Source organism: Balaenoptera acutorostrata, chromosome 19, assembly GCF_949987535.1.
Source record: "Balaenoptera acutorostrata chromosome 19, mBalAcu1.1, whole genome shotgun sequence".
Classification (NCBI taxonomy): Eukaryota; Metazoa; Chordata; class Mammalia; order Artiodactyla; family Balaenopteridae; genus Balaenoptera; species Balaenoptera acutorostrata.
This window is the reverse complement of record NC_080082.1, coordinates 27663571-27735659: the sequence shown is the minus strand read 5'-3', so window position 1 is coordinate 27735659 and position 72089 is coordinate 27663571. Positions and strand designations below refer to the sequence as shown.

General features: G+C 42.5%; 2 protein-coding genes across 5 annotated transcripts in view; both read right to left on the bottom strand.

The window, feature by feature from the left end:
* Window positions 1-11102, bottom strand: part of CFAP20 (cilia and flagella associated protein 20) — a 12774-nt gene extending 1672 nt beyond the window's left edge. Inside the window, exons 1-3 of the mRNA XM_007167518.2 lie at window positions 10744-11102; window positions 1377-1456; window positions 553-664 (exon numbers count right to left, since the gene is read on the bottom strand). Coding sequence (XP_007167580.1) covers window positions 553-664; window positions 1377-1456; window positions 10744-10827 — 276 coding nt within the window. The 5' untranslated portion in view covers window positions 10828-11102. The remainder of the gene's footprint in view (window positions 1-552; window positions 665-1376; window positions 1457-10743) is intronic.
* A 6523-nt stretch (window positions 11103-17625) lies between these two features.
* CSNK2A2 (casein kinase 2 alpha 2) lies at window positions 17626-59628 on the bottom strand. 4 transcript variants are annotated; one of them, XR_009006104.1, is made up of 13 exons: window positions 59425-59628; window positions 58436-58547; window positions 49636-49737; window positions 46853-46903; window positions 36935-36994; window positions 31649-31732; window positions 30728-30838; window positions 29796-29897; window positions 28808-28908; window positions 27470-27618; window positions 25945-26038; window positions 19535-20278; window positions 17626-18945 (listed from the first exon to the last, which is right to left on the bottom strand). XR_009006104.1 is itself a non-coding variant. In XM_007167517.2 (12 exons), exons 1-11 carry the CDS (start codon window positions 59467-59469, stop codon window positions 25962-25964), a joined length of 1053 nt encoding a protein of 350 aa, XP_007167579.1. In that variant the 5' UTR covers window positions 59470-59600; the 3' UTR covers window positions 17626-20278; window positions 25945-25961. The 4 variants fall into 4 exon arrangements, 1 of the variants encoding a protein (XP_007167579.1); XR_009006102.1 differs by having other exon boundaries at window positions 59366-59600; XR_009006103.1 differs by lacking the exon at window positions 31649-31732 and having other exon boundaries at window positions 59366-59602.
* Between the last annotated feature and the right edge of the window lie 12461 nt (window positions 59629-72089).

Sequence of the window (72089 nt, the reverse complement as noted above, 5' to 3'; positions counted from 1 at the left end):
ACAAGGACCTGAAACTCCCACAGCCTGGTTTCCCAAGGCTGAGACCCAAGGGAGAATAAACAAACCAGATACAGGTCACATTGGATGCAGACGGCCCGGAAGTAGCTAGTTTATCTTGTCTGTTGCCAAGACAACACCAGCTGCTTATGACATATGACACATGCATCAGGCCCCCAGACCATAGCATGATTCCATAAACATTCTTCCCTTTGAAAAATTAAAAAAGCTAGACTTGAGACCAACAATAGCCCAGTGTTAAATAGTAACTTTCCAAATGGACACTACTCTAACCCTCAAGCTTTGAACTCCTGTAGCTATTGATTAGATTTTCTAGATGCTTACTGCTTCTTTTAAAACTTGGCATTAAACTTTGATTAATAATACCAAAATTATGCCATAATAATAATGGTTGCATCAAGTGTACAGCAGAGGCAGAAAAGAATACATACAAAAGGATAAAGATACTTTCCTGCGGCCACTTTTTTCCTATAAATTGACAGGACACCTCTTTGGTATAGCCAAGAGTGTAGAGATTCATGTGCACATACTTACCTGTACTTCAAAGGTAAAATATTTCTTCAGGTTTTTGATAATCATGACAAGGAAGGGAAGTTTAATTCCCAATGTTTTCTTTGGGTCTGCAGGACATGTGATATATGTGGTGCTGTAGAAAGAGGAAACACCAATAAACACACTACTTGTCTTTTCCTTTGTGGTATGCACAGCAATAACACTCAGTCCAAGAGGATAAATTGGAAGGCAGATCTAAAAGATCCAGATATGTCATCCAATGATCCCTCAACCCTTAAGTTAAGCTAATGCGTTAAAAAAAATGCTGGACTCTGAAACAAAAGCTTAACATAGCACTAGACATCAACAATAAAATATCTGAAAAACAAAGCCAGACCCGTGGATCTGGAAGTTCTTCCAGTGAAAAAAGATTTAATTCTGGTCTAAGAAACTATCAAATGATAGAAAACCAAAACTAAGACCATTGTAACACTGAAAACTACCCTGGCCACCCACTGGATGATTACTGTAAACCCATACCTCCACATAAACACATCTGAGTTAAATAGTAATAACTAAGACTTATACAGCACTGACTAAGTGCTAAGCAGGTTTTAAGTGTTTTATACACATTCACTTATTTTATCTTCACAATAATTCTACAAGGAAGATGTACTGTTATTATCCCTATTTCACAGGTGAGGAAACTAAAGCCTGGGGGATTAAGTAACTTGCCCAAGGTGAGCTCTAAGTAGCAGAGCTGGATTCACACCAGGCAGTCTGACTCTGCAGTCCATGCCATTAACCTCTATGATGTACTACCTCCTGGCATTCCGTGTCTCTGGGAGAACACAGTGGCAACCTACCTGACATTTGTTCCTTCAATCTCTAGCACCAGGGACTGGATGTCATTATCAGTGATTCTTTTGATGTGGCCATTCCGTACCTACAAGGGAGGAAATTAAACTGGTTAGTACTGAAATATCGACAAATAACTCTGTTAAGATTTTGAAGGCTGAATAGGACTATTTAAAGCAGCGGTCCCCAACCTCTTTAGCACCAGGGACCGGTTGTGTGGAAGACAACTTTTCCACGGACCGGGGTTGGGGTGGGGTGGGGTGGGATATGATGGCTCAGGCGATAATGCGAGCGATGCAGAGTGGCAGATGAAGCTTCGCCGGCTCGCCCGCCACTTAACTCCTGCTGTGCGGCCCGGTTCCAAACAGGCAGCGGACCAGTACCGGTCTGTGGCCCGGGGGTTGGGGAGCCCTGCTTTAAAGAAAACCATAGTAGCCCAAGGGGCATAACACAGAAGTCTGTGACACCATATGTTAAAGCTTATGTGAAAGTAAGCCATGCTATTACCTCTATACAGGGCCCAATCAACCACCACAGGAATTGCAGGCAATTTGGCAATCTATAAATCAGGACAAATTTCTTCCCAAAGAAATCAACTCAATTTAGATTCAGCCAACGTTTACCAAGTGTCTACTATACACTAGGAACATTCCTAACAACAACGAGCTCAGTCCTAACAACAACAACAAAAATTGCAAGGTCGTTGGTGTTGTTTCCACTTTACAGACGTGGACACTGACACTCAGGGAGTGCAGATGACACACCCTAAAGTAAGAGGGGCAGGATTAACGACCAGGCTTTCCACTGCCCTACACTGCCTCACATAGTTCTCTGGCCAGAAAGGCCAAATGCTGAGTGTCACTGAGAGGGAGGGTAGCAACCAAAAAAACGAACGTATTACTACCCCAGGTTTACTCCTACTTCATGCTTCCTTACCTTCTTTTCCCCAAGTTTCTACTTTTTCAAGTATGAATTCAAGCCCCATCTGTGCCACACACAGAAGCCTTCTTTAGCATTTTCAGTCTACACTGACCTCTCTTCTCTCTGATTCATTTTTCTTGCTCATGTAGCCTAGACTATATAATTTAGCACTTCATCCTACATTGTTTTGCATTGTTTGCCGCAATATGTAGGAGGAATATGATGGAGAGGAATCAATATTCGATACGGATTCCTCCTCTCAAAACATATTTAGGAAAGCACAATTATCTTCAAGCATTACACCCAAGCACCTTATATGGACAGAGCAGAGACATGCAAAGGCACTTCTGAGACAGGGCTGGACTGTTAGGGCTGAATGTATTAACACATGAAAAAGATCAACCAGGTTTAGAACCAGATGCATCAGAATGACAAGCATGTGGTCTTTTTCTAGGTATAGTGAAAAGGGCTGCCTGTGCTGTCATATTCAACAACTCATCATGTGGCTTTCCATGAGACTTGCATATGGGGAGAGAATACAGCATTGAGTCTGATAGTTGTATTGTTCAACACAATTATTAATAATATGGCATTCTGTCTTTAGACATCAGCCTCTGTGTGCTCTGTTCCTGTTAATTTGATCCACTTGTGGTGTGCGTGGTATTCCCCAGGTAACACCTGATATCACTGCCCATCTTTTTCTGCCAGATGCAACTGATTCTTGTCTCCTCAAAAAAGTATAAGCTGAAGGATAGGGACCAAGTATTAAACATCATTTATATGTTCTATAATGCTTAGTACTCTGCTAGGCATAAACTAAGCATTCAAATATTTGCTGACTTCTGGAATTTGTCACCCTAAGAGTTGGCACATATGAAGAGATTCAAGGATTTTTTAAAAATTCCTGGATAACATATCCACCATGGGCTATTATGGGAAGCCAGAGATCCTAGGGTATATCACAAAGCCAGTGAGGTTACCAGCATAAAGAATGCCTTCCTACAAATCATCCTTTGGTACCCATTGTCAGAGACAGAATGCTGGGTGGATGGGCCCCAGATCTCTGCCAGTGTAGCATTTCTGGATTCTCAAGTCACAAACATCACATTGAAGTGCTTCTCAAACAAAGCTGGCGACATCCAATGCCCTCCTGCTTTGAATTCTGGGCCTCTTTCCAAGGGAGATTAAAAGCACAAAGACTTGGATCACAAAGACTTGTAGCACATGCCAACACTGCCCACCTCATTCCCCATATAAATGCTCCCAAAGTGGCAATATTCCTCCTCTATTTGCTAGCCCACAGCTGCTGTGGAAAATCATGCAGACTTCTTGGTAAAGGAGGAATTCATCAAGAAATTTTTCCATGTAATATGTTGCAGGCACATTGATACGAACTGACAGTATCCCAACAAGATGCAAACACTAATTTTATAACATACCACTAATTATTCTCTATAACTTCATTCTTTCTTAAAAAGGTACCAAATGCAACAAACCAGATGGTTAAATTTAAAGGATTAAGTAATTAGGGTCCAAAGACTACTATTGCTAAAAGGCAACACGTTGCAATTTATCCAACATTGTAAGTGGGACCTCAGATCTTACATCCTGGAAGGTCTCTCTGACCACAGTCACAGGAAGCCTCCCTCAGCTCTAGAAAACCCAGCCAGATTTCACAGGGAGGAAATGTTAGGACATTTGCCTTCTGCCCATCTCAAAGTTTATAGCACTCCAGTAAATGTGACTACTCAGGTCTTTACAGAAGAAAACAATGCCTTACACTGCACACAGAAGCCAACAGACTAAAAGCCAAAACAGACTTTGTGTATTCTTACACTTCTGTCCCAGGGGCAAACTAACTTTCAGTTGGACTGTCAGTAACTTCTTAAGAGAAATTTCTTTCACAACAAACTACCACACTCACAAACTTAATTCTTACAAAATTAATTAACGTAGCCCGTAAAACACGAGAACCCAGAGGGGGAAAAGGCAGCTTTTTCAAAGGAATGCCCAACAGTCTCTCTAGAGTTTTAACCTGCCTAGTGGCGAGAACAGTCTAAATAGAGCTTTGCCCAAGGAGAAAGTTCAGTCCTCAAAGAAGAAAAGTATTCTCATATCACAAGCTGCCAGAGCTTTAAAATCAAATTAAGTTGATTTCTTAGTGAATTATGATTTTTCTTCTTTATTAAGTTCAAAGGGCTGTAAATACAAATTCACTGAAAGAAGAGTGGAGTGAGGCCGGGGGTGCAATTAACCAGAGATATGGGTGGGAAATGTCCCCAAACCTCTCTCTAGGCTCTAAAACTACGATCAAAGGAGAAAGACAGGTGGACAATTTGGGGCAAGGCCTCCCAACCACCCTGGCAATCTGGCTGTCACTGCCTTAAGTTGTAAAGGTCTTCCAGGAAGCAAGCCCCTCCCCAGTCCAGCTTCTGACAAACATGTATAACAAGACACATGGACTCAGAAAGCATCAACTTCCTTTCCTTAGCTTCTTCCAGTTCAGAGGCCACTAGGCAGGCCTGGCTTTGAAATGAAGATAAGATGAACTGGTCAGCATTTATTGCACATGGTGGAAGTAGGTTTTATTTTACTTCCCTCTCTAAATTAGAAAGTGCCTATTGTTTTTGACTTGCTAATTTTTTAAATTTCATGACACATTCCTGTAGTGTGGCCTATGAGTGTTTTATTCCTCCAAAATAATGATAATAAATAAAGCCAATCTTACAATTTTTAATTTCATGAACTCCTCCCCCCACCCCCCACCGGCCCCAACTATGAGGTGGAGTTAATTTAGAAGCTTCAGAACCCAGGCTACTGGCAATTAACAATCAGAATGGTTCTCAGCCCCTGCAGGCACCAAGAAGGGAATCTTCAAGCCCTTTTTTGCAATCACTCTCCCAGGCTTTCCATGGTTGCTGGGACAACTAATAAAGAACACTGATTTTTTTTTTCCCCCAATGTAAGCCCCAGGGAGGAGGGTCAAAGCTGAGGGGGGAAATACTACTGGGATAGGGAGGAAGCTGGCCAATGCTCTATATTTCATCAAGTGCTTTAAAAATAACACGAGTTGTATCCGTTCCCTACTCCCACCTTTCTTTTTAGTGGCTCCACCCACTTATCCTGGCAGACAGCTGAGCCCTCAGCCATCTGGCATCCTAGTCTTAATGACACATGTTCCAATTTACATTAAGCCTTTAGAGCTGTCCATTTCAGCAGGAAAGTTTCTGCCCTGAGCTAGGGGCTGGGCTCTAAGTCAGAAAACAGGCAGAGGGAGACCTCTGTGGGGAGAGCTGGGCATAGCTCTGTCTCAAGGCCTGGGCCTTACAGGCTCCAGTGGGTTAAAGGCTTCTCACCCTTTGCAGCACTTAACAGGGACTATCCAAACAGCAGACAGGCAACTCTGGACATTTACAAACAGCCCTTTAGTTAAAGTAAGGACAATAATATGTACTGCTAACCAGGCTCTTCCTAAGAATGCCTTGAAAGGGCAAGTGTAACTAAAACCCAGGCCTTTGCCCAATTATAGTAAAAGCTATTTTTTGGAAAAATGAATAACATCCTCAGATTGACCCAGGGATAATCTGAAAAAAATAGTTTTAATACTTTCATGTCCAAATGCTCTCAACTCTACTACTAGAAATTTAACATGTACCAACAAGGTTTGCTAATTAAAAGTTAGGGTGTGGGAACTTTTTTTCTGGAGAGAGACTTTGTTCATTTTTAAAATTAGGAACTGGGAATGGGAATCTAATATTTTCCAGCAACAACCACAAAAACTCTGGTTCTAATATTTCATTTGGGAATGGGGAGGATCAGCAGCAGAAAGAAAGAGAAGCTTGTATGAATTAACAGTCTCATGTAGTAGACTTTTAGGATATTACCAGTAAAGTCTGAAAGTCACATGTTTTACACAGGCATAAGTGCGAAAAGAACCTCCTGGTATTTTCTTTACAAACCAGAAGTAATGTTTACATTAAACATAAAAAGTCCTTTAATAATGTAGTATTTGCTGATCCCAGAAGTTAAGGGAGCATTAAGAAATCCCTAATTTCTGCTAAACTCTTGGTTTGAAAAATTACAAAGGTCTCTATCAGGAAGCTTACCGTCCAGCCAGGAATACAGATCTTGAGAAGCTAATTTCAAGTATGATGAGAAGGAAGTAGAGCTTCTATAAGTGGATATAAACTAACTTAACCTGAGGAAGTACCTTTGCACTGAGACGTAGAGACTAACGAAGAGGGGTAGGAGTGGGTCCCAGCAGAGGGGCCGGCAAGTACAAAAGCCTAAAGCGGGGAGAGAACAGACTTCTTTCAGTTCAGTAGGAGGTCAATACTAGAAGGGGGATCCTGTGGGACGTCAGCCTGGAGAACTAGTTAAGCAGGTACCAGACCACAGTCTGTGTGGCCTTAGAGCCATGTTAAGGTTTTGGATTGGGAAAGCCATGGTACACTGACCATTTCAGAAGTCTGGAGTTACTGTACTTCCTATTCCTAGGCATCTGAATATCGGGCTCAGTTATAAATTTTTCACTTACTCTTGAGCAAGTGCCTCAGTTCCCTGCCCTACTTAATACTGTGTGCCATAACTGTTGCTAAGCATTTATATACATCTTCATTTAATCTCCATAACCATGAGAAGGAGGTGGATTACAAGATGAGAGAACTGAGTAGTTGAGTACTTGCCCAAGGTTACACAGCACAGGACGTATGACAGAGCCAGGACGCACCAAGGTGTCTGACCACACTCTGGCACTGGGGTTTCAAGGTAAGATACTATTCTTCCCCCTAAGGAACCTGTAGTCTAGTGGGAGATATACAATAAATAGGCAACTGCCATTCAGCGTGATATAGAGCGCCACAGGAGCACAAAGGAGACATAAACATTATTTCATTGGGAACTTAAGCTGAGATTTGAAGGATGAGATGGGGGGAGGCGCTGAGAACTTCAGAGTGTCAGATAAATGCAGGTATTGCAAATGTAGCCACACCCCCAAAATGAATTTGCAAATTAAATGTTATTATGAATATGGCATTCACTCCTCATATTCATAAGGAGACACAGAGCCTAAATGAAGCCAAACCTAAGTTTTCCAAGACTGCTCTTCACCGTAAACAAATAACAGAAATTCTCTCTCCATAAACTAAGGAAGGAGAATAGTAAAATTTTGTGAAATCAAAATATGTAACAACTAAAAACAGGCACTTATAGCCAATATGTACCTACTAGCAGAGGGCAGGGTCATTTCTAGATAAATGTGGACAGTCCTTCCCTCCCTCCATCAAACTTTGCCCTTATTACAACTTCTCCTTATTTGGAATCATGGGAGTGGGGAAAATGTCTTCTCTTCCCTAACTTTGTATCTCCCCAAATCTACACAATGCCTGTCACTTAGCTGTTGCTCAATAAATCTTTGATAAGAATATCAGTTCCCAGTGTTTCCCCTTCTGGACTGGATTCCCAACACTTTCTGAGGACTTTATAATACAAATGAGTAAAGGAACACATACACCAAAGCCTATGGATCTGGCCCCAAACTTTCCCTTTTTTCCTCCCTTTCCTTCTCTTGCCTCAAGGGGGAAAAATTCACAGATAAACACTTTTCAATCTAGTCTAAACAAGAAGAGTAGAAACATATAATTCACTTTTACTATTATGAGAATTTTGCTTAAAATGAATGTTCCTCTAAAGGTTTTCTTTGCCAAAATGTCCACTTAATTTACTCCATGTAACCCCGCCAGTTGATCTAACAATGTTTTCACACAGGTTTATGTCATTAGGGTACCATCCGACCTCTAGTGGCGTTGTTAAGGGACACAGTGCACCATGGTTACTTTGCTTTTATATTCCGTGTGCAAACATGTTGACTACGCAAAAAGCTGCATTTGAAAAATAAAACACACTACAAAAGATCAAGCCCGGAAGGGTTAAAATGGGGCAACTCTGATAAAAGTTTCACCTGATAGGGCTTCCCTGGTGGCACAGTGGTTAAGAATCCGCCTGCGGGCTTCCCTGGTGGCGCAGTGGTTGAGAATCTGCCTGCTAATGCAGGGGGCACGGGTTCGAGCCCTGGTCTGGGAGGATCCCACATGCCACGGAGCAGCTGGGCCCGTGAGCCACAATTGCTGAGCCTGCGCGTCTGGAGCCTGTGCCCCGCGACGGGAGGGGCCGCGATAGAGAAAGGCCCGCGCACCGCGATGAAGAGCGGTCCCCGCACCGCGATGAAGAGTGGCCCCCGCTTGCCGCAACTGGAGAAAGCCCTCGCACGAACCGAAGACCCAACACAGCCAAAAATAAATAAATAAATAAATAAATAAGAAAATCCTTTAAAAAAAAAAAAAAAAAAAAGCTATCTATCTATAAAAAAAAAAAAAAAAAAGAATCCGCCTGCCAATGCAGGAGACACAGGTTCGATCCCTGGCCCGGGAAGATCCCACATGCTGTGGAGCAATTAAGCCCGTGTGCCACAACTACTGAGCCTGCGCTCTAGAGCTCACGAGCCACAACTACTGAGCCCGCGTGCCACAACTACTGAAGCCCGTGTGCCTAGAGCCCATGCTCCACAAGAGAAGCCACTACAATGAGAAGCCCGCGCACCACAAGGAAGAGTAGTCCCCGCTTGCCACAACTAGAGAAAGCCCGCGTGCAGCAACGAAGACCCAACACAGCCAAAAATAAATAAATAAATTAATTAATTAAAAAAAAAAAAGTTTCACCTGATAGAAATGCTGAGGCCTCTCTACCACTGGAATTCTTTGTGTTGGTAAGTTCTCTGACCTGCTCTGAAAACCTCTCCTCCTAGATCAAGCCCCATTCTCTATATCAATTGCCTCATATCGACACTTTGGTTACAATCCCAAGTTCAACTGGCATACAATCCACTCTCTCCTTGCCTTTGGACAGTCCAAAATTAAGTCAAGCCACAGCTGAGAAGCCATCATCTTTACAAAGTTCCCAGGTACACTCATTCCGGGTTCTCTTTGTAGAGGTACAATTTCGGAGTTTAAAGTGTTTTTTATTCCAATTTGAACAAAACCATGGAACTGAAAAACTCAGTAAAATGTAGGAAAACAGTTAAGGAGCTGCTCTCTTGGGTAATAAGTAACTCTTGGCATTAGCTCTAGCTTGTGGACAGAATCACTGTGAAAGAGGAGAGCTGGTCAGATTTCTCACACATGCGTAAGGCCAAACTCATTAAATTCAGATCTTTCAACTATCTTATAAAAATGACATTGTGAACACACCATCCCCAAAGCTCCTCTCAGAAAGCAGAATTCCCTAGTGGCAACAGGCAGAAGGCTGTCCATGTTCTCTCCTAATCTCTCTATGTGGCCCCAAACCTTCATCTGTGGATAAGGGAAGACAGGGAATTGTTCTGAGATGATATCCAAAATTCTTGGCCTCATTACCAATGAACTGCTTATTTAGATTATCCTACATTCTTCTCTATAAAAACAGCATTCAACATACCACCTCTCTCCATTTTCCCCGAAGGACTGAAGTACTAAGGTTATACCCTAAATCACCTGTCTTCTCAATGTAGAGTGCTTTATATTAACTTATATTCAAAAAAGGGTACAGATGACTGGGAATTTGCATGAGAAAGGAAATATCAAAGTAATTAAATGCAGACCAACTCATAGATTGCTAGGCACACATGCCCCCAATCAACATCTCCAAAAAGTGGACAGGGTCACCATCTCCCAGTCAGTGAAAGTTATCATCGAGTGGATGCCTGAATAAAGATGATGAGGCTTGTACTTGGCGTTCAGCTTGTTAACACAGACAACACTTTATCACCATTTTGCAATTTCCCTGATGGAGATCAGCCACTGAAGGCAGAGTACAGACCTCAAGTCACAGTGAGTGTGGAGCAGGTGCCAAAGGCCACCGAATTCTGGCTTGGTTGGGATCAGTGGGAGGAAGGGAGCAAATGAATGAAACCCAAACATAACTGAGTTCTGGCTGTGCCTCTATAAGGCGGCCTGGAACAAAGGCTCTGTGTCTAGTGCCCAGCACAGTGCCTGGTACAACACAGGATATCAGTAAATATTTGTGAAATCAGTGAACAGCGGTTCCTTTCATCTGCGCGTTCCCGAAGCAACCTCACGTGAGTTTACGCTTTTCATGCCGTGAGACGGGCACTATCAACCCCACCATATAGATGCGGAAACTGAGGCTGAAGAACCGACTGGCCCAGTCAAGTCTGCGGCGAGGGACCACTATACTAACCACACTACTGCCGCAGGACACTTAAACCCCAGGCACGCCCACCCCACAATGCATCCCCCGCTGCTTACACGACGCGCCCACCTGGCGCCTCAGTCACGCCAGGCTGGGGACAGGGGATAGCAGAGACCGCCCGGCCTCCCTCAGGCCCTAGTTCGACACAACTACCCGCTACCCCGGGCCCAGCCCCGGGCCCCCGCCCCGCCGCCGCCCCCAGCCCCTGACCTTTTTGTCCCAGATTTGCAGGGGCTTGCTGCCAATGCTGTAGAGGATAGAAAGGAAGCCGCTCTGGAACGTGTTCTTGAACATCTCGCCCGCGGCCTTCTCCTCAGCCGCGCCGAAGCCGACCTAAATATGGGCACCAAGTGGCGAAGGCAAAACAGGGGGCCGGCCCTGGTCCGAAGAAGGGACGCTGCGCTCCTGACCTCCCGATCGGTAGCCACAGACAGCTGGACTTGGACGCGGGACGCTGCGTCCGTGAACTTCAGCTCCTAGAAGAACTTCGCCACCTAAACCCAGAAACCACAGCAACTGCCGTCCGCGCCGTTCTCCCCTCCTTAAATGGAGGCGGCGGCCTCCCGCCGCCTGCGATGGATCCCTCCGCCCACTTGAGCCCGCCCCCTGAGAGCGCTAAGCCCAATCCCGCCACAGGGCTCACAGACTTCCTGTTCCTTCCGCTCTTAAGCCCCGCCCTAGTTCCGCCTCCTCTTGAAAAGAACTCCTTTGCCAAGGGACTATTTTCCCATCGTTGTCCCATAGCTGCTTTTAGAAAGCGGAAGGAGACAGGATTATAGAATATGTTGTTAGCAGCTACGTGGTGTCATGGAAACCTGGCGGGGGTGGGGTCAAAGCGCGTGAAGACCAGGCCCCGCCCCCTAAGGGGCTAGGAGGAGTTACAAAGGCAAAAGAAAAGTGAGGAAGGGCACGGAAGGTGGCTCGGATAAGCTTACCTGGTGTCCTGCGAATGACAAATAAATACTTGTTGGCCGAGTACTGGATAAGGTTAAAGCAGCTAACCAGTATTGCGCACTAACTGTGCTAAATGCCTTATAGGCATCATTGCTTTAATTATTGACAGGATCGTTATGAATACTCCACATAACTTGTGGGATGAAGTCAAAGCAATACTTGGAGGAAAATTTATCGCCTTAAATGCATGATTAGAAAACAAGGCCTGAACATTAGGATAAAAGCAGAAATTAATGCAATTAAAATAAAGTTGAGTTGGTTGAGTTGAATAAACAGCTGGTTTTTTAAAAAAATCAATTCTTGGAATTTTTTTTTAATAAATTTATTTTTATTTTTGGCTGAGTTGGGTCTTCATTGCTGCTCACGGGCTTTCTCTAGTTGCGGCAAGCAGGGGCTAATCTTCTTCGTCCCGGTGCATGGACTTCTCCTTGTGGTGGCTTCTCCTGTTGTGGAGCACGGGCTGTAGGCGCACAGGCTCACTAGCTGTGGCACGTGGGCTCAGTAGTTGTGGCTCATAGGCTCTAGAGCGCAGGCTCAGTAGTTGTGGCACACAGTCTTAGTTGCTCCGTGGCATGTGGGATCTTCCCAGACCAGGGCTCGAACCCATGTCTCCGGCGTTGGCAGGCCGATTCTTAACCACTGCGCCACCAGGGAAGCCCTAGAACATTTTTTAAAAGACATAAAATAAGCTATGGTATTTCAAGTGTGGAAGAAATCCCAAATGTTGGAAACCAGTCACTCACTGAGCATTAACCTGGATGTTACTCTGTGTTCAGGCCTGTGTTGGGTATTGTGGCTGACAGAAAAGGAGTTTGCAGCTAACTTCACTGTAACAACTAATGTCATCATTGTAATAACTAATAATTCCTAACATCAATTGAGCATTTATTTTGTGTCAGGCATATAATAGAGTGCCTTAGCCTTTATTAAATCATTTAATCCTCATGGCAATGCCGTGAACAGTCCAACCAGAATTTCCAGACAGAAGGAAAAATATGGATCTTATTACAGCAGAAAGTCAAAAATGTTTATACAAAGCTGTTATTTTTGGATGATTTCTGAGGACTCTGTATAATTCAGGTCAGTGAACAATTTATCCCTTAAGGTTATTAAATTTTTCAAAATATCCTAGGGGGAAACATAATTACTGTACATTAGATTTTCATGTGCACCTGAGTCTATTGCAGGATTTTAAAATTCTGCTCTCTTGAACGCAGACAACACCAAATGCTGGTTAGGATGTGGAACAACAGGAACAGGAATTCATTGCTGGTGGGAATGCAAATTGTACAGTCACTTTGGAAGACAGCTTGGAGATTTATTACAAAACTAAATATACTCTTAATAGGATTCAGCAATGCCACTCCTTGGTATTTACCCAAAGGAGTTGAAAACTTATGTCCATATCAACACCAGTACACAGATGTTTATAGCGGATTAGTCAAAATTGCCAAAACTTGTAAGTGACCAAGACATCCTTCAGTAGGTGAACAGCTAAATAAACTGGTACACCCAGACAGTGGAATATTATTCAGCACTATAAAAGAAATGAGCTATCGAGCCATGAAAAGACATGGAGGAAACTTAAATGCATGTGACTAAGTGAGAGAAGCCAATACGAAAAGGCTACATACTGTATAATTTCTACTATATGACATTCTAGAAAAGGCATGGAGTCAATAAAAACATCAGTGCTTTCCAGGGGTAGGGGGCTGGGGAACGATGAATAGTCAGAGCACAGAGGATTTTTAGGGCAGTGAAAACATTCTGTATGATACCATAATGATGGATACATGTCACTATACATTTGTCCAAACCCATAGAATGTAAAACACAAAGAGTGAACTCTAATATAAACTATGGACTTTGGGTGATTATTATGTGTCAGTGTAGGCTCATTAATTGTGACAAATGTACCACTCTAGTGGGGGATGTTGATAATGGAGGCCATGCATGTGTGGGGGCAGGAAATATATAGAAAATGTGTACCTTCCCCTCAATTTTACTGTGAACCTAAAACTGCTCCAAAAATAAGGTCTTAATTTAAAAACAACAACCTTAGAACTATCTTCAAGACCTTGAGGTAGACAAAGATTTCTTAAATAGGACACAAAATGTACTAACATAAAAGAAAATATTGATAAGTTGAATGTCATTATAATTTTAAAAGTCTGTTAATTAAAAGACAAGATTAAGAAAGTGAAAAGGCATATCACGGTCTGGGAGGACGTATGTGCAATACATACACCAGACAAAAACAATCTTTTATCCAGAATATATAAAGAACTCCCACAAATTAATAAGAAAAAGACAGAAAACCCAATTTTGAAAAACAAAAGAAAATATTCAAATGACCAATAAGCATATGGAAAGATGCTCACCATATCTTGTCATCAGGAAAATGCAAATTTAAATCATAAGACACTGCTGAAGATCAACCAGAATGGCTAAAATTAAAAGGACTGACAATACCCACTGATAGGGAGGATGTGGAGCAACTGGAACATTCATACTTTTTTTTTATATATAAATTTATTTATTTCTGGCTGCGTTGGGTCTTTGTTGCTGCGCGCGGGCTTCCTCTGTTTGCAGCGAGCAGGGGTTACTCTTCGTTGCAGTGCGTGGGCTTCTCATTGCAGTGGCTTCTCTTGTTGTGGAGCACGGTCTCTAGGCGCGCGGACTTCAGTAGTTGCAGCACGCAGGCTCAGTAGTTGTGGTGTGCAGGCTCAGTAGTTGTGGCGCACGGGCTTAGTCGCTCCGCGGCATGTGGGATCTTCCCAGACCAGGGATCGAACCCGTGTCCCCTGCATTGGCAGGCGGATTCTCAACCACTGCACCACCAGGGAAGCCCACATTCATACCTTCTTGATGGAAGTATAAATTGGTTCAGCCACTTTGGAAAACTGTTTGATAATGTCTACTGAATCTAGACATATATATACTCTGTGACTGAGAAATTCTAATGCTGGGTACCAAACAAAAATGCTTGTTTATGTCCATAAAAGACATGTACAGAAATGTTCTTAGCAATGTCATTTATAATAGCCCTAAACTAGAAACAACTCAAATGTCCATCAACAATAGATGGGGACTTTCCGGGTGGCGCAGCGGTTAAGAATCCACCTGCCAATGCAGGGGACACGGGTTCGAGCCCTGGTCTGGGAAGATCCCACATGCTGCAGAGCAACTAAGCCCATGTGCCACAACTACTGAGCCTGCGCTCTACAGCCCGCGAGCCACAACTACTGAAGCCTGCGCATTCTAGGGCCCACGTGCTGCAACTACTGAGCCTGCGTGCTGCAACTACAGAAGCCTGAGCGCCTAGAGCCCATGCTCCGCAATAAAAGAAGCCACCGCACCGCAACGAAGAATAGCCCCTGCGTGACACAACGAGAAAGCCCGCGCGCAAAGACCCAACGCAGCCAAGAAAAAAAAAAAAGAAGGGGCTTAGTTTGTTAACCTGCAGTTTGGGTAGAACCATTGCAGAAGCAGCAAGCAATTCTGTGCCTGGCCCAGAATCTCTGACCATGAACGAATCACAGTCCTGCGTTTAGATAGAATATCTCACCTTGGTGGGATAAGTGTCAAAATACACACAGAGACTATGGGAAGTAAATCAAATTCATAATATCAGTAATCCATGTCAAACAGAGGAATAAGTTTGATTATTGTGATATTTTGTTATTTAAGATATTTGAAATAGTTAACTCATTTAGAGGATTAGAGGATATGGTACTTTGAATTTAATTTGAAATGCTTAAAGGAATTTGAAATTAGGTCTGCAATTTTAGTTTTAAAGTGCTAAGAAAATTTAATTAAGTTTGTAAACAACGTTTGATTGATTAAATCTATGAGTTTAGACTTAGATATGTTAGTATATGAATGCTTAGGAAGATTTCAGGAGATTTTAGGTCTTTCATATTAGCTATTGGAAGTGTTTGAGCAAATCAAACAGACTAAAAATGTGGTTTACTTTGAAATTGTCTAAGGAAACTAGATTAAGTATGTGAGCAATGTTTATGGTTTAACCCATTAAGTTTTGAATTAAGTGAGCATCAAAGATTAACCAAAATAAATGTTCAAATTTACGTACAAAACCAACCAGTTTGTAGTTATAAAAAGATTTGTAGACACAAGACAAATTAGATTTTTAAACGTACAGCTTCTTTCTTTTTTAAAAAATAAATTTATTTATTTATTTATTTATGGCTGCTTTGGGTCTTCGTTGCTGCGTGCAGGCTTTCTCTAGTTGCAGTGAGTGGGGGCTACTCTTCGTTGTGGTGCGTGGGTTTCTCATTGCGGTGGCTTCTCGTTGCAGAGCATGGGCTCTCTAGGCACACGGGCTAAGTAGTTGTGGCTCAAGGGCTTAGTTGCTCCACGGCATGTGGGATCTTCCTGGACCAGTGCTCGAAGCCGTGTCCCCTGCATTGGCAGGCAGATTCTTAACCACTGTGCCACCAGGGAAATCCCAAAACGTACAGCTTTAATAACTAAGATATTATATAAAACACCCAGAACTCCAAGAATCCCTTTTAGAGCACAAAAGCCCTGGTTACTTGCTAAAATCCAGTGGACAGCATCTGTTTATGTCAGTCTGAGACCAGAAACTCCAAGCACCTGGCCACTAAAGGACACAAGGGACTTGCCACACACTGTAAGGCAGAGATTATTCTTCACCCCTCCCTGCTGATGGGAATGGGGAGATATAGGAATGAGGTGAGGGGTTGTGCCTAGAGAATCACCCTTAGCTGGGAACAAAGATGGAAGACTGCCCAAATGACTGGGGTGTTCAGCCAGCAGACGGAGGACCGCTGAATCCCAGCTCAGTGGTTATATCCAAAGACATCGTTAAAAGAGCCAGTGGCGGGCAGATGAAGCTCCTGCTAATCTGAGAGTGAAGTTCAAAGGGGACTGTGTTGGGACCCTGCATGTTATTGTTATTTTTTAAATTTATTTTTAAACTTAAATACAGTAAAATATACTCCTTTTGGTATAATTTTTTTTAAATAAATTTATTTATTTTTAATTTTTGGCTGTGTTGGGTCTTCGTTGCTGCACTCCGGCTTTCTATAGTTGCGGCGAGCAGGGGCTACTCTTTGCTGCAGTGTGCAGGCTTCTCATTGCGGTGGCTTCTCTTGTTGCAGAGCACGGGCTCTAGGCGCTTGGGTTCAGTAGTTGTGGCACGCGGGCTCAGTAGTTGTGGCACTCAGGCTCAGTAGTTGTGGCTCGCGGGCTCTAGAGTGCAGCATCAGTAGTTGTGGCGCACGGGCTTAGTTGCTCTGCGGCATGTGGGATCTTCCCAGACCAGGGCTCGAACCCGTGTTCCCTACATTGGCAGGCGGATTCTTAACCACTGCGCCACTAGGGAAGTCCCTTTGGTATAGTTTTGAGAAAGGTACCAAGTCATATAACCATTGCCACATTTAGGATACAGAACAGCTCCATCACCCCCAAATTCCCTTATGCTATCCTTTGTAGTCAAACCCCCCAGCCCCCAACCTTAACCCTTGACAACTACGGGTCTGTTCTCCATCCCCACAGCTTTGCCTTTTCCTGAATGTCATATAAATAGAATCATCCAGCCTTTTGAGACTGGCTTCTTCACTTAGCACAATGCATTTGAGATGCACGTTATTTTAAAAGTTTGTAGAATATTCTGCAATGAGTTGCTCATCCATTCCACCACCCAGACCATTCAGGCCAGGGATATTTTAAAACATTTACCAGCCCTTTGCATGGTTACTTTTGAAGGCATCCCCATAGCATTTCAAACATTAAAAGGCAGCCATTTTTCATATTTAAGATAACTTTTTTTCCCTGTAATTTTTTTGGAATTCTCAGTTCACAGGATTGGAGAGACATTTACTTACATTTATTAAATTTTTATTTTGCAACTTTCTTATGTTAGAGCCAACACCCTTCTTTCAAGTCTCAAATATTCTGTAGGTCCCTGGAAAGCTCATAGACCTTGGACACCATGCTCCAAGTGCCTGACAGAGCCCCACAAGAATTCCATAGCTAAAGGCATCATGGTGCCAACCTACACCAGTGAGAGAAAGCAATGGAAGACTACTTTCTCTGAATTACAATGCCCTTCCTAAAAAAAGGAAAAAAGAAAAAAAGCATATGGCACAGTAATTCTTTTTTTGAAAAGATTTTATCTCACAAAGGTACAGACTGTGTAAGAATGTATGTGCAAATTTGTTCATTGCAACAATACTGGTAAGCGTCTATCCATAAGGAATTGCTTCAACTGTGGTACATTACACAATGGAATGCTATACAGCCATGAAAAGGGGTGGGGTAGATCTATACATGATGACAGTAAAATTTTCCCGACTAAGTGAAAGCACAAGTTGCAGAAAAAGAATGCAAAATCTGACTACCTTTCTGTCAAATAAAAATCATTATAATTTTAAAATGTTAGTAAATGCATAGAAAATAGTCAAAAAATACATGCCAAATTTAACTCTGGTTTCCTCCAAGGGAGGAAAGAGTTTTTGGATGTGTGGGTATGTGGTTAGGGTGAGGCTGTCATTATTTACTTTTATGTAACATTTGAATTTTTTGCCATGAACATATATATTACTTTGGTAATCAGGAAAAGTCAATAAATATTACTTTAAACAACCGCAATACAAGCAGGACTACTGAAAGATGTGAATTGATGTTCTGAATTTCCAAGCACATTGTGGATGAGCTTCAGACTGTTCTTGGGTTAGTGGGTTCCTTGTCTCCTCTCAAGGCCAAAACAACCTAAGCAAAAACTCCTCCTTCACCTTCTTCCTACAACTGAGCACTCTCCTACCCAACAATTATCATCCACAAAACCCAAGTTTATCTTGGTTGAGAGGTTTCTGGAAAATAAGACTTTCCCACTGGTTGAGAAGGGAAATTGGATAAAGCTAGCATTTCAGTTCTGCATGGCATCTAAAGAACTCCCAAGCCAATCGACCGTGTATATGCTCTGAAGAGACACTCCCTGTTGGGGAAGGCCCTCGAACGCCAGCGGGTCAACATGGTGGTAACATGCTATGTAGATTAACACACACATATGAAGTACCACGTTCATAAGAGTTTCAGGGACATGCTCATTAAAACAAGGTATTGAGATGCTGTCTCAGACACGTGGGAGACCAAAAGAAGTTTACAGAGCCTTGAGTCAAAAAGGGCCTCATGAGAGAGACCGCTTGAGAATACGAGGCCGGTGATGGAGCTGGAAAGGACCAAGTCCAGCGTTCGGTGTCCTGTCAGCTGGTTGGGGGCCTGCGGGCCCTCACTCGCTGGTGTCTGGGGGCAGGCACAGTCTTGAGCTCCCACACCTGAGGAATGGCTTGGATACAACAGGAGCTGGTCCAAGGGACACTGACGCCATGGTGGCCCTGAGGGACCTCTTTGCTTTCCCCCTATAATTGCTTCAAAAACTGTGAGCGTCCACACCTGGGTTCCCATAGTCACCTGTTCAGGACAAGCAGCAGAGAAGACAGGAGAAGGGATGTTGGGCAGACCAGTGGCTTTTGTGGAGAACTAGCGGGCGCCCCGTCTAGCTGCCCAGGTGTCGGGTCTGCCCGCCGCTTCTGCTTTACAGGCGGTGGGAGGACGCAGGCCTCAGCCAGACACAAGGCTGGGCAGCCACCAGGTTGTTGCTTTCACCTCCCCGTGGCACAGCTGTCCTGGGAGAGGACTGAGGGCGCCAGGGAATCTCATTTGTAAAACAGGTTTCGTTTTCTCACTTAACAGACACACCTGGTGCTTCTATTCCACCTTCCTTCACCTGTGAGTGGGCTGCTTCTCCTCCCATTCACGGGAGCTTCGGGATAATCTGAACCCCAGACCCAACCCCTTCCCCTGCCTCTGGGCAGCAGACTCAACCAGCCTCCAAGGTAAGATGCTTTTTGGAAGGGGGCGTGGCGGGGTGGTGGGCAGGATTGGGAGGTGGAATGGAACATGGTGATGCGCTAAGGGAAAGCAAAGAATGGGCTAAGGCAGCTTCCTGAGTTCGCTAGAGGTGACACTTACCTACCGCCTAAATGGTTGGTTGACTCACCTGCTTTGGAAGGAGGGGTCCACGGAGACGAACGCGTTCAAGGCGAGGCCGAGGCCTGGCTCTCCTGGCTCGCCAAGTCTGCTGGAATCACCTGCGGTCCCCCATTGCCAGGGCTGGTTCACATACCTCTTCAACTTCTCATCTCTTGTCAAGAGCGTCCTGGAAACGGCCCTCCTCACCTCTGGGACTGGCCCTCTTCCCTCTGGCTAGAACCTGGCTCAAATGCTCTTCTCTCTGTCCTCTGTGGCCACAGGTCTCGTTTAATGGCCCCTTCCGCACTGAAAACTCTCCATACATTTCTTTTAAAACCTTTTATTCAATAATATATACTTTTAAAATTATAATATGTAACCGCCCATCATGCCATATACGCCCCGTGCCCCCACTGGAGTCTGTGGTCAGCTAGTTAACGTGGTCTGCTGGAAAAAACAGGCGGCCACGGGGATGAGCCAGGGGCGCGGGGGAGCAACAGTAACCAACAACCATTTCGCATACCCTTCACATTTCCCATGCTTTCTGGGTCAGGAGGAAGTCAACAGGAAGCCAAAGGCGTGTGAACCTTTTACATTCAGAAGTGAGGTTTGATATACGGTGGTGGGCTGCCCTTCGGTTGGTCTAGTTCGTGCTCGCCAAACCTGCCACCGTTTTGTGTCTGCTCACGGAACGTGATCTCTCTACACACGTTAAGACGTTTGATTTGGTTCTTGTTCTGCTTATGGAAAAGTGGGAGGAACCGCAACAGACCTGGGGAGAGAGATGGGAGGAGGGGAAAGATGGCATTAATCATTCTGACCTGGAGTGAGGACAGGCCTCCACTGGCTTGTGGCTCCCTTCTCTTGGGGAGCACTGGGAATGGTATACAAGCCTGACTTTCCCATGGCACTTTGTGGAAAACCAGGTAAGAACTAACTGGTTTCAGGTTTCAAATAGTACCCTTTCTCTTCCTCTTCTGATCACCACTTACAGAGGCAGTCTTGGTCCCAGCCTTACCGGACCGAGTCCCTCCCCTTTTCTCGGGTCCAGGACGCTGATCTAGAAGCACCAAAGTCTCTTGTCTATTCTAAGCCAAGCTACAGGTTCAGCAGCCCAGCTCCAGATATCCATCAGACCTGACCAACTTACTTATGTCTTGGGACCAAGAATCAGATGACTGTATTTAGAGAGAAAGGGCCCAGTTCACTAATAAAGAGCAAAAACAGAGCTCAAATATTTTTAACTCCCCCCTGGAAGGAGCTGTCTGGCATGGCCTGAAAACCTCATTCCTCCTTCCATGTCCAGCACAGTGGAGTGGGTCGTGAGATGCCAGCAGAACTCTAGAAGCAGCAGCTCAGAATGGTGCAACAGCAGGGTACCGACAGAAAGGACAATGTATTTGGGAAGCGGTCACACAGAAGCATTTCATGACCCAAACTTTCTTTGGGTACAGGAAGGGTTCTGCTGCTTAGTATCTGAGAAAGGCTGCATGGTGCGTAAGGTTAAGAAATGACTCTTCAGCAGATGATTTTCAAGCATCCCACTCCACAGAGGGATCAGTGAGAAGCAAGCGCACTGATGAAAGACTCCACCATCTGCCAAACAATGGCGTGTGCCCGCTTGTGTTGCAAGAAACGGGGCTGGGGAGAGGTTTTCCTAAATGCAGAACACTCTGCCACAAGGTGAAGTTGTGCAATGAAATGGTCAGTCCCAAGCAGGATTGACAGGTTCTGAGTGGTACAATTCAGAAGCAAGTACCAAGAAACAACCCCCACACCACCCTAGTCCCACCACTTCTGCTCAAGTCAAGTCTTCACACCAAGGTGATTAACTGCAGCCACCCACCCACACAACTTCACAGTTCAAGGTTTATTCTTCCTCTCCCCCAAGAGACAGGAAATACAAGTTTAAGGTCCTCATAGCAGTGGCTTGTCTCCCACTTGGGAAGGCTGGTGATTCTCAACATGCTGGTGATTATCAACATTTTTATTTATGAAAACAGGATTTAACATGGCATTTTTCTTTCCTCTAAAGGGCAGCAGCACATAAATCATACATCAGTCATCCAGTGATACAAAGAGGTGGTCAACTGTGTCTGAAGTAGTCATTAGTAAAGGATCACAACCCAGGCAGTGTTGCTTTTCTGCAAACAGAAGAAAATAGTCGGCTCCATGCTTCTTGAAGATTTATCCAAGCTTTCCACTGGGTGTCAAGATTTCTGTCTCAACCTCTTAGTCACCATTTACAGCAAGAAAAGCCAGCAAGTGAAAAACTGTTAATTTATTGATTCAATGAATTAAAAAAAAAAACAATCCCCAATACATGCAGTTCAGGATTAAGTATCACATTTGTAGCACATTGTTGATTCTCTACACAAAAGTATGCATCACCTGTATAATCCCATAACATCACTTCCCCCTGCCTCTACAATACCTGGTTGGGGTCATTTTCACTGACACATTCACGTAGCTCCAAAGCATATGTTATTACTGGTTTTCTTAAGCCAGATGTTTCCTCGCCACCTCCCCTCCCCTCATCCCTACCCTGGGGTTAGTTTTAATGGCAAGATGTCACTCAGTCTTAGATTTATTAAGCTCACTGACAAACTTTGGCTTCTTGTGTGCTCATATGGACCCTGCTTTTGCTTTCGGGTTTATATCTCAATGGCCTTGACTCTGATCAGTTACTATCCACTCCTGTTAATTTGTAGGAGGGAAGATTGCTTTTTCCTGTGAGTGCTCATGCAGTAACACAGATTCCTAAACGAATCATTAATCTGAACTGGCATTAAAGGAGACTGTCAACGGGGCTCTCTCAGATCCATTTCAATGCATATATAAAAATTCTTCCAATTGTTTGTGTCCCAAAATATTTTTGCTTCCATCCTCATCAAAGCAGCACCTGGGAGAGGCTAAGTCATTTCCCTGAGTAGACGCAGACTGAGACCCACGGCCATGGCTGGCTCTCTCTGGGACTCAGCATCTGCCTCAAGAGCACCACCTTGCAGTCCCACTGGAACCAATCCTGGGGGCGTTCCAGAACTCAGGGCACGTTCCAGAACTTGAACTTTGTGCTCCCTTGCTTTCTTCCCTCAAGAAGTCATGTCCCGCCACCTCAAGATCTACCTTTCAACTGTTTTTACTGATTCCCTTTCTTCTTTTAACAGCCCCCTCTCCTGTCCTCTCTCCCTGCCCCCAAGGATTATAAGCTCTTCCGTCTCCTCTAATCAATCAGTTGGAGAGCACCTTCCTTCTCTGCATGGGAATACATATGCTTTGAGCCTCATGAGTACCAACGTGCTGGAGAATGCCTGTGAGGAGACCCAGCAGAGTGACTGAGGTTCACGTGCCTCACAGAACTGGCTCTGGCACTCCTCTAAGTGGTAAGATGACCCGGGAATGCTTGGTCTGCATTATACACTCATTGGCTGCTCCCACCTGGTCACTTACCACGGGGCTAGGATAGGACAGGGGCAGGCCAGCTGATAGGATCACAGGGAGAGTGAACTGCAAGCAAACCTGATGAAAGTATTTGCACTTCATCAGTTCTGCTCTCGCCATGGGATTTCTCAGCTGAAGCAAAACCTTGCAGTTATGCTCACCTGTGGCCAACAACCTCTGATACACCGATCTGTATTTGGCACGGGAACCTTCCGTTCTCACCATACCGGGTCTATGTTCTTGAACACAGGCAGTACCTGAGATGACAGTGTAACACTACCCTGTTCCCCACATTTTTTTGCTTTTCTTTAGGAAATAATAGGTCCTTATCATAGGCACTTTTAACCTGTTACAAGGTAATGAAGCAAAAAAAAAGTCTAATGAAAATTACTGAGATGAATTTAAGAAATAATATGCTAACCGAAAAGGATATTGGGTGGGTAAATCTACCACAGCTTTGTCTAAATGTAAGATTAGACTCACTCACACACACGCACGCTCTCATCCCTCTTTTGGAACTCTCCAAGACTGCCTCCTAACCCAGGTAAATACTCTAAAATCTCAGGGGAGCTAGGTCCATCTGGACACAAAATGGTTCTGGAGATAGGTAAAAGAAGAAAGGTCTGGACGAGACTCAGTTCAGTTTGGGAAAGAACCACCCACAGTCAGTCAGCAGTTGGGTGTCAAGACCAGACTCAGAAAGGAGTGAGCATTTTAAACTCAGTTATGCTATATGTCTAAGGCATGAAGAGAGGTAAAAAGTATAGGTGGTGGAAAAGTAAACTGTACACATAAAATGGAAGAATTACTCCTTTGCCAAGCTGCAGTCACAAAACCCAAGGACAGGCAGGTGAGCTGTGTTTGCATCTACTACATCATGACCAGAGGAGAGACAGTAGTCAAGTCACCTGACTCTTCTCCGCTGCTTCTACTGCCTCTGTGGGGACCCAAGAGAAAGAAACGGGGTTACTACTCCACCAACACCCTCCAGTAGGCTTCCTCTGCCTGGTCCAGACCGGCAACTTAAAAAAAAAAAAAAAAAAAAAAAAAAGAAGGGTGCGGGGAGGGAATGGGTGACAAAGGAGGAGATGGGTGGGGCAGGAAAGACACACAGTGGCACATTTCCCTGATAAATAATAACCAACAGTTCGGTGTTGCCTAGAAGGGCACATTAGAAGGCTTTTGATAATCCAAAGCACTGAGTTTTGCTGCCTGACATATCAATATAGGTTCACCCAAGAGCTCCTGTCTTGCTTTTGATTTTCAGGTAGAACAAATGTATACATTAATATACAGAATGTGCAATGAAGGCAGGTAGCATTGGCATGAGAACCTTAACTGAATGCATTTCCTGGCTTTGGGATCTTGTTTTATTTGAAGTTCCCACTGACCAAACGACAAAAATAGCATCTACATTTAGAGATAGGACCTGCTACCAATACCAATATGATTTTATTGGGATATGGAATGTAAACAGATGTTTTCAAACAACCTAACCTTATAAAAATGTATGGCATTATTAAATAGTAATAAAGAAATCCTAAAGTGTGATGTGGTGGTAGACACCTTGAGCTCCAGCCTAGTGTGAGAGGTCCCCACAGCTGTAGCATGGCCCTGCAGCTGGGGTCAGGGGACTGCTTGCAAACTATGTTGATGACAAGTCCCCAGAGTGACATCAGCTTTTTAATTTTCTTAAACAAAATATAGCTTCCTTTGCTAACGTGAAGGCTAGCACAATGGATCCCAAGCTTTGATACTTGCCCCAGCAGCTCCACTCCTTTCCCCAAGTCGCTTGTATGCTACTCTCTCCGGTCGCTTGGGTTATCGGTGGGTGGCCCTGCCCACACAACTCCAGTCCCTGCACGTGAGAAAGACTTATCTCTGCCAACACATTCATGTATTACCTATCAGAGCTTAAAAATGCAGATTACCCTGATTACAGAGGGAAACTGTTTCTCATGGGGATAAAAAGGGGTAAAGCATGGGAGGGGAGTACTTGTTTTTTTCCCACCCAACCCGTCTTTCCTGAATAAATTCTAATAAGGACGCTTTTTTTTCTCCCTCCCTGACCTCCCTGAAGACTGACTTTCCAGCTTTAGTTATGGTTGTGAACAAAAAGTCTTCGTTTCAGAGACGTGCGTTAAAATAGGTGCACACACAGGGATGTGCTGGGAAATGAAGTTTTCCTTAAGAGGCTGGAAAAAAAAAGCTACATGAAAAAAATAGCAACAAGATTTTATGGTTAGGCAAATCAACGAAGGTTACACTGAGCTCCAAGTTATGCACTTAGCATCCAACTTTTGATGAGACAGATGGACCTGTCCATGGCATCAGAAGGTTTAAAGTGATGCCTCCTGACATCAAAGGGGACTCCTGTGAGAGTGACTGCAGTTTGCTCCCAAATGAATACACTTAGAAGAAAACTGCAGGGATGAGGTACATTTCCCAGAGAGCTCATGTCATTAAAAAAAAAAAAAAAAAAAAAAAACCATAAAACATGAATTTGTAAAAGAGCTTAGAAAAAAATACTGTCACTGTTTTAGTATCTCCTTTTCGTGAATGAGGCTGGTGTGTCACTATAGACTGCTGACATTTTGCTAAAACTTGAGCCTGAATCTCACCAAAGGAAACCCAGACCACAGTGGAATAGATAGGAAGTCAGATATTCAGAGCTTGTTGACTTGAACAGGTTAATTCAACAGTGGTCTCCTGTTAAATAAAGGTAAATGTACAACAACTCCGAGTCTCTCATCTCCCATGCATTCCAAAGGGAAAGTCCCCTCAGATACCCAACTATGTGCATCGTCAGGCTGCCGAACAGCAGTTCCCTGTAGACTAGTGCTGGGGAGTTTCTTTCTTTTTGACAGACTTTTAGGTCTTTACTCTTCTTTGCGTTTAGAAGGAATGGCTAGAATTTCTTTTTATCACACTGTAGTTTTCCTTCAAGGTTTGTGTTTGGTTGGTTGGTTTTATTGGCAAGCATCAATGCCGCATTACCCGTCGCTTTCCAGTCTTCATCGGGCCGCCGTGAGACCACTGGAAAGTACAGCATTATCTGCACAAGGCTGGGACTGCTCCTTCACCACGGGGTCTGCAAGAAAACAGGAGGACAGTCAGCAGAGGCAGGGCTGGCCAGTGCCAGGGGAGAACACCATAACAGACCCAACCTTCTTCCACAGTGAGATAGAGACACAGGCTACCAGGAAGTCAGGGTCAGGAGGGCAACAGAAATTACAGACACTGAGAAATGATCAGGGGGAAATGCTCTCACAATCAACTCGTATACCTCTTCAGAGTACAAGTTCAACTGCTAAGACTAAGGGAAAAGAGAGGCAGAGAAACACCCATTTCCCACTGTTCAAAATTTCTACTGATTTTCTTATGTGTTGTTTTTCCTTGAATACTAACATCATATCCAACTCCCATTTCGTCAAAGTATGTGCGATAGATAATAAACACTTCGGAGGAAAGGGTGAATAAAAGGAGCTATTAGAAGAACTATCGATTTTAAGCAACAGTATAAAAATTTTTTTATAGAAGTATAATATGTATTTGGAAAAGCAGACAGATCATGATTTGCATAATATAAACATCAGTGTTTTTAATTCAGTCAAACTCAGAGTGTAAAAATAGCCTTCTGTGACAGAAAGACATCCATTTACACTTGTCTGAGGTCTGGAAGAATGAAGGGTAACACCTTTTAAATCTGCTGTCTACTAATGCTTATGGGTTACCAGGCTCAAGACCACAGAGCAATGTATTCTTCAGGCAAGATTTAGTTAATCTCCAGAGAGGAAAAAAAGGAGAAGGAAAGAGCGTATTGGTCAAGCAAGAGATAGGCTGAAAGTTCTCATCTCACTTCAGACAGAAAATTGAGACAGATCACTTAACCTCCCTCCCTCTCAGTCTCCTCTGTGACTGGACTAAATGACCTCACACTGCCTATAATGAGACGAAAGTCTGGGACATACTTTATCAGTGGGGAGAACCATATGCATGCAGACCGATAAGCAACCACATAAACTGAATACACACACATACTTTAAAGTGAGACCTAAGAAGTCTGTAATTCAGATAGGATTTTAGTGAGGTCCTTCCATACCTGCTTTCCTTTCCTCAAATTCCTTGTATTTATTTACCTTATTTCCTTCTTTAAAAATATGCTATGGTCACCTTACTACTTTCAACAAATCACTTTTTTTTTTTGAGGGGGAAAAAAAATCTTTGATTAGGTTTCCACACAAATGTATATATTTGAAAACAAAACTTTAGATACTTGTCATCTATCAACTCAGGGTCATGGGCAATGGTCAAACAGACCAGATTCAAGGGAAATACAACAGTGAACAAGCAAACACCTTCAGGCATCTAGAAACAGATCTGCAGAGCTGTTTCAAGAGTCGAACTAATGAGGCCAAATCCCAAGCATGATTCATCCAAATACCCAGAATTCTCTTGTCTGGCCTCAAAGATAAAGAGTAGAAGAATTTCCCTTTGACAAATCAGGCCCCTGGAAACTCACAGAAGTATGGGTGCTCCATGGCCTCTTTGGCAGTCAGTCTCTGTTGATGGTCATATCGCAGAAGTTTGTCCAGAAGATCTAGGGCCTCAGGGCTGACGAGGTGTCTGTTCTCACTATGGATAAAATTTTCCCAGCGTTTCCGTGAATGTCTGAGAAGAAAAGGAAAGCATTGGTATTCTGAGATTAAATTCAACAAGAATCCTTACATATTAGGCTAAAAGCCAACAAAGTCTTAGAACACTGCGCTGATTACAAGCTCATTAAATCTCATTCTTATTGTTACTTGTCCCACCACCCCCCGCCCCATAGTTATGATCACAGCATCCTCAAACAAAACAGTGCTCTGTGACTGATACGTAGAATTAATTAAAATGTCTGCATCTGATTTAAAATTTGTAGAACCTTTCTAGATAATTTTTTACGCCCCAGGCTTTTAGTCAATTCTGGGTGAGGCACGGAGGTAGCTAAGTAATCTTTATTGTTCAGCAGATATATTTAAAGAGCTAGCCTCAGAAACATGGAGGTTCCATAAAAATTACTGTCTGAAAATTGTCAACACAACATCTACTTTTCAACACTACTGTACTGTATCTGAGAATATGCTTTAAAATTTGCTCCCTTACAGAAAATCCATTACACATAACAAGAAACTACAAATCTTTTTTTTTTTTTTTTTTTTTTTTATAGCTACTTTATTTATTTATTTCTTTATTTTTGGCTGTGTTGGGTCTTCGGTTCGTGCGAGGGCTTTCTCTAGTTACGGCAAGTGGGGGCCACTCTTCATCGCGGTGCAGGGACCGCTCTTCATCGCGGTGCACGGGCCTTTCACTATCGCGGCCCCTCCCGTTGCGGGGCACAGGCTCCAGACGCGCAGGCTCAGTAGTTGTGGCTCACGGGCCCAGCTGCTCCGTGGCATGTGGGATCTTCCCAGACCAGGGCTCGAACCCGTGTCCCCTGCATTAGCAGGCAGATTCTCAACCACTGCGCCACCAGGGAAGCCCTACAAATCTCTTATTCAAAGAAGAATCACAGCTTTCTAAGATTTTCCATTAAAATAAGCCATATGCTGTTCCAGAAAGCTTTTTTCTGTAGCATGATTTTGTCTTCCGTTTTCTATTGATAAACAGGTTATCTCTTAGAGAAGTAAAATGATTAGAAGACACATGTAAACAATGCCCAAATTTCTCTAGTTAAAAAATATATATGGGGAAAAAAAAGAATATTTCAATTTTGATATAATTAGAAAGGAGAAAGAGCTTTAGAAAGTGATTTCAGCTAACCTTTTCACTTCTGAAATGGGGTAAATTAAGACCCTCTTTCTTTCTCTCTCTTACTTACTGTCCCAGGATATCGTTGAAGTGTGGATCTAGGTCTATGTGATACTTCTTCAGATACCCATACAGCTCATCTGTACCCAGAACCTTGGCAATGCGAACAAGCTGAAACACAAAACAAACTGACCAAATTACTGAGCACAGAACTCACTGCAAGCCCGTGGGGATGCTGGACCAAAGAATTAGGAGACTTCCACATCACTAAATTTCCAGGGAACAGATACAGATCTGAGCCCGGGGCGGGCAGGCAGCAGACTCACAGATATGAAGTTCACATGAATGCAAATTTCCAAAATGCCTTTAAAATGATAACACAACTTATGACAATAATATTCTACAGGCTGATGATTATGGGGACAAAAAACCTAATGACTAGAATCTTTTTTTTTTTTTTTAATAAATTTATTTATTTATTTATTATTTATTTTTGGCTGCGTTGGGTCTTTGTTGCTGTGCTCGGGCTTTCTCTAGTTGCGGCGAGCGGGGGCTACTCTTCATTGCAGTGCATGAGCTTCTCATTGTGGTGGCTTCTCTTGTTGCGGAGCATGGGCTCTAGGCACATGGGCTTCAGTAGTTGTGGCTCTCGGGCTCTAGAGCGCAGGCTCAGTAGTTGTGGCACATGGGCTTAGTTGCTCCACAGCATGTGAGATCTTCCCGGACCAGGGCTCAAACCCGTGTACCCTGTATTGGCAGGCGGATTCTTAACCACTGCACCACCAGTGAAGTCCTTAATGACTAGAATCTTGTTTTATTAGACAAGGAGGTACCTGACTTCCTCATAGACACAATTTGGAAGTTGGGCATAACGCAGCACTATCTGTCTCTATCTTTGGGGACCACAGACAAGATTTTGTGAAACTCTTTACCCTGAAGAAAAGCTTATATGCAGATACTGGATGATATTTAGTGGCTCAACAACAGCATCCCTATCAAGATGCTATTTTCTTGGCATCTGCCCCCAAATGGATAGGAGCCAGATGATGTTTGCTTACCTGGTCATAGTTATCCTGTCCATGAAAGAAGGGCTCCTTTCGAAAGATCATGCTCGCTAACATACAGCCCAAACTCCACATATCCAGGCTATAATCATACATCTGAGGAAATAAAGACAACCAGTCAGTCAAGGGTGTTACAAATGTCATTTTTCTGATCTGAGTTTCTAGGTTTCTAGTCTTCAGTTGACCTCTTCAGAAATTTTAAAATTCAAAGCCAAAAAAAAAGTAGCTGAGAAAAGTCCATAATTATCATTTTGGGGTAGAATAAAGACTGGATTTTATTTTACTTTATTTTATTTATTTATTGGCTGCACTGGGTCTTCGTTGCTGTGCGCGGGCTTTCTCTAGTTGCAGCGAGTGGGGGCTACTCTTCGTTTTCGTACGCGGGCCTCACACTGTGGCGGCTTCTCTTGTTGCGGAGCACAGGCTCTAGGTGCACGGACTTCAGTAGTTGTGGCACGTGGGCTCAGTAGCTGTGGCTCATGAGCTCTAGAGCGCAGGCTCAGTGGTTGTGGCACACGGGCTTAGTTGCTTCGCGGCATGTGGGATCTTCACGAACCAGGGATGGAACCCTTGTCCCCTGCATTGGCAGGTGGATTCTTAACCACTGCGCCACCAGGGAAGTCCAGAGTCTAACTTCTTGAGCCAGGAGACAGATTCCTGGGAATGGTACCCAAAAGGTGGCAAACCTTTTCCCAAAAAGTAGTGAGGTCGTGGATGGTATGTAGGCCCAGTTCTGTAGCTGTTTTTTTCTAAATTGTCTCCCCAGGAACCAAGATCATCTACAATGATCCTGGATACCTTCTGTATCAAAGGCTGGATTTTAAATGTATCCAAATTGACTAAATAAAAACCAGGAAAAAGAAAAAGCCATGAAAAGCCCTAAGCAAAGGTAAAAAGAACCCAGAGGTGCTTCACTAACATTTTACCTGATAGTCCACAAGGAGCTCTGGTCCCTTGAAGTACCTGGAGGCTACGCGGACATTGTACTCCTGGGCAGGATGATAGAATTCCGCCAGACCCCAGTCTATCAGTCGCAGCTATAAAAACGACAGAAATAAAACATGTGAAAGGAGTGTCTCCAGATGCCTGTGTCTTACAACAAGGCCACATCTAATTAGATAACAATTATTTGGCCACATAAAAAATGTTAGCAAGTGCACTGGCTAAAAAGATACACTTTTCAGCAACTGCTAAGAGGTCATTTCTAGAGCAGAGCACTTGGAATCTTATTTACTTTTTCTTTTTTAAAATTTAAATTATCCTGGCTTATCATTCTCTCTAGATCAATAAAGCTTAAGCTTGTCTTCTGCCTCCATACCAGCTGCATGTGTTAACATACCCCCCTCATTACTGATAGCTTTCATTATAAGCTCTAGTCATAACAGAAAAGGTTGGGGACATGTGCCCCACTCCAGGATTCAAGCATTGCTCTAGCTTTTCATTAATCGAACACTAGCTGATTCATTTACTCACCAGTCAGGGACAATCAGAACTGAAAATAGAAAATTGGAGGGACCCAGGTATACTTTTAAGGACAGGCAGATTGGTCTGAGGGTCATTAAGAAAGGAAGTAAAAATCACCAGCTGTAGTTTCTGTCTTGAGGCCCTCCAGAAAATCATGACCAAAGTAAACAAGTGACTACAGTCAGGGTCAGCTGTCTACTCTTCTTGTGTACTATGCTTATGCGAAGTAGAAACCAACACTGGAGACTAGAGAAATAACAATATCACAAGTCTGCCAAAGAAAACAGCATGGGTCTTCAGAAACTACCTAGGTACTGGCCAGAGTTTTGACTGGCCCTAGGCCTTCCAATGAAAGGCTTTTCACTGCCTGGCTGTAATGGTACCTTTTTCTGTTGGTGATCTATCATGACATTGTGAGGTTTCACATCCCTGTGCATGATTCCCTTGCTGTGGCAGTAATCCAGAGCCTATTAGATAAGAAAGCACAGAGAAAAGTAAGCAAACCCTCTACCACCCCCCAATGCAAGCATATTCTTTTTATTTTTTTTGATTCTGAAAGCTTTTATTGAGCATTGTCAAATTTGTAAGCTTCATAGGGATGGACATCATATTTATAAATGCCCTTCTGTAAGTGCTACCATAGATGTGAAATTCTTGCCCTTAATATCATCTTTGAAACTGTTAAACTGAGAATTCTGTTAACATTTTAAGAATTGGCATATTGTATTACTGCAAGATTTGATTTTCAGCATCTGCAAGCATATTCTTATTTGTTTGTGACAGCTTGATCTGAATACAGCCTCTCAAGGGGCAGCCTTACTATCTGTAACAAAAGAGAAAAAACATGCTTCAGAAGGCACCCCTTGCTCTCTGAGCACACTATGCTGGCAGCTGGTAGAAAGGGGGCTGTGGAGAGGACACCAAGGGCTATGATGAAGGTTTCTTAAAAAGGGGGAATGATATACTTCTTTAGGCACTCCTCTCCTACTTGTAGCTGGTAGCAATACATCAGCCACCTGGATTTAGAAATCATACATTAATCTGTTGGTCTAATTTGATGTGTTTAAAACCAGATCTAGGAACCACACTGGAGTCACTTCTCATATGAGTTCAACGACATGAAAAGAGTACATGTGGACACGAAGAATGACATCCAAATATATCTGCAATATGACTTGTCTTTTAGGTAAGTGTCCTATGTGGGTTTTCTAGATTAACATATATTCTAATATTAGTATTTTCCTTAAAAATAATCCCCGAGCCAGTTGGTCTTTAAGAATTATGTTATGACTCTACAAGTCAATGATTTTTTTAGTAAATTCCTCAAGCTGTGCCACCATTACCACAATTCATTTTTAGAACTTCTTCATCATCCCAAGAATTTCCCTTAAGCCTGCCTGCAGTCGGCCCCCAATCCCATCTACCTCCTACCTCCTTCCTTCCTTCCTTCCCTTCTCCTCCCAACCACTGCTCTACCACCTGTTGCTACAGATTTGCCTCTTCTGGACAGTCATCAAATGAAATAATACAATACACAGTATTTTATCTTCTTTCGCGCAGCATACTGTTTCTAAGATTCATCCATGTTGCTTTTTTCCTTGCTGAGTAGTAGTCCATTGTATAAGTATACTAGTTGATAGACATTTGGTTTGTTTTAACTTTCTGGCTATTGTGACTCATGCTACTTATGAACATTCATGTACAAGTCTTTAAGAGGACACACATTTTCATTTCTCTTGGGTAGATTCCTATGGGTGAAGTGCTACGTTGTATGTACGTTTACATTAAACTTTTAAAGAATCTGCCTAATTGTTTTCCAAACTGGCTGCACCATTTTACATTCCCATCAGCACCATGAGAGGGTTCCAGTTTCTCTACATTCTTGTTAACACTTGTTATTATCTTTCTGATTACAGCTGTTCTAGTGGGTTTGATGAGGAATATCATTGTGGTTTTTTTTTTTTTTTTTAATTTTTATTTATTTATTTATTTATTTATGGCTGTGTTGGGTCTTTATTTCTGTGCGAAGGCTTTCTCTAGTTGCGGCGAGCGGGGGCCACTCTTCATCGCGGTGCGCCGGCCTCTCACTATCGCGGCCTCTCTTGTTGCGGAGCACAGGCTCCAGACGCGCAGGCTCAGTAATTGTGGCTCACGGGCCCAGCTGCTCCGCGGCATGTGGGATCTTCCCAGACCAGGGCTCGAACCCGCGTCCCCTGCATTGGCAGGCGGATTCTCAACCACTGCGCCACCAGGGAAGCCCATCATTGTGGTTTTGATTTGTATTTCCCTAATGAGTGATCAAGTTGCACATCTTTTCATATACTTTTGGGCCATCCCATATCTTCTTTGGACAAATGTTGATTCAGATCTTTCACCCATTTCTTATTTGGGTTAAGTTTGTTTTTTGTTTTAAACAATATAAAACTTTGCTCCTAAATCTCCCTTTTCTAACACAGTAACTATTTTCATAAATTTCAATGTTGGGCCCTTTGGCTTGTCTTAAAAAGCACTTAAAGCCTACATGAGGCCCATAATATACTCCTTGAATAAAGACAGCAACCCATAATCGTATGGTACCTACTATGTGCTTGACACTGAGAGCTCTTGCAAGGTGGAGTTTTCCATGGGACAAGATTAGGGTTTCTCGATGTCAGCACTGTTGACATCTGGGACCAGATAATTCTTTGTTGTGGGGAGTGGTCCTGTGTATTATAGGATGTTTAGCAGAATCCCGGGCCTCCACCCATGAGATGCCAGTAGTGCCCCTCCAACTGTGACAACCAAAAATGGTTCCAGACATTGCCAAATGTCCTCTGAGGGACGAAGTTAACCTGGTGGAGAATCACTGGACTAGACTAGCAAGGGCACTGTACCAGGCATCTTTAAGTGGGAGGGAATATATAAGCCAGAGAATGATCCATAGAACCAGCATTCCAAGAATAAGCAAATTTTGCTTTCCCCAGACACAAAAGAGTATACAGTGTACAATGCTTTTCATATGAAGGTCAAGAACAGGCAAAACTAAACTATGGTGGTAGAGGTGAGAATATAATCCATGCAAGGAGAGAAACAGTCTATATTTGCACTGTCCTATATGGCAGCCACCAGCCACATGAGGCCATCGAATGCTTGAAATGTGACTAGTGTGACTAAGGAACTGAATTTTTTATTTTACTTAATTTAAATAGCTACCTCCGGAAAGTAGCTACCGTATTGGACAGCATAGTTCTGTGTCAATGTGGGTGAAGGTTTCACACTTAAGTAAAATCAAAAAACTATACCCTTAGGATTTATTCATTTCATCTATGTAGGTTCTACTTCAATTTAATTTTTCTCTTTGTCTTGTTTTATACCAACAGTTGTAGCAAGATTCCACAGTGGCTCTGTGGCAGTGCTGTAGAGAACCACGGCTCCTGAGGACACACCTCCCTAAATCTGAATCAGGAGCTCAGACTTGGTGGGAAGCCTCAGCGAGTCACTGAGCAATCACTCTGCAGCCCTCAGCCTAGTTCCTTCTGCATTTTCTACATTCCACCTACATTTCCTCTCTCCCATCTCTGTTTTTTTTTTTTTTTTTCTTTTCTATGAGAATATTTAGCAAGTGTTGATTCTGTTATTTTGCCTGGTCTTTGTCCAAAGGAATAAACTAATTAGGACCACAGCACCTGAGGTGTGAAAAATACCTGACGAAAGCAGAGGCTGGACAAATACAGTAAGGGAATAAATTCTTTTGCCACTAGTCAGATTCCCTGTGGAGTTACTGACTGCTTTTAAATTCCTTGGGGGAATTATTTCAATTTAAAAATCTGATTGTTTCTGACCATTAAGCATGAAAGAGGTTTTTCAACTTTCATCTGGGGCTCTGCCTCATTAGCACAAAGTATGCCCCACCGCATAGCTGCTACCCCCAGAAGGCAGAGAGGACATCAGACACTGCCATCGGAATGACCAGCCTGTATCACTGCGATGCTGTTACCTGATCTAAGGACAACTGCACTAGGTTATATATCTTACCTTTGGTGTGCTAGCTAACCACAAAATCTTAATACCTTACTTAAAAAAAAATAACCAACTGTGAGATTTGGATTGCTGCTCTTACGGAGTGAATGCCTGGGATTTTCTGAGAAGCCCTAGGAAAAAGACTAGCCTGACAGTTCACAGCACTGCAAACCTCTGCCCACCAAGGCCTTCCATTCTAGCCCGGAGGGGATATGAAGAAAGGTAGAAAGGTGTGATAAACCAAGCTCTACTTTCTTCATCTTTCTGATCTTAATGACAAAGAAAGACCCATTCGCCATAAGAGTGAATCCACCACCTTGGCTCGAATGATAAGTAGTTTGTGTAAGTGCTTGTAAGAAAACACACTGACTTCACATAAAGCTAGTCCTTCAAATTCCCATTCCTTAAAGCCTAAGCCTTGATTTAACTTGTATTTTCTTCGAGCAGCTGTTCATAATCCCATCAAAACTCCATCCTGACAATTTTCTTCAATAATACCAATACCTTAGACACATCTATATTCTTTTAGAAGTTCTTAAATTGAGACCCATCCATTCCACCCTATAACTTTATGTAATGTTGTATGTATATTTTTACATGCATTGGCAGCGGGAGGTGGGGGGTGGGGTTCATAGCTTTCATTAGATTCTTAGTGATCCATGACCCTAAAAAAACACTGTATTCCATTTTAAAAACCTTTTTAGAATTCTTTACTTAAGCATTTATCTAACCAAATTAGAAAAGATCACTCCTTTGTCAATCAATAACACTTGAAAATTTCAGTCTCCTAGAAGGTCCACCCATCACCTCTCCTTGCATGTTAAGGTTAACCAGCTGGGGCTAAACGGGTAGGTTATCTCATACAAGAAGGGGACTATGAGAAATGGCAAGAAAAGGATGGCCGTAAAATGCCCACCATCCCTGTATGCATGTCCTTCCACGATGTGACTTCAATGCTCTGCCCATGAAAAGTGGAGTCTACTTCTCTACCCTTTGATTCTAGGTTTGGCCACGTGACTTGCTTTGGACAATAGGGCATCAGCAAACGTGACACAAGCAGAGGCTTGAAAAGTGCTTACATATATCGAGGTTTGCCCTCTATTGCTCTTAGGACCTGATGAGACCACCATGGGAAGCAGCCCAGACCATCCTTCTGGAGAATGAGACCTCAGCTATTCCAGCTGCCATCCCAGATATGTGAATGAGGCCATCCTGGACCATCTTGCCCTAGTCAAGTTGACCCAGACCAAAAGACTCACTCAGCCAACCCACTGAATTATGGGAAATAATAAATCATTTTTAAAAAGTCACGAAGTTTGGGGTGATTTGTTATGTAATGAAAACTAGTGGTAAGTATTAATTAAGCAGCAAAAACAAAACAAAACGAAAAACAGTAAACAAAAAAACAAGGACCAACCAGAGTTATGTTCTAACCTCTGGTATAATGTCCCCAGTACCACTAACTTAGCCATTTTTCTCAGTTCCACTGAAGTTTCTATGTAAAGATTCCACAATGGAGGCCTCAATGTAAGTTAACTCCCCACCCCAAACCAAAAAACACCACTAAATTCTCTGGGTATCAAGAAATATTCTTGAGGTCTCTGTGTCCTCTCGAAAACTTCTTTAATGAATAATCCTGAAAAATTTCACGGTTCATGACTGTCACTTACTTTAAGTAGTTCATACATATAAAACCGGATATCAAAGTCTGTCAGGATCTGGTAGAGTTGCTGAAACAGATTTCAGAAAACATTAAGTTAATTTAGTCTTATTGCATCTTGTTATCCAAAGTTGGTCATTATTCTCTGTAAACCTAAGTCACTGAAGAATCCCAGAACTTTTTACTACCTGATCTGGAACAAATGAGGACAAAGACTAAAGACAAGGGTCTAACACTTCGGTCTTCAGAAGAAAAAACAAAAGGAATTCCAAGGGGAGAAGAAAAAAACCATTTACACCAACTTGGATCTTTTAAAAACCTGTGTAATGCTCCATGATTACAACACCCACAATTACATTATTATGAAGTCCAAATTGTCCTCATATTCTTACTGAACTTCAAACAAACTAACCCCACTGCAGCACCACAGTTTACTTTAGAGAACCAAGTTCTGAGCAGATAGCAGAATCTGAAAAACTTCATCAGCCCACATGGTAAAATGATGGCAAGACAGTCTGTTCATGAAACCCAAGGAAAATGAACTGCTATAGCATTTGGAGACGGCAAGAGACTTCAAAAAAAATCTATAACCTCCACTCCCTCAAAACCAATTCCAGGCTGTAAAAAAGAACACTTCATTGGCAAAAACTGATGGAAGCTAAAGACGTAAAATGTTTAGGGGGGAAAAAAAGGAGTGGTGGAGTGAGATGTTTAAAAAAAAGGAAGGAAGGAAGGAAAAAAGGAAGGGAGGGAGGGAGGAATGGATGGATACCAGTTCTGAAAATGATTACAGGCCTAAATGACATACCAATGTACGTTTTCATAATTGGTAATCCAAAGACCCACTCACCGGGAGTTTTGTTTGTTTGATTTCAATTTCTAAGAGACGGAGTAGAATTTACACAGCCAGGTTCATTTAAATCATCACAAACCCCCGTCAGAAACTATATTATTATTTTAGACAATCAATTCCAAGTAAATCTCTTTCCCCATTAGTCCAAGCAGCACCTTCTGTAAAATTAATCAGTACACCTTTATTAAACCTATTTTGTTTCTCTCTTTACTGGAAGACTCAAGCCATGTAGGGAATCTCTCCAAGGAGCACAGAACAGCGTATACAATGTGTTTGTGTAAAAAAGGAGGGGAAACTAAAACTACACATGCATATTTGTATCTGCAAGAATGACTTTTCACTGTGTACCGCTTTATATTTTAGATCCATGTAAACATACTACCTGTTCAAAAAAATTTTTTTACGAAAAACAACAGATTTACCAAGAATCGAATCCAACATTTTCGAACACCAGGACTCTTAGCCTCTTTCTCAAATTTCCCCTTTTCAGTAAGAGTAATTATCCCTCCAACTTAGTAAGAGTGTCTGATTTCACTCATGGCACTGTAGAAAATGAACACATACTTTCCAGTATACTGGTGGTGGCTTGGAGCTGCTCCACTACTGGAGGCTGACCCTGCTTGGGACTGAACCGCGTTTAGGCCCAATGGCATGAACGTGCCACCACTTCGGCTCCCGAGAGACTCAACTGCATAACAGCTAAACACCCAAGTGTTTTGTTCTCCCCCAGCTCTGCATAGCAAGAAAGGCTTCTCAGCAGCACACTGACAGTCTGTATGTACAGACCCAGGCCGAAGATAACATCTCTTCGGGTGCCAAATCAGCTCTTCCTCTGAGAGTTAAGGAGATCACTCCCAGAGACTGTGCCAAGTTGAACCTCAAGTCAATAAACAGACAATGAAAGTGAAAAGGGCATTTTCTAGTAACCCTCAGAGGGCTAGAATATTCTATTTCCAGAAAACAAACATGGGCTATTTTATTATTTGGACCTTTATCTGCGGAAGGCTTTCCTCTCATACCATGCGGTATCTATCCCAAGCATCCACGTGAGTATTAAGGCATAAAAACAAATGTCCTTGGACTGCCAACACAGTATTTATAGCTACTCTAACCAATATCAATTTTACGTAACACAAAAAACACTAGCTGACTATAGCGTTTAGGCCTAATACGTTACAAAGTCCCGAGTGACAGGATGATACTCACTTTCATTTTTCAGGAGCTCTGGGAAGGAGGAGACCAAACTACACCTGTAACATTTTACCACCCGGGCCTGAAATTCAGGACTCACCAGAGTGCAGGGAGTAGCTTCCTCCAACCTTTGTAGCTCTTTCTTCACTGCAGCCCCCAGGAGTTCCCCACTCTGACCAAAGAAACCTGTCTTTGCCACCTCTGTTCTTCCCTCCCCCAAATCTAGAATGCCTGCCCCTCCCCCTTAGCTGGTAAAGTCATAACCATCCCATCCGGGTGCCACAGTCCACAGTGGTCTCTTCCTTCTCTGAACCCCCAGGCTATTCACCGTTCTCTGGGGCGCTCACAGGACACCGATAGCAGCAGCGTCCCCAGAGTTAATGTTCTGCACTCGGGTACTGGTGGTGAAGTTCTCAGGATACTTTCTCACTCTACTGTGAACAACAAGAGGCTTCTTCACCTTGCCCACACGCCAAGAGCCCCAGGCCACCGCCCCTGCATATCGAGGCATATGCATGCTGGGGAGGAACGGATGCCACAGCTGCTGGCAGTCACCGATTTGGTGATTAAAGATCTCTGAACTTTCCTTCCCTCAGGCATGTCAAGGGTCCACCGTACAACTCTGTCTGTGGACAGCAACTCTGTCCTTGCACGTCAGAATAACATGTTTTATATAGCCCATAACACGTGTGGCAATTCTGTGCTTGTACACAGAAGGCAGTCAATAAATGTCTTTGACGATGCTCACTAGTCAATGGGACAAAATTAAAACTGTCCTCAAGAAACAGAAGTACTAAGATTCCATGACAAATTAGGAAGGGAAATTTCACAAGAAGCACACTTCTCCTCCATTCTTCTTAGTCAGCTACGTGGAGAACATCCTTAACCGACCAAATGCAAAATGTTGTCAGGAAGTTTGTTTTATTTACGTTTTCATAAAGTTAAGTGACTTACCAAAAACAAAACAAGCCTATACTTCCCGGAAGATTACAAAGGTGCTGAGAATGGAACCAAACTAGGATTGGTGAATAGTTTCTAAGTCTCAAACACACTGGCATTTCCCTAGAAGTCAGTTATACTCCAGGACTATTCAAAGGGCCCAAGGTAGAAATCTCCTGGGACTTTTTTTTTTTTTAAACTTTGGGTTTGTTTGTTTGTTTATTTATTCATTCATTCATTTATGGCTGTGTTGGGTCTTCGTTTCTGTGCAAGGGCTTTCTCTAGTTGCGGCGAGCGGGGGCCACTCTTCATCGCAGTGCACGGGCCTCTCACTATCGTGGCCTCTCTTGTTGCGGAGCACAGGCTCCAGACGCGCAGGCTCAGTAGTTGTGGCTCACGGGCCTAGTTGCTCCGCGGCATGTGGGATCTTCCCAGACCAGGGCTCGAACCCGTGTCCCCTGCATTGGCAGGCAGATTCTCACCCACTGCGCCACCAGGGAAGCCCCCTCTCCTGCGACTTTTAATTAACCTCAGAAGGTCCGAGAAGAAGAATGGGAAAAATGCAATTTGACCAAAAGAATCAGTGCCTTCTTGGTCTAAAACCAACATCCAGAAAGGAATGGCCACAAGTGGGCCTCACTCATGCTGTCTACACACAGATAGTTCTTTAGGCTCCAGTCGTGGTGCAGCTAGATTCCAAGGCCCCATCCCTAACGACTGTCATTCAGGAGGACTTCTCACTTCAAGAAGGTTCCCAGCCAGATGTGGGAATCACCAGCACAGCAAACTCTCACGCTGCACACACAGCTTGCATCTTCCCTGCCATACACAGCTTGGTCTATGTCCAGAAACCAGTGGTCCCCACGTAGGGAGAATAAAAAGTGGGGCGAGTGCGAAATAAAGTAAAAGTGAAAGGTGCTGAATGCAGGAGGCACCCATTTTATAGCACTGTTCACACATAACCCCAAGATCCAGAATGAAACCAAGGGCAACATTTTTAGAAACTTAAGGAAGCAGAAAAAATCATTAATCAAGAACATCAAAGTTACTACAAATCACCCGAAAATGTCTTACAAAGAAATGACAAAATAATGTCAGTGATCTATAATAAAAGTAAATTTTGTTCCCCCAATTAAGGAAACTTCATTTAGTCTGTGAATGCACCATCTCCACATCAGACCCTAACAGCATTAACAAGGCCTCAAGATAATCAGGTAGTCAAGGCCTAATTCTATGTGAATGATATGAAATTTTCCAAAGATTAATATGGGTCTACCATCTTCTCAAGATGGAGCCCATTTGGGATGTCTTAAACAATTTTTAAATGCCCCAATGATATATATTTTACTTAAAATGTATACTTATTTTTACTGATACTTTTCCAAAGGCATAGAAAACTGAGAAGCATGTCTCAACAAAAAACTCTTTCTACCTTAAAACAGTACCTTAGCTTCCTTGAGACAATTCTGAGTTTGGGAGTTTTCTATAACTATTCATTCCAACTTTTAGAAACTGGCTTTTCCTATTCATTTGCTTTCAAATTTTGTCTTTTGTTCCAAGTATCACCATGTATCTTTTATTATCGCTTTGACATATACAAAGCATAACTGATGATTTTAAGGAGAAACTGACCAAACCAGTACCACTACCACAAAATAAAATATCAAGGGAAAAAATTATCAAGGCCATAGAAGATCTGAAAAAGATTTAAATTAACAAGCTTGATATAAAAAAATGACTGTGTACCAAAGCCACAAAGCAACCATCAACAAATTCCAAATAATCAACATTATACAGATGTTTTCTGGACACAGTGCAATCAAATTAGGAACCAACTAAAAGAATCATTAAAAAAAAATAAACAAAAAAATACCAAGTGGATCCGGAATGGACATTCCCAGGACAATAATTACTGGGAAACTTTTGAATATAAACTCTATACTATATATTAGATGGCATTATAATATAAATATTAAATTTCTTAAGTGTACTAACAGTATTGTGGTTATACAGGAAAATGTCCTACCTAGTTCCAGTGATGGCATATTTAAAAGTGAAGTATCATGATGACTACAACTTACTTTAAGATGACTTCAACAAAAAGAAAGACAAAGAGGGGAGGATGGGGAAGGGGTGAGAAATAACTACAAATGTGGCAAAATAATAACAGCTAGTAAATCTAGATAATGTAAGGGTATTAACTGTGCTACTCTTTCCAATTTTCAGTAGATTTTAAATTTTTCAAAGTAAAAGATTTGGGGAGAAAAACCCAAATCCACAAGTTTGGAATCTGTACTTGTAATCTGAAAACTATATAGAAGTGAGTTACATAACCATGGAATGTAGCTACAATGGTGCTTGGGGTTGTATAGACTTAAAGCACACTTACTACCAATCAAGAAAGACAGAAACAAATCAAATGAGCTGATTTCAACTCAAGAAGTTAACAGGAAAAAACAGTGAAAACCCAAGAAAGAAAATAATTAAGGAAGAAAGAAGAAAAGTTGGAACAAAATAATTAAGACAGGAGCAGAAACAGAATGAAATCGAAAACCTAACATAAACTCTCTGAGCACAAAACCAAAAGGCAATTCTTTGAAAGCATTAATAAGAGATCTCTAGCGACACTGATTTCTTTAAAAAAAAAAAAAAAAAAAGAGAAAAGAGAGTAAAGGTACAAATAATATTACAAATGTAAAGGAAAGCATAATTAGAGACATATTAAGTTTTTAAGTCCTAAGAGAATTCTATTAACAGCTTTATGCAAATATAATTTAAAGTAGACAACTTTAGGAATAATTATCCAAATAGACTCAGGAAGAGATAGAAAACCGGGATAAAACTTTAACCAACAGTATGTTTTAAAAAGGAAAGTGTAGTTCAAAGTCTCCCCTCCCCACCTCAGAAGATACCTACTACCTAGATCATCCCTATTTTATACAAACTTTCAGAGAATAGAAAGGAAAAGCTATCTAACTTATGTTATGAAGTCAGTATAACCTTGATACCAAAATCAGAAAGACTCTACAATAAAAAGAAATTACAGATAAAAATTTATTATCCATTGTATCAATAAAAAATACTGAAAAGAACAGGCTGTGTCACTGTCAATTCATCCCTGATATTTAAACCAGGGACAAACCTTCTCTGGATGATACCTTAAAACCAGTTATTAATACACTTAACAGTAAAATTTTAAAAATAAATAAAAACATCCTTTCCTAATAAGATGGACACAGGACAAAATAATAAGCCTGAAGGACATTGGACAATAAATCAACTGATTTCCCCACTTATGGCCTGTCATACTATCTGGAAAAAAAAGTAATTTTCCTGTTATGATTTGCTCTTCCTGATATTTAAGATATTTTAAGTTGACTAAAATGGCATCGTTTGAACATTCAAATGGGACCTACAGTTTAATAACATGGCAGAACCAACCCATCCTACTTCTGTTTCTTCCCAAAGCTCCTCTAAAATAACTGTAAGACAGACTTTCCTGGTGGTCCAGTAGTTAAGAATCTGCCTTCCAATGCAGGGGAGGCAGGTTTGATCTCTGGTTGGGGAACTAAGATCCCACATGCCAAGGGCAACTAAGCCCACGTGCTGCAACTACTGAGCCCGCGTGCCACAGCTAGAGAGAAGCCCAGGCGCTACAACGAAAGATCCCACATGCCACAACTAAGACCTGACGCAGCCAAATAAATAAATAAATAAATATTTTAAAAAAACCGTTAAGAGGAACAGGGGGATTTACTCACAATGCTAAGAGAATGGAAGAGGCAACAAACTTTGAAGCTATAAAACAGGTGTCCAGTTGACTTAGCAGACCAAAAAAGCTGAGAATTCTCCCAACATTCTGCCAGCGGAGGGGGCCCAGTAGCAAACACTTCACAATGAAAAACTACAGAAAGGCTCAAGAATTGGTGACCCCGGGTATCACTGAAAAAGGGCAAAGAGATTGAGCTGAAAACAGGAAAATGAGTTTAAAAACACGACACTGAAAAGGGAGAATTAAGTGAAAGTCCACATGGCACTCCCTATAGCTCTCCTCAACTTGAGGCTACTAGGGCTGCTGGCAGCCAGGCTTGCATTCTTGAGACAGGAGCTGACAATCAGTAATCAGTAATTTCATTACTCTACAGAGGGAGCAGACATTCAAAAACTGTGACATTTCAGACAACTGTAGCAGAGATAAAACCCAAAAACACCCCCCCCAAAGGAATTTGGAAGGAAAACAGAAAAAGAGATGAAGAAGAAAACATAATGGGAAAAAAACCCCACATATTCTCAGTGAGAAAATAGAAGATATTACATAAAACATAAAAGAACAGGATACTATTTTTAAAATTCAGAGAAGAAAACAGAGTGCCAATATATGAAGTCTAACATTTGAATGAGTTCTAGAAAGTGAGAACAAAGAAGAAAGGGAAAAAAATAAAAGAACATTAAAAATATTTTTTCAAAATGGAAGGACATGGGTTTCTAGACTGAAAAAGCCCAGTAAGTCCCCAGAACAAAGGATGAAAGCAACCTGTATGAAAGCACATCACTGTGAAATTTCAGAGACTGAGAATAAAGAGAAAATACTAAAAGCTTTCAGAAGAAAAAAACAAAAAACCCAGATTACATATAAGATGAAACCAGAATGGCTTCAGTGGTAATAGTGGTAACAATCTCTTCAAAATTCTGAGGAAATTATTAATTACAACCTAGAATTCTATATCATGGCAAATGTATTAATTGGGAGGATAAAATAAAGATGTTTTCAGATATGCAAGCCTCAAAAAACATCAATTTCCCATGACCCTTTTAAAGGAAGCTCCTAGAGAATATATGCCATCAAAACATCCTCTTTGTAAGAAGTAAGATTTCTCTAGGAATTAAAAACTGATCCTCTGTATGTTATTAAATCAACAGAACAGCTGTCAATTTAAGAAACACAAAAATACTGAAGTGAGGGACTTCCCTGGTGGCGCAGTGGTTAAGAATCCGCCTGCTAATACAGGGGACACGGGTTCCAGCCCTGGTCCAGGAAGATCCCACATGCTGCGAAGCAACTAAGCCCATGCGCCACAACTACTGAGCCTGCACTCTAGAGCCCATGAGCCACAACTACTGAGCCCACATGCCACAACTACTGAAGCCCGTGCACCTAGAGCCCGTGCTCCGCAACAAGAGAAGCCACCACAATAAGAAGCCTGCGCGCCGCAATGAAGAGTAGCCCCCGTTTGCCACAACTGGAGAGAAAAGCCCATGCACAGCAACGAAGACCAAATGCAGCCAAAAACAAATAAATAAATAAAAATAAAAAAATAAAAAATACTGAAGTGAAATTTTTACATCTGTGGCTAGATAACTGGTAAAAATTCATTAAGGAAGCAGAAGCACTGAAACCTGAGGGATTTCACTATGAAGTTCCATTAAGACCAGCTTTTAAACTTTTGCATTAGGAAAATGTTTGGTTTCACTAAAGCTTATTTCTTAAGAAACACATTCCCAATCATGGACCTCTTGATAAACCTCAGTTGTTCACAGCAAAAGTGTGATCAGTTACGTATATCAGCACAGTACTCTACCAGCTAAGCACTGCTCTGCTAGTTAATGATAAATTTACATCCCACTTTTTAGAGTTCACCTTTAAGGAGTCACATCAACAAGGAAACTTGTTACAAGTGGGAAAAGCCATCCAATTGTCCCTCCATATTTGAGGATTCAACCAACTGCGGATTGAAAAAAAAAAAAAAATTCCATAAAGTTGAATTTGCTGTGCTCCACCAACTATTTACATACCATTTACATTGTATTAGGTATTACAAGTAGTGTAGAGATGATTTATACAGGATGACGTGCATACGTTACATGCAAATACTATGCCATTTTTATTGATATACAAGGGACTTGAGTGTCCTCGGGTTTTGGTATTCCTGGGGCTCCTAGAACCAATCACCAATCACCAATCACCAATCCCCTATGGATACCAAGGGATGACTGTATTGAATATAAAACTTGCTTATTGTTTTGTAAGTCATAATATCCATTTTTGCTTATTTTCACTAATTATTTTAGAGTGATTACCAAAGAAAAAGTAAATGTGAGGATAAGATTCTTTTATTTTCACCCAAAAGCATCACTCCCCAGAGCATCAACTTTCAACTGCTGATTTGGTTTTGTCCTAACTTCCATCACAACAAAATCACAAGCCTTTCATACACTGACAGAGAATTATATTCACCTAAAAGTTCTCTAAATGCCCCTAAAAATCAACACCACTATTTGCTTTTATATTGGTTTTCATATTATGCTCTACCATGTCCAGTATGCCTGGCTCCTTATCAGAAGGTTGCAGTGTTTGAACAAAAATAAAAACAAATTCACGAAAAACCAGCTTAAAACCACGCTTTTGGAACACTTTAAAGTCTAAATTAACATGCATTATAAACATAAGAAATGTAAATAACCCAAAATAGGGCTTTCTATAGCACAGTGACTCTGTGTCATCTGCTTTGTACACAGTGTGCATGAATACACATGCCATCTGACAGCTTGAATCCAAGGTACTATACTGACTTGTTTTCCACACAAGTCCTGTATCCATTTATCACTTCCTATCAGTAATATAAGATCTGTATGAAAATTAAAGTTAACACCTACCTAAAACTATGCTGTCTACAACAGGAGCATTATAAATGAGGCATTAACTTAGACCCAGCCCAGCAGCTCTCCCCAGAGTAAGCAAGGCAAAGAGTGATGAGTAATTTCACCTGTGCAAGAACCTAACCACTTTCTGCATTCTGTACTAATGCTTTAAGGAATCCAATGTTATTTCCTGCTCTCACCAATGACCTTTCCCGGCCCCCTTGTGTTCTAGAGTATCAAGAGTACTTATCGCCACCTCCCCACTCTCCATTAACCCCATGCCAGAAAGAAAAAGTATATACGCACCTTAAAATCTGTATTATTGATATATTCAAATACCAAAGCTGGTGTCTTTGACTGCAAGAGAGAATATTAATGCTTCGTAAGTTTCAAACAATAAATGTAATTTGCTTCTGTTGTACTGGCCTACCCCCAAATCCCACTTAGATGAAAGAGATTCACTCATCAGGGAGAGCCTATTAAGAAAGAATCCTCTTGAAATTTTAAGTTTGGAATTTGCTTCAAAACAACTGGGGATGGTGGTTGGTGGGAAGTGGGTGGGGTATAGATGAAACAAAGTTGGCCACAAGCTGATTAACGTGAGCTGAAGTTGGGTGATGTGTGCAGGGAGGTTCATTATACTATTCATTTTATTTTGCAAATGGTTGCAAAATTTCATAATAAAGGTTTTCTTTTTGTTTTTTAAGAAGAGTTGTATTCTGTGACCAACCTGTCAGTGGGCCTGGCACATTATGTGAAGATTTATACTCTTCAGTGTTCCAGGTTGCCAACTACAAAAGGAGTGTTAGTTTTCATCTTGGGTTAATGAGCCAGATGCATTTTACAGAATTATCATGGGTCTTGGGAATTTATTACTGGTCTTTTTAGGATCCAAAAAAGTCTATAATTATCAATAAGGTAGAATGTGAAATTATTGCCTTGGCTAGGGACAATTAGAGAATGTCTCACGTTACAAAGATGTGTTTCCCCCACAAATCATATAAAATCCAGTATTTTTGAGTACTATAATCCTTAATGCAATGAGTACAAAATGTTCAATATTTCCTTGTGTAAATACAGATATTCAAAAGTCAGGTTTACCTAAGTAAGGTAAAATAATGCTAACTGGCAGTAACAAGCTTTCAAAATTGAGAGAAAAGCAGGGGCTTAAAGGATTATAGGAAGAAATAAAATCATCTTGGAAATCTTTACGGCTGTGAAGTTTTGCTCAAGGAAGCAAGTAAAAGTTACCTAGGAAATAGGCCACAGTGCATGCATGCAAGTCTTTGAGCAAGCAGCAGACCTGGTGCAAGGATTCCTCACTAGCCCAATGCTGAAAGTTTCAATAAGACCACCAGATCTCTCTATAGGCTGGGAGCAAGCCTGTCCCCCTACAAGTTAGGGGATGAGGGTTCCCTATTGGTTTTCTTTCACCTTGATTTACTTGCGTTACATACCACGTAAAACACATACATGCTTTAAGTAACAAATTACAAAAATAGTAAGACAGGAATCATTAAGTTCTGTTAACTTAAAAAAAAAAAGCAAAATGAAGATGCTCTAGGTATAAAACTACATACTGGCCCACACTGCAGGCCATTTTCAAGGATTATGTAGTCCAGAGTTAGTCACTGTAAAATCAATCTGAGCTGATAAGGCTGGGATACATTTTTAATGCCTCAGATAGAATCCAGCATACAACCATCCTTCTCGATCTTTTCAGGGTCCAAAAGGAAAAACTTTTCTTTTTTTCAATTCAATGATACTGTGTAATCTTGGGCAAATTACTTAACCTCTGCAGACTTCAGTTTTCTTATCTATACAATGTGACAATGTGGACAATAATGTTACCCACCCCACTGAATTGTTGTGGGGATTAAACGACATGATACCGTTAAACACTCAGAACAGTGCCTGGCACACAGTAAGCATTCAATGCATGTTAGCTACATTATTATGAGGATGTCTTTAGCAGATAGAAGCAAAGACCTACTTCTTAAAAAGCTATCATGGGGGCTTCCCTGGTGGCGCAGTGGTTGAGAATCTGCCTGCTAATGCAGGGGACACGGGTTCGAGCCCTGGTCTGGGAAGATCCCACATGCCACGGAGCAGCTGGGCCCGTGAGCCACAATTGCTGAGCCTGCGCGTCTGGAGCCTGTGCCCCGCGACGGGAGGGGCCGCGATAGAGAAAGGCCCGCGCACCGCGATGAAGGGCGGTCCCCGCACCGCGATGAAGAGTGGCCCCCGCTTGCCGCAACTGGAGAAAGCCCTCGCACGAACCGAAGACCCAACACAGCCAAAAATAAATAAATAAATAAATAAAAAAATAAGAAAATCCTAAAAAAAAAAAAAAAAAAAAAAAAAAAAAAAAGCTATCATGGGAGAACAGGGAAATAGTTGAGGTAGAACAGGTAAAGAACAGAAATTGAATGGGAAGCTTGGCTAATCATAAACACTTAAGGTTAAGTTACTCCCGAGGGGGAGAGAAAACAAAATTAAACAGCACATTTAAAATGGCTAAAAATTAAGCATTTTAACAAAAATATTTAAATTGCATCTGCATATACAATGTGAGCCCCGATGGTGGATGCTGAATTAAAGACCAGTATGAGAAACAGCAAGATAGTGACCTCAAGGGGTCTGTGGGGCTGTGATCTGTTCAGCTCTCTATGGCAAGTGTCCACATGGAGACACTTCCTATTTCCTTCTATAAACCCAGATTTTCAAATGTCAGGCTTACTTAAGTGAGGTAAAATAATGTTAATTGGCAGTAACGAGCTTTCAAAGTTGGGAGAAAAGCAGGGCCATAAGGAAATATTCAGCAAATGTTTGTGGGCCAAATCAAAATGAGGTAATAAACCTGGGACAGGGATTTTTTTCTACATAAACTTTTAGGTTCCATAAAAGTGGTGGTGGCTATTTTATCATTGGGCCACCATGATTTTTTCTGGTTTTCAAAATCAGTTAGTAGTAAAGACAAACACAATCATTCCCACTATATTATAATGATGTTTCCCATTATTTTCAGGTTTTGTGACATTGGCATACACACACACACAAACTCTCTCCCGCAACCACCAGGCACCTACCACAGGGTCCTTCACAGTGTCAATCAGCTTAATGATATTTGTTCCACCACGAAGGTTCTCCAGAATCTTAACCTCTCGTTTTATCTTCTTTTTCTTCACTGGCTTAAATACACAAGAGTAATCAGAAGTAAGACTCCTTTGAAGTTAATAAATAAAACTTTAAAACAATGTTTATATCAAATGGATATTGTACTATCTTGCACACTGTGTTATGCTAAAGGCCATGTCTAAATTAGAAAATAAAAGAAAAAAAAGAGATAAAATGGGCCTGCTCATAAGAATCAAATAATTCATGGACTCATATAGCTTATGTGTCAAATATTTAAGTAGTTACATTTAGGGCATATAAAATTTTGAATACCCATGTCATACTTTAAAAATAAAATGCTTACTAGATAACTAACTGCCAAATGGAAAATGTTATAGCTCTGAACAGCTGTCTATCATGCACTCACAAATGGAAAAACTGAAACAAAATGGTGAGACACCTGCTCTTCCAACGGGTTGCATGTAATTTTGTCTTCTAGGAGCGAAGACCAGTTCACTGACATCAAGTTACAAACTTGTTTCCCAGCTGCTGGCTCCCATGTCCTGTCTGCACTCCCATTTCCTTAATATCTAGAATCTGAAATCAGTTCAGAGCTAGTAAAACTTCCCAAGAGATCCCATTCCTAAAGAAAGAGATGATGGATCAGCAAAGGAGAAAACTGACCTCTGACACAGCAGTGACTGAAAACTCCCGCTACCTACTAACCTTTCAATCTGTTGGACAGAAAAATCAAAAACCTTAATCAGAAATACTAGCATTATACATGTTATTTCTTGTCTTAAATGGGCTAAAGAGTTTGAAGAAGAATAAAAGTAGTTCTGGAAAAACAAGCATTATCATAATCAATCATGCTTTATAAAGTACTTATAAAGTACTTAAACAGTGACTGGCATATAGGAAGCAGTCAATAAATGTGAGCTTTATTATTTTCAAAATTTTAGTTAGTAATAAATCATATTTCATCCTCACAAAATTCCTATGCAGTAGACTCAGGCAAGTTGAGCTATTTGCCCAAGGTCGCACAGCTAATTCTAAAAAGTGGGGGCAGGATTCAAATCTAGACAGTCTGACTGTAGGCCTCACTCTTAGCCACTGCGCTTTCATTTCCCAAGTGTGGCTATGGAAGAAACATAACTGAGGAAAAGGAGTATTCCACCACTGAGGCACTGTTATAAAAGCACAGGCAAAGAGAGTCCAATGGATTAGCCACGAAACAAGACTGAAAAAGCCTTGTGTGTATGTGGTGGTGGTGGTGGTGGGATGGGGGGAGATGTAATATACACACATGCCAGAGAAACCTCTTGTTGGTCACCAAGCTACAGCTTTGAACACACAACAAAACAGAGAGATTATGAAATACAGAACAACTGCATCACCTGTAAGAGGGTGCTCAATTGAGAGACTGGAATCTGGCTGCATTCTTCCAAGCCAGCTGCCACAATCATGGCCACTCCACTTGGTCAGGGTTTTCAGTAGAATAGATCTGGCTACTGTGGTTCTTCCCCACGTCCACTTAGGAATTTTACTCCTTACTTCCCTTTTTCATAATTACAGAGCTCAATATTTTGGGAAAATGAAGCACTTGAATATGAAGTACAACTTGGTCAGAAAACAGCCAGAGAAGGATATACTACAAAATAAGTAGCCTATAAGCTTCAAAAATGTCAATGTCATGAAACACACAGACTGAATAACTATTCCAGTTTAAAAAGATGACAACTGAATATAACACATGGTCTGGGATTTTCCTTTGCTATAAAGAACATTATAGGGACAACTGGCAAATGAGAATGAGAGCTGTAGATTAACAGCACTGCATCAGTGTTAATTTCTGATTTTTGATCATGGCATTGTGGGTTATGTAAGCAATTGTTCTTGTTTTTAGGAAACAGAGGAAATTAGGGATGACTGCAATTTCCTCTCAGGCACTTAAGACATGTAAAAGAAATATAATTATTTATATGCACACACATACACATCTATGTGTATATATATGAGAGAGTGAGAGAGAAGAATAAAACAAATGTCAATATATGAGAAATCTGGGTGAGAGATACGGGAATTTTTGCAATTTTTCTGTAAGTCTGAAATTTTGTTAGTAAGTTAAAAGAAAAATAAAAGCTGGCTATCATATCTAAAAATTTAGCCAACGATACCAGTATATTCAACGTAAGAAAATTCTAGAGTCAATAGTCTAGAATTCTAGAGTCACTACTGGAAAGCAGTTACACATCTGTGGGAGTGCCAACAGAGGGAGAAAAACACAACAGCCAGAAGAAGCCTGTGTTCACCAAAATCCCTCTTCTCCCTCTAACAGTAAATTAGTACAGGGGTAACCCATTAAATAAGTTGCTCCTATGACAATGCCCCATATAAAGCCTTGCTTTGTTCTCCCGTTATTCAGCAACAGATCAGGCAGGTACCCAGTTCCTGGACAACCCAGTTAAGATGAACATATTTTTCATTATGTCTAAGGTAACTTATAGAGCACGTGAAGCATATTTTTTTGCCCACTTGTCACCTGTCCAATAACTTCCCAAACTAGAGACTGGGGACAGCAGGATAATTCTGAAGTGGCACAATGGAGTCACACTGCAGCTGGAGTTCTCACATACTGACAGAAGACAAAGAGACTGTAAGAAAAAGGAGAGTGATGTACAGCTCAGGACACTCCCCTCCAAAGCAAGGGCACCAAGTCTCTACAGGACCCAGGCTACGGGTAACTCCCTTTGGCCTCAAGCTCACTCCTCTGAACCTAAGAGATGCTCCAGAAGCTGAAAAACCAATGAGCTCCTAGGGAGTGAAAGCAAAGATTTAAAGTCTATAAAAAGAATTGAAGAGAAAAAGTTAGGATTTATAAGGGAGGATCCTTGCATCCGAAGGAAAATAGACCATGAATTTTTATAGAAATAAGGATGCTCTGACCCTCTAGCCCACTGTCTGCATTCATTCACCGTCACTAAAGCGGAGAATACATTTCCATCACAATCACATCATTTCACATTTCATCCTGCATGCTAGAAAAAGTCCCTGTCTCACCTAAGGTTCATTTATTCCAATTCAGAGAATATCTGGTTCTAACTGAATCAGTTTAGCTGTTTAACAAAACAAAAAAATTTAAACTCCAAGTCTAGTAGATAAAATGGCAAAAAGCTAAAAAAGAAATTAAAGTATTAAATCAAGTTTCAATAATAAATTAATTTTGGCACACACCTAGAGAGAATATTTCAAGGGGAAAAACTCATTTAAAATGTTCTGTGCATGAGCTCTGAAAAGAAAGAAAAACAGATTTTTTTCAGAACGTTTCTGCTCACAGGCGAAGAGTCCCAGCTATTCAGGAGAACCTTGTTCAATGTAATCCAAGAGTAAGGTTCTTTTTCTCTTTCCCTATTCACCAACATTAAACATTTTAAAACAAAAGACCAATTTAGTATTGGCTGCTTAGAAAGACAAAAGTTGATAAGGCCAGTAATCTGTCCTATTTACTCACAGCAGATTTTTAAAAAGCCAGATCTGAGAATGATTTCAATTACCAGCATTTAATTGTGACTGAATTTGCAAAGTAATGTCTACCAAAGGCGTAAGAATTATGACCTCAATAAATGCCAGCAAATGTTAATAGGCAAAGTCCTGTTTTAATTTCTTTCCAGGCATAACTGAACTGATAAATTCAAGGAAGGCAGGAATATAGCTCAGAACTTTCAAATCTGGGATTACTTTTATTCCACTACCAAAGCAACAACTGCTCCACTAAGATTAATTTCATCACCTGCAATAAACAATTACAATGAACAATGGTTGTCAGGAATGTAGGATAGAGTAGAAAGAAAGCTCAGTCTGGATGATGGCTTTTATTTTATTACCCTGGTAGCATCTCTAAAATCCATTACGACTGACCTAAATATAAACATTATCTGAGCAGAGCAGTGTTTATTTCTTCACAGCAAATTTGCCCCTAATCTTTCAGCTCTTGTCTTCTCAATTACATTATCAATGTCTTGAACTGTTTATTCTAGATTAAAAAAACATTTTTTATTTAAAAATGTGAGGCACATAGCAGGCCTTCTGAATCTCATGGAGAGGATGGTACAGTCCTTTCTACTACTGGTTCTGCTCCCTGAGCAAGCGATCAGGATGAGACTTGGAAGAACTGTATGGGTTAAAAAAGTATAAAAACACTTGTTCTTGTGGTGTCAAACAAGAAAGGAAAGTAACATTTCACTTACGCATTAAACATGCTGCTGTGGATACAAACCAGAGAACCCAAGTCTGGGTCCCTATGGCTCTCTGGGCTTTCATCTATCCCACACTTCAACCAGCAACCCTCTGATGTCAAATATTTCCCTTCAGAAGAATAACTCCAAAAATCATTGGAAACAAATTAATTCCATTTGACTTCCAGTGAGTGTTTGGCCATCCTTCCAGTACAGTTCAGAACATCCAGCAAATGTCCTACTTGTGCCCCTCACATCTACCAAGACTCCATGGCAGGGACCGAAGGTCGTGAACCTAGTGCTTCTGCGCCCCACCAGCCATGGAACCCTGAGCAAACTGCAGGTTCCCCTGGGTCTGTAAAAAAGAGGCTGGGTTCTAATAATACCTGCACTCCCCTATCCTGTGACTCTGTTTCACAGGTTAACCACACTCTCAATGTCTGACCCCACAACCACAATATTAGAAACAGCACTGACTAGTTCACAATTTTTAATTTTTTTTTAAAAATATTTATTCATTTATTTATTTGGCTGTGCCGGGTCTTAGTTGCAGCACGCGGGATCTTTGTTGCTGTAGGCAGGATCTAGTTCCCTGACCAGGGATCGAACTCAGACCCCCTGCATTGGGATCGTGGAGTCTTAGCCACTGGACCACCAGGGAAGTCCCCAAATTTTTATTTTTAATACTTTAATAATACTCTTTTTAACACTTTTTATACCATGAGACGTGTGTAGAAACTAGAAATCACCAAAAAAATTTAGATAGATTAGTATTAATGTCTTGTTTCAGGACAATGATGTCTTGGCACACTTGCCTAATAAAGTAAAAGGAGGGTAAAAAACCTAGCAGCTGATGAAGTAGAAATAAAGGAGAAAGCACAGAGCAAACATCATTTTGATATAACCTAAACAGCCACCCGCCCACTAGGAAGCCCACTATGAAGTAACCAAAAAAATCTGTAATCAACAGTCATCTCATCCTTCTTTTAACACTACCTCCTGCAAGTACAAAAACTTAAATATACCTACAAACAAGTAGGCTAAACATGCTGAAAAGATAAACTTGTATTACCATCATTCTTTGTTTGAAGCTTGATAATTATTTCTGGGGGGAAAAAATGGACAGCCAAGCTCTTTGTATAAAATAAGACTACCAGGCTTCCCTGGTGGCGCAGTGGTTGAGAATCTGCCTGCCAATGCAGGGGACACGGGTTCGAGCCCTGGTCTGGGAAGATCCCACATGCCGCGGAGCAACTAGGGCCGTGAGCCACAACTACTGAGCCTGCGCGTCTGGAGCTTGTGCTCCGCAACAAGAGAGGCCGCGATAGTGAGGGGCCTGCGCACCGCGATGAAGAGCGGCCCCCGCTTGCCGCAACTGGAGAAAGCCCTCGCACAGAAACGAAGACCCAACACAAACAAAAATAAATAAATAAATAAATAATTTTTAAAAATAAATAATAAATAAAAAAATAAGACTACCAACAGGAAGCCTAATATGGGGATTTCCAGTCCTTGCAGCATGGGTCCAAAAGCCTGCACATTTGTTTTTTAAAAACTGGTATTGCTCTTAACTTCTACTTAGAAAATAGCAGTTGAATTTGAAGGATCCCAAGGACTCTAAGAAGAGATGAAATCCATACATAGGTGATACTCACAAAGCGCTATAAGTTGTCCAAAATGGCCAAATGTTTTTATTTCTGTCTATACCTTCCTAAGAGGTCTACAAAGGAACTGAAAAGTTGACTTTTCAAAATCAAGATGAAACCTCAGGCACAAAAGTGGTTTTCTACCCTGCTATATTAACCCTTACCACCCCCGCCCCCCATCCTCGGCCTTTTCTCCTCAAAACAATTTCTGTCAAAAAAGATATGACCTCCCTATTGATTGGAAAGTTCTCTTTGAAGATTTCAGACTCAGGATCTCACTTCAGCATAGACAGAAACATTTTGCTCACCAATTTCTAAATTCCTAAAACCTCTTAATAGCCCCAATATCTTCTCATCACAAAAATACTGAGAAATCTACTGATGTAAATTAAATGATATAAAATCCCTCTGTGGTCATTCATCATCCAACCATTGTCATATATTGAAAAGGACTGGATGGAATGTTCGCCAAAAAAGCAGGCAGCCCCTGTCCTCAAGGAATGTACCCTCTGTCTCAGTCACAATGTGCACATCAATATATAATTCCTTCTTGAAGTTGAAATACAGTACGCCTAGATGAAAAGGAAGCTTTTTCTGGATTCCTTCAAATTATGAGCAACCGGCACTCTGTTAAGGAACTAATTTCCTGTGGCCAAGCACCACAACAGTAGGTATTAGTCATAACTTTGACTTATCTGAATAGGGGCACTTTACTGAGTAAAGACCCTATTCTTTTTAAAAAACAATACTTTTAATCTACTTTAATTCAGCCTGTCAGAACGAGAAAACCCAACAATACCATTAATAGTTTCTTACTCCATCCATCAGACAGAACAAAATCTGGACAGAAATGTCACAGGGCTTTGAAAAACAGAAAGTGAGTGTAGTTTTCACCAGTTGAAACAAGGTGGTTCAGGCTGCACTCTGAGAAGAACTTGTGTGGAAAAGATACAAGAAACAACACTTCATTAGCTAGAGCATCAAGGGGGCCTCCCAAGTCTTATTCGAGAACACTGGAACTTACTCTGTGCTCAACGTTAAGATCTTATAACCCAGTGCTAAAATGAGCAGTAAGAGACAGGAAGAAATAGCAAACAGGAGTTCTGGCTAAGGGTTATTTCAACATAGTGATGTGAGATATGTTTCTTTGTGCCTACATTTCTTCTCGGTTAAAAATAACCTTCAGCTTCCATATTGGGTTCCCTAAACATATCCTCCGAATCTTTAGAGCAGGGGAAAAGCTATCCAGCAACTGAGGCTATGAAGCTCTCTACAAGGATGACTAAAGGGCAACGTGATGCTTCCCTAAATGAATGTACTGTTATTTACATGTACACCTGAATGTTGTTCCTTTTCAAAAAAGACACTACAGGAAGTTGCACACTTACTCTAAAAATGCTACCGTCGCACAAATGTTTAGACATTTTTCTGGAATTGCTTTAGAGTCAGCAGTTCATTCTTCTGAATGTACAGCAATGGAATGTGGATATTCCTAATTTCAATTTATGCCTTGCTTAAAATTTCCTAAAGAAATTTTAAGCAGCTTATATTAAAAACATTTATGCTAATGTATAAAGAAAAAAATTGTATGCCTTTGCCAGGTGATTTCTCTGAAGAGAACATTTCTTTCAATATTTATGCTTGAGAAGAAAAACAAACAAAAAAGATCATGTGACTCTGTAGGTGCAATTCATATTTAGGGAAGAGAAGAGTCAAAAACTCCACGTCTTTAAAATCAGTTCCTCACTTCTTACCCCCGTGTTTCTGACAGCACAAATAATTTGCCTATTTCTCTCAACTGCAATCCTGCCTCTTCATCACTAGGCCAGGATGGTACTGCGTAATAGAGATGATCACTTTTTGGAAAGGTGATTTTCAGACAGTCTAAGCCTGACCCCTCTTTCTAAATAGGGACACAGCTGCCCTAACTCTACTTAAGATACAAAAACAGCTTTTCAATCCCACATTCTTATTCACAAAGCCTCTTCAAAATAGCCACAATGTAACTCTTGTATGTGTAAAAGTGCTTATATTAACTAACTCTTTGGTCATCTCAAGATTTCACTAAATGACATGCACACATATTAAATAATCTGGCAATGATGAATACCCTTCACAGATTCTAAGAATTACTTTTTAGTACACACTATAAAACATTATCAAAGCTACACAGTTACCTGAAGATAATTTAGCCAACTCTTCATGCTCATTAAGATCATGCCTTCATTCAAGAGATGACAAAGGTGTATCTTTAACAAACTTAGGCTGCTAAACCAGATTCAGGCTGTTTTGTTCCCATTATTATTTTAGTGATTTTAAGTGTATTCTCCACTGCTCCCAACTTCACTTTTACTAGCTGATAAGCAACAATGAACCTTCCTGACACAACTGACTCACTATATCCACCCCACCTGAAACTTTTATCACCAAAGGAGAAAAAACAAGTGATTATCCACTGAGGTGGTTCCCTCCACTCAGGCTTCAAGCTCATCTTTGAAGCTACTCTGTTTCCAACTTTCTCTCTGGAATAACAAACTCAGTACTCAAGGAGCTCCTAGATTGAGGGGATCTTCATGAAAAGGCTCTTCTTGCTCCTGAATACCTGTTTACTTTGTAACAAATGGAGCCCCTTTGGAATTTTCACTTTGGGACCCCGTAATTACATTTCAGAACAAGAACGTTCCTGAACTATCATGCTTAGATTTGGAACAGGTCTGCGTATTTTCTTGAAAGTTCACAGGAAAACGGAGTGGGAGGAGTAGCAGAGAGACATCAGGCAGAAGATATGCAAAATGAGAGCTTGTACTACTCATTCTAGAATGTGGCTGGCGTAGTTTATATCCTCCTGACCTGTGAAAAAGAAATTTTAATGCCACTCATAAGACACTCACCTTGAGAATTTTTACAACCACTCTCTCATTGTTGGTGATGTTAATGGCCTCAAATACTTCACTATACTTTCCCCGACCGAGTTTTCGAACCAGCTGGTAATCATCTTGATTACTGTGAAAGGCAAGAAAGAGGGACACATAAATGCCAGCATTTGGGATTAACTGAGCCTATGCCCACTACACACCCCCATCCAGCCGCTTCCATTAATCAAGCACTTGGAACTGTCTATATACATCATGCCACGACTCATTACCTAAATGAAAGCCACAACATAAACTTGGCTCCCTTCACTGGACGCAGATCCGAACCTAACTGGTCCCTCATTAACTTGGGGGAGATGAGGTAGGAAGGCACGGGTCTGAGCCAATCTAGAGAGGTGAGCAAAGAATCACCATCCTGGAGGCTCCGAAGTGCCCCTCTGCCCACAGCACCTGCCTTATACTTCACAAGCCGAAGGTAGGCAGCTCCTCCTTTGAGAATCTGGACGTCTTTAAAAAATTTCCTCGCACCCAGCCTCATTTCAAAAAACTAAAAAGGCAGAGAATTTTAATAGCTCAAGAGTACAGCTGCTGACTTCCCACCCCAATAGAAACCCCAAAGCGTGAGAAGGGCCGCTCCCTCACTTGCACCAGGCTCTGGTCTCTGGACCCCTACACTTGTCAGTAAGAAAGCATTCCCTGGGGTGAGCGGGAGAGGGGTGCGCACGGCGGAGAGGAAGGAACGAGAAGGGGGAGAGGGAGACGAGAACATAGTGTGTGTGTGTGTGTGGGGGGGGTCTGCCGCCCACCCCAGACCCGAGGAAGCACGGGCCCAGCGGGGAGACAGATCGCTGGGGGACAGATCGCGGGGAGCGAGTGCGGTCTGCATCGGGGGGCGGCCGGGCGGGGGTGGGGGTGAGAAGGCCCGGCGGGGGACGGCGGCGGCTTTACCCCCAGCTCGGGACGTGAGCCTCATAGTCCCAGTACTCGCGGCTCCTCAGGCTGTTCACCTCGGCGTAGACCCGGGCCCTGCTGCCCGCGGCCGGGCCGGGCATGGCGGGCGGGACCGGGGGGCGCCGCGGGGCGCCGAAGGCGGCGGCGGCGCGGCGGGGGTCGCGGGGCGGCGGGCGGAGGAGGCGGCGGGCAGCGGGCCGCCGGAGGAGGAGGAGGAGCGCGGCTGCGGGCGTCCGCGCCAGGCCGGGCCCGCGGGGGCGGGCGGGCTGGGGGCGCGGGGGGCGCCGGCCGAGCCGGCCCGGCCCTGGAGCGGCCGGCGGGGCGGGAGGCTCTCGCGCTCCGCGGCGGCCTCCGCTTGGCTCGCGGCCCCGCGGCGGCGGCGGCGGCGGCGGCGGTGGCGATGGCTGCACCAGCAGCGGCAGCCGCCGGCCGGGAAAAGGGTAGCGGCGGCGGCGGTGGCGAAGAAGGAGGAGGAGGAGGAGGATACCCGGAAAAGGGACCCCGCTCACTAGGAGCGGCCGTCGCCCGGCCCGGGGCCTCCCGGGCTCACAGCGCCCCCTGCTGCGCGGGGGGACCCGCCCGGCGGTCCGGCCCCGCCCCCGGCCCCGCCCTCCAAGGCTACCTTCCAAGTCTCCCCATCCTCGGTCTGGCCTAATGCCCTCATCACGGAGCCTCGTCCACCTACAGGCTACTGCCCTAGAGGCTTACCCCTCGTATACCCTTTTAGGACTCTCCTAGAGACCCTTACCCAAAGCTCTCTACCCTCTCGTCATCCAGAGTTTACCCAGCCCAACCTCCCAAACGGACCCTGTTGTGACCTTTTTGTCACCCAAAGTTCCCATCGAGTCCCTCCCTAATGACTCGCTCATACCTCTCAGAACCTCTCCTACTCAAGAGAGTTCCCCATCCCTGCCAGAGACACCCCGTCTTCCCCCAATGGACCCTGCCCTGTCACCCAGAGATTCTTGAACCTCCAGACTTCCCCTTCTCTCCTCATCCAGAGCCTTCCTCACGAAACCCTTCTTTTACGCTTTCCCCCAAATTTCCTTCCAGAACCTTCCCTAAGAACCCTCTGTATGTTCACTTCTGTCACTTGGTTAAGTTGGAGTCAGCCGGGTTGCTCACTGTGAAGTTCCTATTTTTCCCTTTGTAATTAATAAGCAATTTGTGGGGAGATACTTTGAGACCATGTAAGTACCCTCGTTTTGTTTGGGACCACAGAGAGCAGGGGAAGAATTGTGAGAGTCCTGCCGGCAGGGACAGGCTAGGGGCATGGACTGAGGGTGGGGTAGCCAACCAAACTTTGGCCTATTTTATTATGTTGTCTTCTAGCCCTGAACGCTCTTCTCTCTTTGATCTTCTGGGCCTTTCTTTTGTCTTGCTTTCCCATCCCACATTTTTTTTGTCAACAGAACTTCCTCACTCAGCCCAGGTTGCTCTGACTCCAATCCTTTTTCATATTCTGTTTTCTAGGTGAGACCGTGTTTCCTCCTTTTTGATATAGTTAAGGGCACAGACTGTGGAGTCAGATCCATCCCAGGTCTGAATCCCAGCCCTGCTACTTACAAGCTGTGTGACCTTGGGCCGATAACTTAATCTCTCTGTGCTGTAGATTTTACAGCATAAAAATAGTAATGGCACCTACTTCACAGGGCTATGGGGAAAATTAGACAAGGTAAGCCATGTAATACACTTAGATAGCAGATACTACATGCTCAATATTATTATTATCAGACCAGGGCCTTTCTCCTATCACTTTTCTCTCCTTGAGATCACCACATGCCCATCTTTCGGTTCTTTTCTACCCTCCAAGCTTGGCCAGGGCCACCTCCACCCCCTCCACTCCCATCTTCCTATGCCTGACTCCTTTTTCCTCTTCAAGGCTCACCTTTAAGTTCACGTTAAATGTTAGAGTTGATACTGCTCTATCCCAGCACCCACCCACATTCTTCAGAAAACTGCATATTTTCTAATTATTTGTTTCCTAGGTTATTGTCTGTTTCCCCCACTGTAGAAACATCATGAGAACAAAAACTGAGTCTGGATGCTCACCGCGGTCTCACCCAGCATCTGCCACAGCTCAAGGCTTTCAATGAATACAGTGTTACCCTACAGAGCATGTATTAATAACAAAGGGCAACCTGGAGGTCATCACGCTAATCATGAATCAAACTTAACATCATCAGTAAGGGACCAACTGACCCTCTGATGTCATGCGTCAAGAAGGGACACAACATTTGCCCCCAGATTTTAACTTTAATCAGACAAATCCAAACTGGGGAGCATTCTGCAAAACAGCTAGCCTGGACTCTTCAAAAAGATGTGTCACAAGAGAAAACAAAACAAAAAACCAAAACTCTGGAGTAGTGCTCTTGATTAAAGAGCCTGAGAGATATAACAAAATGAAGTGTATCATTCTGGATTCTATCCTGAATGAAAAGGTAGGAAGGAAAGGAAAGAAAGACGGAGGGAGGAAGGGAAGGAGAAAGAATACAGCTAAAAGGATACTATGTATTGGGACTACTGGGGAAATTTGAATATAGGATGTATACTACATAAAAGTATTGTATCAATGTTAAATTTTATGAGTGTGAGGATTATGTTGTGGTTAGGCAGGAGACTCCCTTGATCTTAGGAGTTATATGCCAAGTGTTTAGGGATGAAGTATCATAATATCTGCAACTTACTCTCAAATGCTTCTCCAGAAAAACATGGGTTCCTGAGAGCACAAGCATGCAAGGGAGAGGGGAGAGATTAGAGAGAAATGTTGACAGTTGGAGAATGTGATTGGACTACATGAGCTTGCAATTTTTTGGTACTTTGAAAATTTTCAAAATAAAAACTGGAAGAAAATAAATAAAGCATTTATGGAATAAGTGGGCTTTGGAATTTAATTCCCAAACCTGCAGACCTCCCTAAATCTCTGTTGCATGAGAAGACACAAACGTTCTCAAATTCTCTTTTTTAAAATTTTTTTTAATTTTTATCTTTTTATTTTTAAAAATTTATTTATTTATTTATTTATGGCTGTGTTGGGTCTTCGTTTCTGTGCTAGGGCTTTCTCTAGTTGTGGCAAGCAGGGGCCACTCTTCATCGCGGTGCGCGGGCCTCTCACTATCACGGCCTCTCTTGTTGCGGAGCACAGGCTCCAGACGCGCAGGCTCAGTAATTGTGGCTCACGGGCCTAGTTGCTCCGCGGCATGTGGGATCCTCCTGGACCAGGGCTCGAACCCGTGTCCCCTGCATTGGCAGGCAGATTCTCAACCACTGCGTCACCAGGGAAGCCCCGTTCTCAAATTCTTAATGCAGCCTTAGGATTTCTTTCTGACAAGTCCCTGTGAACTAGTCTAGACCAGAGATTTTCAATTCTGAGCCCTTGGATGAGCTTCCTAGGTTCAAGGAAACCTTGACACTGTGCAAATTTGTGGGTCAGTGTGTGTGTGTATGTGTGTGTGTGTGTGTGTGTGTGTATGTGTGTGTGTTTATGCATGTGGGTGTGTGTGCATTCTGTCCTTAGCATCCATCAGATTCTCAAAGGAGGCCATGGCCCAAAAAGGGTTCCAAACTGCTGGTCTAACTACTAGGTCCAGTCCCAGCTGGGGTCCCATTCCTTACCTCCACCCCCACCCATCTCTGACCCCACCTACCCTCCTTGCACCTTTCTCTCATCCCTCACCACCTAACCCACACCCATCTCACATAACCTGCTCCCACACCTGCCGGGATGCCTGAGGATTTGCCCACACATCACTCTGGTGCAAAATGCCCTTGGATTTGGCTGACACTTGGCTAACTCAGCCCTGAAACCTGCAGTCGGTCCTCCCACGGCCACATGGAGTATTCTTTTGCCGTTTCTTGGTAGGTAGGTTAGGCACTCCATGGACTTGGTAGAGACCCACCTCCTCTCCTTCCTGCCAGTTTGCCATGCAGTGTGCTTGGTGTAAATTAAGATGGGCGACTGGAGATGGTACCAATGCAGCTTACACTGAAGGAGTAAGATTCACTTGGATATGGAGAAGGAAAGGCCAGTGGCTCTGCAGGGATTGCAGACAGGGTAGGGACACATTCAGTGAACCAGAATCAACCTCCCCTAATTACTCTGTGTGTGTGGGTTTGGGGAGGAGCATAATTCAGGGTTACACAAGGGAGAATGAAAGAGGGCATCTTGAGTCAACTGGCCCAAGAATTTAATACCAGCTCCTCCTATGCCCCAAATTCTATCCAGATACTAAAAAATAACCCCCAACCCCCCTACCATAATTTAAAAACCCTCACAAGAACACCTTCTATCTTTCCAAGGCCTATGTCCAAAACATTTGAGAGGTTTACAGGCTTTTATGCTATATTGCTGATCCTTAGAACCTAGCCCAAGAAAATGATGGCAATTATGATCAAAGAATTATTAATGGTAGTGACAATTTGTGTGTTCAATATCATTGAATCCTGCAAAAACCCAGAGGCTAAAAACCATTGAATTTACCCCTTAACTGGGTGGATTGTATAGTATGTGAATTATATCTCAAGAAAGCTGTTTAAAAATCCAGTGAGCTTGGAGCTGTTGTAAGGATCTCCTTTTTGCAGTTGTGGAAACCAAGACTCCAATGACATGGATAATTGAGGCAGAGCCTGGATTTGAACTCTGGTCTTTCTGACCACCAAGTCCATTTCCTTAACCCATTTCTGATTCAGTATATCCCCCCAAAGACCTAAAGATGTTCATCATGAAAATCATCATCTTTAAAATCATGAAAATGTTAAACAACCTAAATATCCCCAATTGGGGGACCAGTTAAATAAATCGTGTATCCCTACAGTGAAATATTAGGCATCATTAGAAATTATGATTATCAGGAATTTTTAGTGATGAGAAAAATTTTATTATATGAGGTTTTTTAATAGGTTTTTAAAAAATTACACAAGTCATTGTGGTAAGCAGAATAATGCCACAGTCTCCGCCTTGTTCCCCAGAGAGCTCTACTTTCTAATCTCTGTGACCTGTGAATATGTGAATACATTACTTTACATGGAAAAAGAGGCTTTGCAGATGCGATTAAATTAAGGATTTTGAGATGGGGAGATTATCCAGGATTAGCCAAGTGGGCTTAATATAATCACAAGGGTCCTGATAAAGGAAAGAGAGGCAGGAGAGCCAATGAAGTAGATGTGAAGATGGAAGCAGAGGTCAGCGTGATGCAATTGCTGGCTCTACAGGTGGAAGGGGGCCATGAGCCAAGAATTGTAGTCAGCCTCCAGAAACTGGAAAAGGTAAGGAAACATTCTCACCTAGCAACTCCAGAAGGAATGCAGCCCTGCCAACACCTTGATTTTAGTCCAATGACACCCATTTCGAACTTCTGACCTCTTGAACTATAAGATAATAAACCTGTGTTGTTTTAAGCCACCAAGTTTGTGGTAATTTGTTATAACAGCAACAAGAAACTCATACAGTAGAATATAGTTACTAAACATTCTTCAAGAAACTCAGTCAGTGAGGTTAAAAGTGAAGAGTGTTCTTCTTTCCCTTCCACATTCCCAGTTTGGTGTGTATCCTTCCAGGCCTTTTCCTCTGCAATAAGAACATATAATACAATAACATATAATACAATGTATGTTCCTTTGCTTTGCTTTGCTTTGCATCAAAGTGTATATACATACTCAGTAGATAAGTTCTCAGGCTTGTAACAAATGCATAGAAAAAGAACTGCAAGGAGATACATTAAGTGACTTTGAGTCTGGGAATCACTTGATTTTTCTTTTGTAGTCAGAAAAAATAACCAATGTTTAGATGCTGTTGACTATCTTGGCCCTTCTCCCAACAACCTATGGGTTAGTGGGGGCTTTTCACCAGTTGGGAGGTTGTAGAGGGTTGGGGAGTAAGGTCTTAAATTCTCTCTGTAATCAGAGGAATCCAGAGGGAGTGCTGGGCTCTCATTTCTGTGTGTCTTTGAGGCTCCAGACAGGTGAATAAAGTGTGTTCATTAGGGCCGCACTGGCAGCACTCCACCTGGGTCCATTCCCACAACTTGCTTAGGGATAACACGCTTTCTTTTTTTCTTAATCATCCTTAAAGTGTGACCCACTCCACCCTCCACCCAGCAGGTGTCCCCAGAGAGGGGCAGGAGCAGATGTGGCACAGCCTGCCCAGACTAGAAACAGAAATTTTCTGCTGGTGTTCCAGTGGGGTCCTCTTTTATTCAGCCTTGTTTGACTGGAAAAGGGGGCACACTTTTCACCCCTGTCCCCCATCACCCATCTTTTCTGAGAAGCTCAGTGAACTCAAACTCTCCTATTATTCTCAGGGAAAGAGATAAACTCATTCAGACTAAAATGTCAATAACAGCTCTCTAAAGGGGATTTGCATTTGAAGGAAGGTCTGGACTCAGAAGTCCTGCAGAATGGATCCTTCATCACGGAGTTGTGAGTGGTAGGTGGAGGGGTTATTTTGAAGGGCAGGCAGTATCTCCCTGAGAGCTGCACCCACCTCGAGAGACTGAGGTGGGCATTTGGAGGGGCGTGGGCTGAACTCTACAGTAACAGGCACCACAGCCCCTGGCAAGGCCATTGTACTTCGCAAACATTTATCCTCTTCTGGGCAGACCAATCGCTCTTCCAAATTGTCCACAATCACCATCAACTCCCACTTCCCATCCATCACCAAGTCCAGCTGGTTTTCTGTCCAGCTGGCAGCTCACTTCCACCCTCTTGTCTTGATGCCCATAGAGTTGGCCCTGACTTAAGCCTGAATCATTTCCTCCTTGGCTTTTCTGCGGGTCCTTTTCTGCAGCCATTTCTGGGCTCTCAGACTCACCACGTACTAACCCAAGGGTCCTTAACCTGGGTCAGTGGCTAGAAATCATTGGGTTCATAACCTTGGGTGAAAAAAAATTACATCTTTATTCACTAACCTCTAAATAAAATTGAGCATTTCCTTCCTTTATGGATGTAGTAAATAGATAAATAAATAAATAAAAATGAAAACAAACAAAGGCCAGTAGTATTAGCGGTCCCTGCAAGTATGTCACTAGTAGTAATCCCAGATATTTGCTTGTCACTTTACAGTTGGTGTTATTTTTTTTTTTTAAGATTTTTTTGTTTTTTTGATGTGGACCATTTTTTTAAAAGTCTTTACTGAATTTGTTACAATAGTGCTTCTGTTTTATGTTTTGGTTTTATGACCCCGAGGCATGTGGGATCTTAGCTCCCTGACCAGGGATCGAACCTGCACCCCCTGCATTGGCAGGTGAAGTCTTAACCACTGGACTGCCAGGGAAGTCCCTGGTGTTGTTGTTTTTTTTTTTTTTTTTCAGATTCTCATGTTTTATTGCCATATCTTCATAAACATTTAAAAGGGAAAAATATCATCACTGCAGTCTTGACAAGTAAGATTTAATCCTTAACTAGATTGTAAAGGATCCTCTCAGAATTGAAGAAAATGGTTGATAGAAGCATAAGGTGGCATTTGGTGCTGGTCATTCAGTTCATGAGGCTGTAGACTGGAGCATGTGGTCAAATGTGAAAGCTTGGCAGCCGGATCTTTCTGCTTGGTCCATTTCCCAGCCAGGTTAAACCCTTGTTCAAACTTACTAGCTGTGTTTCTGATTATAAATTGCTTAATCTCACTTTGCCTCAGTATATTCCTGGCACATGATAAATATTCAATTAATGTTAGTTCTTATTGTTAGTGATCCTGAAGAATTTCAGCACAAACCCAAATATTAAGATGTTGTTTTAGATCTGCTTCTTTGGGTCACTTCTGATGAGCTTTCTAGTTAGTTAGGCTCATGATAGATGATGGTTGACCAGCAAAGATCCAACTGATTCATCAGATAGTTCCAAACCTTGTCTGTAGATTTTCCTGGAGGTCTCAGTTTTCGTCAGAACTTTGGAGATCATCTCAATACATCAGAAGGATGCCAGTGCACAAAAGGAAAAATGTTCTGTACTATTCTAAAAGCCATTGCTGTCCAGAAGGATCAGCTGCTCTGATTGCCGGAGGCAAAACAATACAGCGGGACTGTCCCTCCTCCAGACCTTGGGCTTTCCCCCTGGATTCCAGCCCCGCCCTCTTCCTCTCCGTAAGGCATCTGTTTAGAAGGCTGTGAGGCTGACATTTGATACTTTTTATTTCCCCGAAGAGATACTAGGGGATATACCCGGAGGAATAACAAAAAAAAACACACAAAATAACAACAAAGAACCAACTAAACTAAAAGATGTTGCACTTGGAAGCTCTTTTTGTTTTAGGAAGTGCATCATTTCTGGATGCTTGCAGAAGTCTTCCTGTTTGACTGGAAGATGACATGGAAAGCCCAAGTGCTAGTGATGGTCGGCCCTATGACTGCAGGGGCGTGCCAGCTCCGCTGCTCACAAGAGCACAAAGTACAACAGAATTTCCTGTGGATGACCTGCCAGCCCCAGAAAGCACAACCTAAGCCCAAGAAGAAAATCAAAACTCCACAACCCTAAGTGGGGACCAATCCCTTCACTGAGAAAATGGAGGAGGAGACATAGACCACAGGGAGAGAGATGGTTGGGAGAAGATAGCCCTGGTGGCAAGCACAGTAGACACCGGTGGCATTGCTGGACTCACCCTAATTAGCGCAAGAATCGTGTCATTCTGCTGACACCGTAATCCTTAGACCCTGTTCTAATTTTGCCATTTGCCCCAGTAATGTCCTTTAGAGCCAAAGGATCCCCTCCAGACCACAAGTGGCATTTAGTTGTCATGTTTCATTTTTTTTTTTAAGTTGAGATATAATTGACATATGTTAGTTTCAGGCGTACAACATAATGATTCCATACGTGTATATGTTGTGGAATGATCACCACACTGAGTCTCGGCAGCACCCATCGCCACACAGAGCTAGTTGTGGCACTTTACTCTCTCTCTGTTTAGAACAGTTCCTCAGTTTCTTTTAGAAAATTATAGGCCAGTACTTTTGTAGCCTGACCCTCAGTTTGAGGTTACCTCATGTCTCTTCATGATTTGATTCAGATTTTGTATCCTTGGCAGAAATAATTCCATGTTCTCGTAGCGTCCTGTCAGGTGACATACAATTTCTATCATCCTGTTACCCGAGGTTTTGATATTAACTTCAATCACTTGATTATCAAGGTAGTGTCTGCCAGATTTCTCCACTGTAAAGTCACTCTTTTTACCTTTTTAAGGAATATGTATTTTATGGAGAAGTGTTCTGAAAACTGTGTACTTATCCCGGTCTTCATCAAATTTTCTGTTTATTTCTTTATGTTGGTATGAACTCATAGATTCCTATTTTATTCAATGAGTTATAATCAGGTCTTGTCATTAGTTATTTTGATGTTCAAACTGTCCCTTATGTGGCTAGTGGGAGCTCCTTCACGGTGGCTCCTGTATCCTCTCAATGTTCCATCATCCTTCGAGCACTTTATTTTTTGGCACAAAAAAAATGTTCCTAGTTCGTCTTGTACTTTCGCTTCCGCAGGCCTGGAATCAACCATTTCTCCAAAGTGTCCTGATTCCTTTTAGTGGAGAAGAGTATTTAGAAACCAAGATCTGAACACAAGGTATGCTCACTCTTTCTGGACTATTGCTGTCCCCAAGCCTTCTCCAGTCGACTGAGCTAGAGAATATGTATATACGTATGTACAGACACACATACACACACACACACACACACACACACACACACACACACACTTCATTTTCCTTCTATATTTATTTCTCTATCTGTGTTTATTGGAAACCGTGAGTTCACTGCATATCTCCAATTCCAATCTCACACCATAGAATTCATTCTAGTTTTCTCCCTCTCTCTATTTGTAACCCTCTTTTCTGACAGTGGGCAATCTGGCACACGCAGGCTCTTTTAGATGGTGGAGGGAGTGGTAAGAAAGGCCTCTCTGAGGAGGTGACCTTTAAGCTGAGACTTGAAGCAAGTGAGGGCATGCGCCGTGCAGATTCTGGGAGAAGAGTGCTCTAGGCAGAACGCTGCAGTCCTTGCAGTGGCCCCAGCAGAGGCGCGCAGGTGTGTCTGAGGAACAGCAGGAGTCCCGTGGCTGAGCCAGGAGGCAGATGGCATCAGCCAGGTAAGAGGGGCTAGTTCAGGTAGCGCCTTGCATTGTAAAGACTTCGGCTTTTATAGTGACCGAGATAGGAAGCCACTGGAGCATTTCGAATACAGGAGAGACATCGTTTTAAAAGGGTTGCTCTGACTGCAAGTATGGAAGCCGGGAGACCAGCGGGAGAGACCTACGGTAAACCAGTGGGTGAGCACCCTGGCTAGGAAGGTGGTGAGAAAGGGTCAGATTCCAAAATCATTTTTCAGGGAGAGCCAATGGAATCTGTAATAAATTAGAGGTAGCGGGTGGAGTGTGAAAGATCCGTGGTGGCACACAGTGCTACATAAGTGTTTGTTAATAAATGAATAAATAAATAAAATAGAATACTTATGTCGTGCACGACATGGGGCATATAATACACTAATCATGATCACTGTTTATCAGTTGATGAATGGAGGTGAAACCTTTCCCAGCAGGCTCCTTATCCCAACTCTGGCCCTGTCCCAGCCTCCTGCAATGTTACCCCTTGAGCAGAGCTACCCCTTCTCTTCTTTCTTTCTTTCTTTCTTTCTTTCTTTCTTTCTTTCTTTCTTTCTTTCTTCCTTCCTTCCTTCCTTCCTTCCTTCCTTTCTTTCTTTCGCCGTGTTGGGTCTTCCTTTCTGTGCGAGGGCTTTCTCTAGTTGCAGCAAGTGGGGGCCACTCTTCATCGCGGTGTGCGGGCCTCTCTCTATCGCGGCCTCTCTTGTTGCAGAGCACAAGCTCCAGACGCGCAGGCTCAGTAAGAGCTACCCCTTTTCAATCCATCCCTCCCCCATCCTTCCCAGTGAGTCAAAACTCCCACTTCCTCTGTCTCTGCCCTGTCTCTGCAGGATGTGGGTGACCACCTGATAAGCTAATTCACAATAAGGTATTGACTTCTTGCAAGATGCCTACACCTCCCAGAAGCATTCACATTTTTGAAAAGGCAGCAACTTATTTACTTAGCTCTGGGAAAGTGGTGGAATCTCTTGACGGTGTGGCAGGTGTTGAAGGAGGTCATTTTGTTCTGGCCAGTAGTCAAATAGGCAGCTTACAGAAGTCTGGGACCTCCTGGAAGGGGTCCAGCCCAGGGCCAGGCTGCATTCCTCCCCCTCCCTTGCCTCACACAACCTGGGTATTTAAATGATCCACACTTGGCCAGAAAAGCACGCATTCTAGATGCTTTCCCCAAGATGGGCAGGGCTTGGTTTAGCTGCCCTGCCCCTCTGGGAGCCCCCACCTGTGGGATGGCTCAGCAGGGCAGTCTTCACTCATCCATCAGGCTCAACTCACCCAGAGAGACTTAAACCTTGAGGCCACTGGGCTGAGGACCTTGACTGTGTGCAAAATTCGTTTCTGTGAAAGACTGGTTTAAGAAGCAAAGCCACAAAAGCACAATGAGATACCGTTTCACACCCACTGGTGAAACTGTGGGTAATCAGGAGTTAAATCCATTACACCTGTAACCTGCCTTCACTAATCAAGGTAGTTTTAACTGTTGCTGCAAAAAACCTTGCATATCCTTCAAGTTGCACATAGCCTAAACAATAGGAAGTTTGCCAGAGCTGTTTCCCAGGAACTCGGACTCAGCTATGTCTAATTAGAGCTGAGCGGGTTAAGACTGGATAGGACCACTGACCCTCCAACTGGGCATGCGCGAGTGTCCGCTTGGTGACCTTTTGATATCAGACGGCCGAAAACTCCACCCTCAGGTCATGTTAAATGCCTCCATTTTTTCTTTTTCTTTTCTTTTTTTCTTTTCCATTATAGTTTATTACAGGATATCGAATATAGTTCCCTGTGCTATACAATAGGATCTTGTTGTTTATCCATCCTATATATAATAGTTTGCATCTGCTAATCCCAAACTCCCGATCCAATCCTCTTCCACCCCCTCTAAGCGCCTCCATTTTTGAACATGCATCCCATGAAGAGGCATGTAACTCAGATATGCCTGAGCAGAATACCGATTACCTCACCTTTTCCCTACCTCCTTTCCCCATTCCTAAGACCAACCTACTTCCTTATCCTATAAATATCCCAAGCCCCTGCCCCGACTTCGAGGAGGCAGATTTGAGACTTGTTCTCCCATCTCCTCACTTGGCTGCCTCTTAAATAAACCCTTTCTTTGCTGTAAAACTCGGCGTCTCAGTGTTTTGCACGTCGGGCAAATGAACTTGGTTAGGTAATATTAGGATGGCTTTAAATGAACTTGGTTAGGTAATACTAGGATGGCTTTAATCAAAAAGACGGATAATAACAAGTGTTGACAAGGATGTGGAGAAATCAGAACCCTCCTACCCTGCTGGTGGGAATGTAAAATGGTGCAGCCACTTTAGAAAACAGCTTGGCAGCTCCTAAAAAGTCAGATATAAAGTTACCATATGCTCCAGAAATTCCACTTCCAGGCATATACCCAAGAGAAACCGAAACATATGTCCACACAAAACTTGTAACTAATGTTTATAGCAGCATTTTTCATAAGATCCAAAAAGTGGAAACAACTCATATGTTCATCAACTGATTAAAATGTGATATGTCTATCCAAGGGAATGCAATTTGGCAATAAAAAGGAATGAAGTTCTGATACATGGTACAACATGGATGGACCTTGAAAATATTATGCTAAATGAAAGAAACCAGACACAAAAGATTCACATGT

Bases quoted from the DNA above. Each gene is read 5' to 3' on its own strand.
- CSNK2A2 (XM_007167517.2), bottom strand. From the start codon at position 59,469: ATGCCCGGCCCGGCCGCGGGCAGCAGGGCCCGGGTCTACGCCGAGGTG. The intron at 28,909-29,795 runs GTAAGCAAACAT...TTTGTGTTTCAG, and splicing joins GACAGGATAACTATGACCAG to CTTGTTCGCATTGCCAAGGT. The intron at 26,039-27,469 runs GTGAGTTTCCAG...GTTTTCTTGCAG, and splicing joins CATGGAGCACCCATACTTCT to ACCCCGTGGTGAAGGAGCAG.